At 41.2% G+C, this 72089-nt stretch overlaps 1 non-coding gene across 1 annotated transcript; it reads left to right on the top strand.

Moving 5' to 3' along the window:
- The first annotated feature begins 40905 nt into the window (after positions 1-40905).
- Positions 40906-40978, top strand: TRNAR-UCG. Its single transcript has one exon. It is a non-coding gene; the product is annotated as a tRNA-Arg (tRNA).
- The last annotated feature ends 31111 nt before the right edge of the window (positions 40979-72089 follow it).

Raw genomic sequence — 72089 nt, 5'->3', positions numbered from 1 at the left:
AATATTATGTTACAATACAGTACATGTTCAGGATTTACCTTGTAAATGCAGCAGCTGCCACAGTGTTAATTCAGGGCTGACTGTGATGCAAGCTGTACACAACTACACAACCAAGACATGGGGAGGTAAAGGCTCTGGCTCTGAGCTGATGCTGACTGAGGTCACAGAGTTCCTGTTTTGTGTCCCTGTCCACCCTGTAGCACTCTACAATGTCTAAGTCATGTATGTTGTGATAAGTTAAATGAGGCCTGAAAACGCTTCTCTGTCTTGGCCTAGGCCTATTGGCAGCAGCAGCAGGAGCATTTCCTGCAGCCTGTAGCACATACAATGGAGTTAAGCAGCAGTAGCTCCTAACATTCTGTCTGTGTAGACTTTCTTTGTCTGTACTCCACTACATTTGAAATCCACAAAAAAAAACTGAATGAAGTCTACATGGTTGCTTTATAACTTGTTGAATAGCTCAACAAGATTGGTTGATTAGCATGCAGTTCAGCTGCTTATGCTGCAATTAGCATCTCTGAAACATAGGTTACGACAGATGCAAGCCACTAATAGTCTACTCCATTATAAAAAGGCAAATGTATAGCTAGCCAAACTGATGGTGAGGACACTTGCTGCATGTTTGTAGGACTTCACAAAACCCATATTGTTCCAAAGACACCTTTACAGAGGTGTATTGAACTCCAGTGGTATGCCCCTGTTTTGTTACCTACATAATGTATATGCTGGAATATAATGAATAATGTGAAGCAAAGGCTTTTACACTTTTATCTGCATGCATTAGTTAGAAGTGTACTGATGGCATGCCCATGTTTGTCAAGCCATTTCAGAGGTACACATTATTGACAATGTAGGAAAATAGAAAGTTGTGTGATACATATGTGCAAATGTTTCAGGGACACGTCCTTTGAAAGCACTTTTAACATTTCAAAGATGTTTTATTAGCAAAATGGTTCATGTTCCTCTTCTTTTGTGGGTGGGGGGGAACAAAGAAAAGTTATTGTTATGTCACAAACTAGAATGGACTGATCATTTTTTTTTGGGGGGGGGGCTCAGTTGAGTTACTGCTATGGCACATACAAGAATGTATTGCTCTTGCTACTCTCCTTGTTTTGAATCCTGCCTGTTGTAAGTATTTCATAGCGGTAGACTGTTTTATGTTTTTCCAGTGGGGTACTACTGACTGCCTACCATTACTGTTTTATCTGGAAAGAGATACTTTGTAGTTATGTGATACTTACGTATATCATCATTCTCTTGTCTTTTAGGACACAAACAATGTCAATGAGGCGCAGAACCCCTTCAGTGAAGAGGAGAACAATATCATTGTTGATAGTCTCCATCAACATGGGGGATTTCTGCTGGGAAGAGGTCAGTCCAATATGCAAGAAAGACTAAGAGTATGTCAGTAGATTGTTGCCAACATCAATTCTGTGGGTGGCCACAGTCGGACATATGAACAGATGCATCACAGGGCCACTGATATGATCATCTCTGTATGGAGGCAAGCAGCTGCTTCTGCCTGAGACCAAAGGGTAATGAGGGGAGGGACTGTTACATAACCACGTCTTATCCCCAATGAAGAGTTCCTGGTGAATATCCAACATGAGAGCTCACAGCATGTCACTGACATGGGCTCCACCCTTTCAGAGTTCCAGGAAGCACTTCCAGGTAGGCTTTGTTATATGACCAGTTGAATACTGTTGTATAGTAAAACAATTGAAATAAAAGTTACTTCTGTGTCACATGTCTTTTTTTGGAGGGGGGCTGAAGATTGATACAGTAATAAGCTCAGTTTGGAGTTGTCAGCCACATTCTTGTTGAACATACAGTTAATGCAGATATAGAGGAGTGCATGTATTTCCCCCTGTCTTACTGTTAAATGTGATGTGTTGCCCTTACCTCTTCCATAACATATTTCAGGACCGTCAAGAGTCCAGCGACATATGCCTCCTGAAGATGGTAAGCCAAATAAATTAATTTCGGTATTGCAGATTAATTTAAAGAAATATCATAATGTGTCATTTTAGGTCTGTTGTGTGTATTGCTGTACTGTCTGTAACAGTGGCAAGACTGTTAGTTGTTTAGCATATATTGTACCATAGTAGTGGAGGTATTAATATATGACTGTGTTTCTTCCTTTTCATCACAGGTGATCATGACAGTGGGAGTGTGGGCCCTGTGCCACCTGTTGTCAGTGTCTCATCAGACACTGATGATGATGGTGGTGAAACTGATGCACAGTCACAGGGTGCAAACGTTGAATCTGACACAGAGGTTGGCAGCCACCCCCTTCATTTTTCCTGGACACAGCCAGTAGGCCTATACCTATCCAGTCCACTGAGCCCACAGATATTGGACAGGTGGAGGGTGAGGACATTGAGCAGGGAAGTGTGGCTACTGCAGCTTCAGTGCCTGTTCTGTCTGGCCATAGCCAAAGTGTTGGTGAGGTGCTACATAGGAGTGTTGATGGGGGAGCTTGGAGAGGACCTGGTGCAGGTTTCTCTTCCTGGGTCACTCAACATATGTTTAGTGTCATCATGGAGGTACAGGCATGTTCAAAAAGGTGCTCCAGACAAATGATATTTCGGCTTTTCCCGGTTAGGGGTCACCACAGCGGAACTCCGGTCTGCTAATAATTGGCAGTGGACTTTTATGGTGCTGAGTTGCCAGCCCGACACCCAACCTTCAAAGAAAGCACACCCATTTACACACGCACCTATCTGCATGTCTTTGGATGTCACTCGGCCATAGTGAGGACATGCAGACTCCACACAGAAGGCAGTCCAGCCGAGAATTGAATGGGGGAACCTCTTGCTGTGAGTTGACAATGCTAACTGCTGCACCACCACGGCCACTGCTCCAGACAAATGCTGAGGGTTGTAAATATGGCACAGGCTGACATGCTTGACTGCCTCCATTATGTCACCAATTCACTAGATCAGATGAGTGATATGTTGGAACGAGGCGTGTCTGTGATGGACTGAGGGGTGTCTATCATGGAATGAGCAGTGTCTGTGATGGAATATCTGCTGGGAGGGGAGCAGTATTCCTGTGGGCATAGGTCAGCCACAACATCTGCTGATAGCTAAAGTGGCTATGCCCAATCACGCTCCTGTAGTGACAGTACTTCTGCTGGTCTGTCTGTGAGAGTGCTGTCCACACCCAGACATGCCAGACATGGGATCGTGGTCTTGGGTACTCCCATGAAGGGAGCACATCCAGCAGACATCAATCACATTCAGGTAGCAGCATTGCATCTGACCTTGGGCATGGAGGTGCCTGTGCAACTCCTGGCAGAGCCAGTTCTTGTGATTGGGGGTGACAACAATGAACTGCCAACTCTACCATGCACAGCTCACACCTGTCTGACATACCAAGATGTAATATTAGCACTGAGCTTGGCTGTGTTCATGTAGGCTCTCACACACCACTTTTACATGCAGAGCTCCAACAGACACACATGATAGTTACATGGTTCAGGCTGCCTGCTTCCCTTTCTTACTCACACACACTCACCAACATTTTGTGTCAGCCTAGGCCTATTGCCCCCCCACACAACACCCTCTGGCAGTGATGATAACTGTGTGCCATATCTCTGTTTTCTCACTTCTGGATTTAGGGATACAAAAGCTTTGTGCCTGATGTACAGGGCGTATAGCTACATTAGTGCCTAGTATATCTGCATTTTTGTTGTTGAACTGATAATTGTACTTGTCACTTATATTTGTTTTGCCAAATTGTACGGTGGATAGCATCATCATGTCAGTACTTTCTAGTGTATTCTCTTGTAAGAGTTGTGAAGTCAGGTAGTACAATGTGTGCCATTGCTTTTACTTTAATGTTTTCCAGTACATATGTGTGGTGCACATCATAAGACTTGCCATCACATTCAGATGGATAGTATGGCAGCACTGTAGTCAAACTCATCAGAACAGTAACACAGTATAATGCTCTCTTTTGCATGAACCTCACCAGATACATAGAACAGCTGAACAGACCACAGGACATTCTCATCAAGATAACACAAGGCCTACTAACCATGCCGTGATGTATGTGGATAGAGTAAAAGACATGTCACTGTCCTCTGTATGGAATCTCATTAAATTGTAATTGTTATTCTAAGCCTCTTAGTTTTGGTTTAAGCACGTGGGGTCCTGGTCAGCTGTTTTACTTTAAGAAGGTTTATAGTCTACACTCTTGTGGGAGGAGATAGTAGCCTCTGCCCTTGTGAGCTGGGAATTGCTGGCTGAAGGCTTATTGTGCCTGCTGTTCTAAGTGTCTTTGTTCTGGTTTAAGCAATTGGGTTCCAAACCAGTTATTTTATATTAGGAAAGTTTGTGGCCCAGATTCTTGTGGCAGGAGAGGATAGCCTACACCCTTCTAAGCCTTTAATTGCTGGTTGAAGGCTTATTGTGTCTGTTATTCTGAAAGTGTCTTAGTTCTGGTTTAAGCACTTGGGTTCAAGACCACTTATTTCACACTAAGAAGGTTTGTGGTCTACACTCTTGTGGGCGTATTCTACTGAATTGCTGTTTTATTTAAACTTTTTTTTTCTGTTGTGACTGTGATTTTCTTCACTTTGAATTTCTAGCCCTTCTGTCATTTGAGCACTAAAACCAGCCATCTTATATTAAGAAGATCCCCCCCTGCACCCTAATGGCAGAAGTGTGAAGCCAAGGACCCATCTGAGTTGGGGATTGCTGGAATAAAGCTTAGTCTTGGCCTTTCCCTTTGTTTACTTTTAAAAAAATCATTTAACTTCTCTTGTATTTCAGCATCGTGTTTGGGTGGGTTTGCACTCTGTTTACTGGAGCTGTTCAGAGATTGCACTGCTGCCCTGTGAGCAACTCAGTTGTGCATTGTGAAGCACTGATGCAGTTTTCTGCCCCTAGTCCTCCACAGAATAGCTGCTTTTTGGTAGTCTTATAACAAAACCTGGTCCATCTAGCCCACTCCCCACTAGTCACTACATTATCTACCTGCCATAATGCATGGACAATTTCCCACCATTTCTCCAGCCATCTTGAGTGACATGGGCATCCTGAGGCAATGTAGCAATTGCCTCATGCATACTGGCAACCAGTTACTTCTAAAACAAACAAATACAACATGTGAGAGCTGCATCAATACTATCAAATTGAAATAATCTCACTTCACTTCTTGCACATCAAAAGCTCACAACACATAAATCTACATGTGCAGAAGTACTCGCTAGGAGCCTACCTAAAGATCAGAGACCTCCCAAGAGCAAACCTACTACACACACTGCAGACTCTGGACACACTCAAGTCTCTCAACAAGTATTGTTATGACTCTGTCATAGTCCATGATGGAGTGAATGACTTGAGACATACCTCACTGGACTATATGAAGAGAGCCATGACTGAACTCAGATTATGTGTCCCAGGCAGGTATGTCTGTAGCCCTAAGAAGCATTCTACCTTTACCCAGGATGATGCCTCAAAATAAACAAAAAATTATTGACTTCAACAATTGGCTTAGCTTCTGAGCAGTATCTATCAGCCTGGGAAGATATGGTTAACATACCACATTACTTTGCCAGAGATGGTCTTCATCTGTCACCTCCTGGCTTTCGGGTTACTGGCAAAGGTACTTGCCTCCCCCAAAGTGCCTTTTTAGGCAATGTCAGAACAACTAAATACCCAATGTAAAAAAAAAATCCACTAGAGACAAACTCAAGGTTATACTGCTTAATGGAAGGAGTCTAAATCAGAAAATTCACTCACTGGAAGCACTCCTTACATTACGGTGTATGTCCAGTCACAGAGACATGGTTCAAGGCCACAGAGACCCCCCCCCCCGGCCATGGAAGGAAACAATGCATTCAACATGTTCAGACGTCAAAATGAGCATGAAAGAACTAAAGGCAGAGGTGTATACATCTTCATTAAAGACAAATACACCTTAAGACTGGTCAAACAGTATGATTCCCTTGAGCTACTACAAGCCCAACTAACTGTAGGTAAAACCCACTTCCATATCATTGTTAGCTATAGGTCCTCCATCATGAACCATGAAAACTAGCCTGCCTACTTGTACCTACTTGAGTTACTCACTACACAGTTGAACACCTTGGTCATGTGTAATTTCAACAACCTTTCATCGATTGGGAGTTATGTATGAGCACAGTCACACTCGCCTTAAGGTTCCTGGACTTTGTTAATACAAATGCTCTGGAACAGACAGTCAGTACCTCCACAAGGCCCTTGAATGTCCTAGAGTTAGTACTCACCGACATAGGGGTCTCTGCATTACCTCCTGTGTGTTGCCCTCCTTGGTAAGGTCTGATCAGAATTCAGTCTCATTCGAAGTAATGATCATACCTGACCCCCCCAAGAGTAAAAAGGATGAAAAATTTCTCCAAAGCAAACTATAGCCCCCTAAACAATGCCATAAATAGTTGCAACCCCCTGCTACCACTGTCAACAATAACTGCTATACAGAGGTGTACACAAATGCCGTGTATAAACACCTATACAAATTCATAGACTCGGCTGTACCTGAACGGATCAAAACAAGGTCCTCACAAACAAGAACAAGCCACCCTGATGGACATCAAGCATATACAGTTTATACAAGAAGTGGAATAAACTAATGTTTAGAACAACAGGGAACTGACTCAGCAGAAGAAGGACACCCTCCACAGCTTGAACAAGCAAAGTAAATATATTGTAAAGTCCTCTAAAGGCAATTTCAAAGCTAAACTAGCATCCTTAGCTAAAGATAACCACAAGGTATTCTTTAGCTTCATCAGAAATCTAAAAAGGAAGGCCCTGCTTTGTTCCAAACTAGAAGTGGATGGTACCACTCATACTGACCCTGAGGACATTGCCAACCTGCTAACAGACAGTCTTGGTGCAAACTTCCCGCTGCTGTCCCCACCAGACATACCCCAAAGAATACCTGTCACCAGTCCTCTACGTAGTACCTAGTATCGCCAAAGAGCAGGTCATAACCTCACTCTCCATGGCTGAAAACATAGCCTCTATGGGACTGGATAACATCCCAGGCTGCCTACTAAATGGTCTACAACAGGACATAGTGGAACCGCTTGGCTCTCTCTTCAACTACAGTCTAAGTACTGGCTTTCTCCCAGCAGAGTGGAAAACAGCAACAGTAATTCCCTTGCAAAAAAAGGGTCCATCAACCAACCTGGGAACTATAGACCCATAAGCCTAACCAGCTTTATCTGCAAGTCCATGGAGAGAATCACCATGGACCTTATCAACAAAGACATAGGTGACCTTCAAACTCTTGACCCAACACAATTTGGCTTCATTAAGGGTAGATCATGATTATTAAACCTGGTGGACATCTTTGGGAATGTCACCAAAGCCCTGGATGAAGGAAAAATGGTACATACAGCCTATCTTGACTTAGGCAACGCTTTTCACACAGTCCCTCACTCAGGCATCATTAAGAAACTCACACAGCTAGGAATTAACCCATATGTCACTAGATGGGTAGCCAACAGGCTCACCAACAGAATGCATACAGTCAAAGTTGGGGATTCCACCTCTACCAGCAGACCAGTTACCACTGGTGTACCATAAGGATCTGTGCTGAGCCCCCCTACTGTTTGGAATGTATTTCTCAGAAGTCCAGGGGAAACTAGATAGCCTGTAGCTTACACTGTTCACCAATGACTGCAAACTCTGTGCAATCATTGAGTCCCCAACAACTAATGGGACTAACGTTGGGCAGCATGATGCCAGAAAATCTTCTTGGGCTAGGCTTATATAGGATCCAGGGCCATTAGCCTAGTACACACCTATGAACCTATGAGTACTGACATACTACAAAAAGGGCTTATACAGACAAAAAGCCACAGACTTAAACTAAATGCAAAAAAATGTGTTATCATCCCTTTTGGCAAAGGGGAAGCCCCTGCAAATTACAATATTAACAGTACCTCCCTTAGCTCAAATCCTGTGGTGAGTGGTTTGGGAACACAGGGTTTGAGAACACAGGTTGATAGCAACCTTAACTTTGATCACTATGTGTCCACAGTGGTAAGGAAGGTCTTCTATGTTGCACATCTCAAAAGTACAGGCATCACACCCATTCCTAAGGATGTTATAACTCCCCTGTACTCATCCTTCATCAGACCACTAATAGAGTACAATGCTTCTTTCTGTATCTACCTCACCAGACACCTGCAACAGCTGGAGAGACCTCAGAGGTTTCTCACCAAGAACATTTAGGGTCTTCAACACATGACCTACATGGACAGACTAAAGGCCCTGTCACAGTACTATGTATTGTATAGGCTGCAGAGAAGTGACTTGTACCAGGCCTACAGAGCAGTCTCAGACCCTGCACTAATGGAAATGCTGCACATCCACAAGTTACATGGGACAAGATTCACTCACTCTAGGGATCTTAACCTAGCCTGCAACATTAACAGGACATGCTGCAGTGACAGATATGTCTCCCAGAGATTGCCACTCCTTTGGAACAAACTCCCAATTCACATAAAACAGAGCTTCTCAATGACCCTATTTAAGCATAACTTAAACAACTGGATGGGAGACTGTAAATTTACCCTGGGAGTGTCACCTATGTCCCTCTTGGAAAAGGGCAGTTGGTGCTGATCATAGACTTGCACTGCAAATATAGACCATACAACTTAGTCAATAAGGGAACAAGGGTATAACATGGCTAGGCTTATAAAGGCCCTATGGTCAATAGCCTAGTAACCTCCTATGAATCTAAGGTGATGTCTGCCTGGGCTCCAGGCCAATATCTGATCATGCCCTATTGGAATGACTGCATATGCAATAATCTGATATAGCTGATGGCATCAGCATTGTCTGTTGAGCATGTGGTGATAGTTTCACACATGATGGTGTAAAAAGCTCTTAGTAAAGTCAAGTAACAGCTCACCCCCGCCCCCACACACACTTGCTTGCAGTGAGAATAGACCCCCTTATCTATCTAAGTACACAGACTACAAAACACAATTCTTTACACCAGGGCCACAACACAAGTCTGACTTTTATATGTCTTCAGGTCAACTTATAGTGGATGACATCAGCAGGCCATGTGGGAGACAAGAGATTGGGAGGGCTACATGAAATTGATGTGTAGGCTTGTGCATGTATCAAAATACTAGCAAGCTATTCTATTGGAGAAGTAACTGCAGGAAAGCATGTGTACTCTGCTGAGTAACGATACACACACACACACCAAGTTGGCTGCAGTGAGAACAGAATCCTTACCTATCTAAAGAGCAGAGACTACAGAAACAGCACTCTATACAAGACAGACCTTTACTTTTCTGCAGGTCAACTTATAGTGGATGACATTAGCAGTGCATGTTGGAGACAAGAAGGTGGGAGTTCTGCCTGAAATGGATATGTACGCAGGTGCAAGTATCAAAATACTGTCAATTTATGGGATTGGAGCAGTTACTGCAGGATACACACTTGCTCTTTTAACTACACACACACACACACACACACACACACACACACACACACACACACACACACACACACACACACACACACACACACATACACACACACACACGCACAGTTGCATGCAGTGAGACCCGAACCCCTACCTATCTAAGCACACAGACTACAGAACTCAGTACTTTATGCAAGCACTACAGCACACGTCTGACTTTTATATGACTACAGATAAACTTATATTAGATGATATCAGTATGCCACTGGGGGGCAACAGGTTGGGAGGCCTGCATAGGCACATAGATTTATGGGTTCATATGAAGCCAATAGCCTAACAGCACTAGGCTGTTTTGAAGCCTAGCTGTGTAAAAACAAAAGTACCCTTGTTGAGCATAGTTGGATGTTTGAGTTTAGCAGAGCAAAGTTGTCATCACTACTGGCTGGCCCTGTCCACGAGGGAGCACACAACATTATATATCACACTTTGTAAGTTGGTTGATATATGTGTGTTAAAAATACTTAGACACCAGGGTTGTACTGCTGGGGGGGGGGGGGGCACAACACATGTATGTATTGTGAATGTATACTTAGAATGTGGTCTCAGTTTGCAATGTTTCCACTTGTAAATTTATGTCATACAAAGGAAATGGACAATAAATGCCAATAAGAAAGCATAATTTATAAAGTTCCATAGTGCAGTGAGCAGGGCTTTGCAAGATGGTTAACAAAGTGTACATGCATGTGGGTTACACCTGTTTGCCTGTAGGTAAGCAGTGCACAGCATTGCTAATGTCTGCCAAGCAGAATGCAACAGTGGCAAGCAATTTCCTGTATAGGCAGTTGTGTGTGTTTTTCACAAAAGTTAAAGCCATGCCAGTCAAGATAGCAGGAATACATTTACATGACTATAGTACACAGTATACCCACAGTCATACATTTGATCATAAATGTAATAATACATAGATTACTCTATCAGTAAAAACAATCCTATATGGAATATGTTGTATTTGAACCCAAGACTATATGTATGGCAGTCTTACACTTATACCTGTTGCCAGAAGAATGTTGAGGAAACAGTTGTCTATCTTGCACTTTATTGCTGTAAACTGCAATGTCACAGCAGTAAAACAAAGGTTGCACACTCTGTACCACAACCCTGTACCATCTCCAGCTTGGGTTTTCACGATGGCCAAGGGCATTAATTGAATGCATCTACTTACTATTTTTGTCTGTCTGCTTCCTAGGTATTTTGCTGCGCTTCATGCAAACCAGATAAACACAGCCACTCCCTGCTTCCACTGTTTATGCTATTCAGCACATCACACAAAAGTCTAATTAAAAACTAGAAGTATAAAAAAGAAAAACTTAGTAATGAACACATATAAGTAAAATAAGTGTCTGCTGTCACATGTTAAGGTACTTTCTGTACAAATCCATCACTATTTGCTTCATTGCTGTACCAAGTTATGATATACAAGGATATGCCATAATATTATTAAATAATACATTCTAGGATCAGGACTTAACTTGCAAATGTAGCAATTGAAACAATTTTATTTCAGGCCTAGAATTTCCTTGTCTCTACTTCCATGTAATGAAGTGTTCAGGAAAAAACAGAATGGAGGCTACAGTGATGTTTTATAATTTATTGAATAACTCCACGATTTAGAAAATCACCTGCTTATGCTGTAATTAGCACCTATGAAAAACATCTGCTGTTTTACTGTATATATCAAATCCATTGGTGCTCATTAGTGCATGATGTGCACCTGTGTGCTGCTGTGTGCACCAGTGGTGAAATTAGGTAAACACTGGTGATCTTGTTATTACGTTTCTTCATGTCTGTGATATCATACAAACATGCACGTCAAGAAGTGGAGGAAAGGTTGCAGACTCTGCACTAGAAACCAGGACCTTCTACACTCTAGCCCTATACCTATACATGCTGTTACAGGAATAGTTATGTGACAAGCATCAAGAAGCCTTCCATTAATCCCTTCTTTTCCCATAGTTGTGCTAACAATGACAAAAATTAAAAAAGACATTTTGACTTAAAGCAGACAGAGATGATACATTTTAACAAGCAATAAAGAGGAGGAAACAGAACTTGTGATCTGTGCACTGCTTACATGCACTTTTACACTTCACAGACCTACATGTACACCTCTGTAAGTGCAACCTGACATACCCCCCAATGTCATCATTCACTGTTGCCATGTATTCAACATGAACACTGTGGATGTGCCTACATGAGGTGAACATCTCTACATGGTTACAATTTTTTGGGATTCAGCAATTTTAATGAGTTTTGACCTCATTTTCGTCTACACCATGCTGACAGCCCTGAATCTGGTTGGTACCGTGTAAGCAGAAAACTAAAGGGAAGCCTAATATTGTATACTCAAGGGAGGGTATAACAGTGCTAATATATATCTGCAAAGAGGAATGCAGATTTTGAATAGTATGTTTCATGGGGTTTACACTTTTAGTTGTCTACATTAGCTATGAGTATAGTCTTCATTTGGGGTGGGGGAGCAAAGCTGCATTTATGTCATAGCACTTGAAAATGAATTGTTGATGTTGTTAATCTAATTTTCTAGCATCCACCATGTCTGATAATTTCATTATGTATTTGGGATTACATGTTATGATCTGTTCTGTACAAATCTACAGACTTTTACTTGCTCTTGTTTCTGGGGAGACTCTTTTCCGTGGCTGTATTCAGAAAACTTTCAAACACATGGCCAACATGAGCATGGAGTCTACACAGTCACTTTACAGCTTATTGAATCACTCCACCATGTTCATTTACTTCATTAGCATATAATTCAGCTACCTATGCTGTAATTTGCATGCCAAGGAAGTTTCCATGTTTGCACATGAATGTACACTGCTACACAGAGTTTACTGAATCTAAAACTCTTTGTGCATCATGCTGCGATGCGCACTTGGGCAAAAATAATCATGTAAGCTTTATTGAATCCTCCAATGGATTGCAAGAAGAGGAAGACAATGTTGCCACAAGAGACTGCAAAAGGTAGGATAGTCCTCACTAGTATTACTTCAAATACCATTTAAAAGAGAAAAGACTTGAAAATGACAGAGGTAATCTTCACAAATACAGACAAATATGAGGTGCTGTTAACAGGTGAAAGTAGTACGTCAGGTGTAAATACTACCATGAATTATATATTTATGTATATACATCTGTGTGTGTGTGTGTGTGTGTGTGTGTGTGTGTGTGTGTGTGTGTGTGTGTGTGTGTGTGTGTGTATACATAAATAAATATATGTATATATATATGTATACATTTTATACAAAGAAGATCCTAGGCCTTAAACAAAAAACTCCAACTATTCTCTATCTCATATCGCCTACTTAGAGGCAATCTCAGCTTGACTTTCAAAGCCATGTCTGACCCAGCTCTGTTTGAAATGCTACATCTAAAAAAAATCCAATCCCTCTGCACCACATGCTACAGGGACCTCAACCTCATTACCACAATCAATAGAACATGCTGGAGGGACAGGTTCATAACTCAGAGACTGCCCATGCTATGGAATAGACTTCCCATACATGTCAAGCAGAGCACTTCACTGGCCCTCTTCAAGAGAAATCTTGATGAGTGGATGGAAAATAGAAACTTCACACCAGGAATCACTCCAGTGGCTTTACTCGACAAAGGCACTGGGAACTAAGGTCGGGTGACATGATGCCAGGGTAATCCTATGGGCTAGGCTTGTAAAGGCCCCAGGGCCATTAGCCTAGTACACACCTATGAACCTAAGAACCTATATCTATTTTGTCGACACACTTTGGTTGATAGAAACAGATGATTAACATGTGTGTGAGATGGGCAATCCCCAGAGATGGTGAATATGCCCTTTTCTTGGTATTTTGCAATCTCAGAACTAGTATATATTATTAGCAGGGGGTGTGTGGGAGGAGCAGGGGGTCTTGCCCCTCTGCAAAAAGTAATATGTTCATTTTGCATGTTCTGACATTAAGCCTCAGTGCATTTGCATGTTCTGACATTAAGCTCCAGAGCATGCACAATGCTGTGCTAACTTTTTTTTCAGTTTTATTGTGATGTTGATATTTTATCCTTTTATTTCTTTAAAGTACTCCTGTATCTAAGAAATAAATCCAAACCAGCACAGAAGTTGAAAATGTTGAAACACAGGTGCCCAGTAGGAAGGTAGCTGGAATAAAGAAACTGAACCACAACAAAGTAAAATCTTCTTTTTTAATACAAAATGGTGAGCGCTTTCGCAATGGTAACCATTGCTTCATCAGGCATACTCCTGTATCTATATGAATGGGATTACTTACCTTGGTCAACTTAATTGCCAACAAAATGCTGATGGCAAGAACATTGACCACAAAAGGTAGACAGTGCAAACATGAACAGTCAGCTTCACTTGCACAAGGAGAATTCTCATTGCTTGCAAACAACAACAAAAAAACCCAAAACAAATTAAATCACACCCCCCTGCTAATTATATATACTATTTCCAAGATCACACAATACCTGGAGAAAGGAAATATTCTTCCTCCTGGGGATTGTCGATCTAGCTAACCTGCCGACCATCTGCATATGTCAACCAACTGTTGTTGATTGCGCAGTTGTCAACATTTTGCTGTGTTGACCAAATTCAGGAGTCCCATGTATGTATGTATGTTTATTCCTGTGAGCTATCCTCTGGCAATTTAAGAATGTCAAATTGCAATATATGAGAGAGGCATTTATATTAAGAATCTAGAATCTAGGCTCTCTCACTCACAAATCAATATATCAGACACCAAGCAGGCTGTCAGCTCACACGCTTCACCTCCTGCACCATCCACGCATATAACACCTAAACCTACATATGCAGAGGTTCTCACTAGAAGCCTACCTAAAGATCAAAAACCTCCCAAACAAAAACACACTTCACTTAATACATTTCCAGCAAATCAGAGTATACATACAAACGCATGCACAAGTGTCTCACCAAACATGTCCCTAAGGCAAAACACAAAATCAAATGTTAAGTCATAGTTGGCCCATTGTGAGACACACAGATGTCCCACTCACCAGGCTGGATAAGAAAAAGGACATGGTCAGCTCTCTGTCAGGTGCCAGGATCCACCACATCACACATGCATTCAAGTTTCTCAACAATAGGCACTGTTATGACTCCGTCATAGTCCACGTTGGTATGAACAACTTGAGACATACCTCACTGGACTATATGAATAGAGACATAACTGAGCTCTCTGATTATGTGTCCTAGGCGGGTATGATCCTAGCCTTAAGCAGCATTCAACCATCACCTAGGATGATGCCTCAATACAGACAAAAATGATTGACTTCAACAATTGGCTTAGTTTCTGGTGTCATTCTAAGGGGGTTCAGTACCTGTCAGTTTAGGATGATATGGTTGATAGACCACAGTTCTTTGCCAGAGATGGTCTTCACCTGTCACCTCTGGGCTTTTGATTGCTGGCTAAGGCTCTTGCCTCCTCCATAGTGCCTTTTTTTAGGCAATGTTACAAAAACAAAATTCAGACGTAAAAATATCCTCAAAAAGCAACCTTAAGGTTATGTTGCTAAATGATAGGAAGTCTAAATCTGAACTGCACTCATTGGAAGCACTCCTCACCTTGGAAAATATGGACATCTGTGCAGTCACAGAGACTTGGTTCAAGGCCATGGAGAGCACCCAGCCATTACCAGGGTATAATGCCTTTCACACGTTTGGACCATAAAATGAACACATGAAAACTAAAGGAGGAGGAGTATCAGTATTCATTAAAGATAAATACACTTCCAGATTGGTTAAACAGAATGATTCCCTAGAGTTACTCCATGTGCAAATAATTATAGGAAAGACCCCTCACCAAAGTATCGTCAGCTATAGATTCCCCCTCCATGAACCATGATATCATGCTGCCTACTTGGATCTACTTGAGTTGCTCAAAATACAACCAAACATCCTGGTTATGGGTTACTTTAACCACCTGTCCATAGACTGGTTAAATTATATGTGTACAAACACACAAAGGTTCTTGGAATTCGTTAAATCAAATGCCTTGGAGCAGATAGTTGGCACCCCCACAATGGGCCCAAACATTCTATATTTGGCACTCACTAACATGGTAGAATAGTGCACCCCCACAAGTGTGTGGCGCTCCCTGGAGAAGTCTGATCATAAATTAGTCACTTTCAATGTAGCAATAGCATCAGACCCCACCTTAGGAGAAAGTAGGCTAAAAACTTCTCTTAAGCCAACTACATCCTTTTACAGCAAGGCATTAATAGCTTCAAACCTCATGTCCCCACTGACGGCAAGGACATCCCTACTGGGATATACACCAATCCATTGCATAAACATCTATATATTTGTAATGACTCAGCCATTCCTGATAGCACCAAAGAAAGATCCACAAGAAAAAAACAAGCCTGCCTGGTGGACATCCCCCATAAACAGGTTATATAATAATAATAATAAGAAATTGCTGTCTAAGATTAAGAAGGAACAATCTCAGAATTGGAAGCATACCCTTCTCAGCTTAAACAAGCAAATAAGATGTCTTGTAAAGTGCTCTAAAGCTAACTACAAATCTAGATTAGCATCCCTAGCTAAGGATAACCACAAGGCATTCTTTAGCTACATAAAAAACCTTAACGGAAAAGCCTGGATTTGTGTTGAACTGGTAGTGAATGGCACCACATACAGTATACTGAACCAGTGAGAATAACCAACCTGCTAGCAGAGAGGTTCAGTGAACCCCCCCCCATCCATGCCACATATACCCCAAAACATTCCTACCACCTACTACCAACCTAGTATCTCTAAAGAGCAGGTCTTAACAGCTTTCTTCAAGGCCAAAAACACAGCCTCTATGGGACCTGATAACATTCCAGGCTGTGCTCTCAATGGTTTAAAACTGGAGCTAGCAACACCATTGAGTACTCTTTTCAATCACAGCCTAAGCACTGATTTTGTTCCCTGCTGAATGGGAAACAGCTACCATCATCCCTTTGCACAAGGGGGGGGGGGTCATCCAATGATCCTGAGAACTATAGACCCATAAGCCTAACTAGCCATATCTGTAAGGCCATGGAGAGAATCATAATGAAATTATGGAGTGTCTGCGGAGTGAAGTATTTAATGTAGAAAGTCTAACACAGATTACCTCACAACATGATGGAGTGAGTTCCCAAAGTAAGGAGAAGTAGGAAGATCAGAGACATATGAAGAAGAAATATGGACATGGGAAAGAAAAAGAGATTTAATGTGGTGTAATATTTATGCCAAGGAGAAAGCAAAACTAACCAATACAAAAAGAGCAGCACCAAAGATATTTGAAGAGAAATACAGGCAAAGGAATCCAGATATAGAACACTTTACAATACAAAAAATAAGAAGACAGAGAGGAAAAGTAGAAAAGGAGATCTGTAATGGAGAAGCTAAAGAAACAGAAACTGAGGTTATGGTGCACCTGTAAAGTGAAGGATTCAGTGTAGAAAATCTAATGCAGAAAGCACCACAACAGGAATGAGCAATGGATATCCAAATTAAGGGGAAACCAGTGGAACAGGAAGCAATTGGTCAGGTGCCATATAAAGATATTTTGGAGCCTTCCACAGGAAACCAGTATAAACATTCACTTAAAGCTAGACAGCAAGGGAAAGAACAAGAGACTGTGGAAGCTCTGATGCAATCAACGTTGAGGAGTGATAGGCCAGTGAGTTCCCATATGACAGAGCAACAGATGGCACAGGATGAAACTGAAGATAAGGTGCCACACGAAGATGCTATAGAACTTTCTTTAGAATGCCCACAGGAAGTGGAAAACAAAGGATGTGCCCTCAGTCTGAAAGAAAATGAACTAAGGGAAGAGTTGCTTGATTTAATGGACATAGATAGATATATTAAAATCAATGAAAGAAATAGACTGCAGAAGGTCAATAAAACCTCAAAAATCAGAAGTCTGGTAAAACAAATGAACACAGTGATCCATGTGATATAACAAATGTAAACAGGATATGATACTGGGCAGCTAAATTAATAATTGATAAAGTTCTATGACAAGAGCACAGGGTAGTGAGGCAAAGGAAGGGGAGAAATCGAATACCATCATGGAAGTATCGAATAGTGAAGCATATAAAGCAATTAAGACAAGAAGTGTCACTGTTAGAAGACTATAGAAGAGGGAATAGATGAACAAAAATACTAAGAAAGGTAGATGTGATAAAAGTAGTGTGCAGTATTAGAACAGACCAGGATCTATCATGCACTATCGCAAATAATAAATTAAAAATTTCACCACAGGTGGAAAAACATAGAAGTTAACACAGATAAATATAAAGGAAAAGTACAAAATAGGCAATTTAATGATGACCCCAAAACATTTTTATAGAGAATTGGGAAACAAGGTAAAAGGAATTGAAAGACCACCAAAAGTGAAGAAATAGATGCAATTTGGAGAAATATCTATGAAGATCCTGTGGAACACAACAAAGGTGCTAAATGGATAAAAGAAGTAAAAGAAAGACTAAGAAGTTTAAAGGTACAGGATATGAAATGAGATGAAGTAACAGCCAGAGAGATTGAAACAGAGTTAAGAAAAGCCTCTAAGTGGAAAACCCCAGGCCCAGACGCCGTGCCTAACTTTTGGTTAAAAGTATTAACATATTTGCATGAAGACCTAGCCGTGCGTAAGAACTATTTATATTCGTACCCCGAACAGACACCAGTCTGGCTAATAACAGGTAAAACAATGCTCCTACTTAAGAGCGAACCTGCAAGCTACCCCAAAAATTATAGATCATTAAATTGCCTTCCGATGACATATAAACTATACATGGGAATTGATGCTGACAGAGTTTATAGCCATTTAGAAGAAAACTCAGTTATGGCAGTAGAACAAAAGGGCAATAAAATAAAGTCATATGCAACAAAGGATTATTTGTTGTTAAATAAAGTCATAATGGAGAATTGTAAAAAGGGCAAGAATCTAAGTATGGCATGGATTGACTACAAAAATGCATTTGATAGTATCCCACATTCATGGATAAAAGATTGCTTAAAAATGTATAAGATACATCTTGCATTGGTTGACTATGTTATAGTGACCATGAAACAATGGCAAACAACTTTTCAATTAAACCATGATAAAGGACAAATTATTATCCCATGGATAAAAATTCAAAGGGGGATATTCCAAGGTGACTGTCTGTCACCATTGCTGTTCTGCCTTGTCCTTAACCCATTAAGGTGTCCACTTAACAGCTTAGGCCACGGCTACAATTTGGCTCCTAGAAAACAATAATGTCTAAAGACTTATCTTCTATTTGTCAATGATTTAAATCTGTATAGCTCATCAGATGAGGAACTGACAGCACAGCTGCAAGTTGTCAAAACTTTTTCAGATGATATTAGAATGTCATTTGGCCTTGATAAATGTGCAAAAGCAACCTTTAAAGCAGGAAAACTGCAGCACCAGGGAAACATCAGTTTGGGACAAAAATGTGATATAAAAGAACTTGAGCAAGAGGGAGTGTATAAATACTTGGGAATTGATGAAGGATCAGCAATAAAACACAAACAAATGTGAGTAAAACTTAGTAAGGAATATTTTAGTAGACTTAAATTAATCCTGAAAACAGCATTGACATCCAGGAACAAAATCCAAGCAATAAACCAATTTGCTCTTTCTGTCCTTACAGTTTTGGAGTGGTTCACTGGCCCCAAAACATGTTGTTTAGATTAGATATTAAAACAGGAAGGATGCTTCATGCTCACCAAATGATCTATAAAAATCAGCGCATACCAAGATTATATATTCCCCATTCTGAAGGAGGGAAGGGCCTCCTTGAAATTGATTACATGTACAGATCTGCAATCGTGGGACTCCACACATATCTGCTGACCTCACAAGACCCAAATGTAGTGAAAGTTTTGAAACATGAGGAGAATAAATCTAAGATGACTTCCCTGCTTAATCTAGCAGAAGCATATCGGTGTCAAGCAGGAATGGAAATCAAACCAGAAGTAGATAAAAATCAGGCAGCAACTGAATGTGCTAAAAAACAAAAGAAAGAATATAAGGTGAAGGATCAGATGAAAAGGCAAGAAATACGGAAAATGCATAAATATAGTTGCAAGTATAGAAAACTTTTGGAAGAACCTCATGTTGATAAGGAATGAACACAGGAATGGTTTACGTTGAGGTGAATTCAAACCAAGAGATGAAAGGTTAATATTGGCGGCTCAAGATAGTGGACTATGCACACGCTTATTTACAAAGTCCATTGAACATGTGGGAGAAACATACAAATGTAGGTTTTGTAAAATTGAACTGGAAACAGTTGCACATCTCGTTGCTGGTTGTGACATACTAATGGCAGAAGGACTGTATACTGAAAGGCACAATAACATGGCGAGACTGCTGCAATGGAGATTGTGCAAAGAATATGGTTTTGAAGTGGATCAAAAGCACTGGAAACATGAGCCACAAACCATCATAGAAAATGATGAAGTCTACATCACATGGGATCATCCATTACCAACAGTTCAAAAGATAGATGCTAGAAAACCAGATATAGTGGTCCAGGAAAAGAAGATAAGAGTAGCACTGATCATTGAAATTGCCACACGCAGTGACTACATTGTTCTGCACACAGAGAGGCACAAAGTTATAAAATATCAGGATTTGCAAACAGAAACGAGAGCAGTGTGGAAGAAAGATACCAAATAGTTCCAATAGTAGTAGAAGCAACGGGTCATATAAAAAAGAGTCTAAAATCTTATTTAGATATATTATCAATACATGTAACTCCATACGAACTGCAGAAAGAGTCATTACTGGGCACACTGCGGGTGCTGCGAAGAGTACTTCTGGCTGACATCAAAGAGTGAAATACTAATTTCATGAACTTTAATCGGACTTTGACCTAGGAATGGGGTCCATTCCCGTCATGGTATTAGAAACCCAAAAGACTTATAGGTTCATAGGTTGGTAGTGGGCTATCTGCCTGAAGGCATATATTAGCCCAGCCATGTTGTGCGGTATTCACTGCCCCTTTAGTAGTTCCCTAGACCCTTGTACTAGCAGCTAGTACCCTTGGCCCCTATCTAGTAATGCTGTTGGTGTGATCCTCAGTGTGAACTTTCTGTTACCCATCCACTCATCAAGGTTCCTCTTGAAAAGTGATAGTGAGGGGCTCTGTCTTATGTAGATCAGGACCCTGTTACATAGTAAGGGAAGTTTCTGCGAAGGGAATCTATCCCTCCAGCATGTTCTATTCATTGTTGTGTTGAGGTATATATCCCTAGAGCGTGTAGCTCGAGTAGATTTGGTTTTGCTAAGATGGAGCATGTTCAACAATTCTGGGTTGGACATGGCTCTGTACGTTAGACAGAGATCACCTCTGAGAAAGTGGTATGCAGCAGAGAACAGTCTTAGCTTTTTCAATCGTGCTGCATAGGGCAACTGTTTGAGGCCAGTAATCCTCTTGGTTAGGTACCTCTGTGGCCTCTCCAGCTGCTGGAGATGTCTAGCCAGGTACATTCCAATTGGTGCATTGTACTCAAAAATGGGTCTGATGAGGGAAGAGTAGAGGGGCACCATTACATCCTTAGATCTTGATGCGAACTCTTTCATGATCAGATGGGTCACATAGAAGGATTTTCTAACCACTTTGGCAACATGGTTATCAAAGGAAAGCTGACTATCTACTTGGGTCCCTAGATCCCTTATTTCTTCTTCAGATTTCAGGGGATTACCTCCTATGTTGTAGTTTGCGGGTACTCTGTTTTTCCCAAAGGGGATTACTACACATTTTTTTGCATTTAGCTTGAGACCATTGCTTTGACACCATGCATGAGTCTCATTTAGGCCCTTCTGGAGGATCTCCATGTTGGCTGAAGACTCTATTATAGCACCCAGTTTGCAGTTGTCCGCAAACTTAGTCAGCCACAGCCCTTCTGTGCTTGCCTGTACTTCTGAGAAGTATATGACAAACAGGAGGGGCCCCAGGACAGAGCCCTGAGGCACACCACTCATTACTGGTCTGGATTTGGACATAGATCCCACTACTCTTACTTTATGGTATCTGTCTGAGAGCCAGTTTGTGATCCATCTTGTGACGTAAGGGTTTATGCCCAGGCTGGTGAGCTTATCAGTAATACCTGAATGGGGAATGGTGTCAAATGCTTTAGCAAGGTCAAGGTAAGCTGTGTGTACCTCCTTTTTCTTATCTATAGCCTGAGTAACTGTCTCAAAGAAATCCACCAGGTTCAGGAGGCATGATCTGCCCTTGACGAAGCCGAACTGTGTGGGGTCCAGCGACTGGAGGTTCCCAATCTCTCCATTTATGAGTTCCATAATGATTCACTCCATAGCCTTACAGATCAGACTGGTTAGGCTTATTTGTCGGTAGTTCCCAGGGTCAGTTCTGGCCCCACCCTTGTGTAGCGGGACCACCATTGCTGTGCGTCATTCTATGGGCACATATCCTGTGGAGAGGCTGAGACTGAACAGGGTATTAAAATGCGGGGTTAATTCCTTTTGGAGCTCACGTATGACACAGCCTGGGACACCATCTGGTCCCATGGAGGCAGTGTTTTTAGCTGTAGATAGAGCCTTGTTAACCAACGTATCAGTAATAATTGGACTTACACAATCCCCTGGAATGGTAATAGGCCCTGTAGGTGGTGAGGGGGGGGGGGATTTGCACTGAACCTGTCAGCCAAGATGTTGGCAATGTCAGAAGGGTCAGTGTATTTTGTTCCATTTTGTACTAGCTCAGAACAGACCTGAGCGTTGCCATTTAGGTTTTTGATGTAGCCATAGAAGGCCTTATGGTTATCCTTGGCATCCTTGGAAACTTTCTTTTCAAAATTAGCTTTAGTTGTCTTGATGAGGGCCCTCAATTTCTTACTAATGCTGATCAGGGATGATTTTTCTACTTGAGATTTGGCCCTTTTTTGTATAAGTCTCCTCCTTTTATTGTAAAGTTTGCTTATGGCCGGGGTCCACCAGACTGGTTTCTTCTTGTTTGAGGAAGGAGTCTTGGTTTTATTTGGGAGAGCATGGTCCATGCAATCCTGAAGATGCATATAGAGTGCCTTGGTGTAGGATTCCGCATCCTGGATATCATTATCCTTCTGCAAGGGAATAGTGAAGCTTTCCACTTCGGATGCAAGTAGTTTGAAGTTTGCTTTGGAAAGGTTTTTGACTATGGTTTCTTTGACTGGGGGAGGTGGAGGGGTGAGGATTCCAGGGTTATCAGTTTGTGGTCGGATCTGACCTAGGAGGGAATGATAACGAGTGTGGTACAATGGGCGCCCATATTTGTGATAATTAAATCCAATATGTTGTCCCCTCTAGTGGGGGAACATACTAGTTGTTCAAGGGCATTTGAATTTATAAATTCTATGAATCGCTGAGCATAGGAGTTGGAACATTGGTAGTTCGCCCAGTCTACATCTGGGTAGTTGAAATCACCCAATATTATGGTGTTGGGTAGGACCTTTATATTTTCCAATGTTTCAAGGAATGCAGAGTGAGCATCTTGGGACATGGTGGGCGATCTATAACCGGCTATGACTTGAAATGTAGTTTTGCCTGCTGATAGTTGCACATGGATGATCTCTGGGGCATCATGCTGCGCTACTAACCTAGAGATATGGGTATCCTTGATGAATATGCATACACCTCCACCCTTTGTACTGCGATCTGGTAACTGAGGCTGGAAGGTATGATATGAATTGTAACCTGGCAATGCTGGGGTACTCTCTTGAGCCTTGAACCAGGTTTCCGTCACTGCCCAAGCATCGATTTTCTCCATGCTGAGGAGACCCTCGAGTGTGTGCATTTTGAGGTTGAGACTTCTGGCGTTGAGTAGCATTACCCTTAGTTTTTGGTTACCTGTGCTGGTTACGGTGGTTGGGATGTCCTTTGAGCCTTGCCTAAAAAAGACTTGGAGAAATAAAAAAGTGAGAGACCTTATCAACAAGGATATCGAAGACCTTCAAATACTTGACCTGACCTAGTTTGGTTTTGTTAAAGGAAGATCCTGCCTGTTGAACCTTGTGGACTTCCTGTTGAACCTGGTGGACTTCTTTGAGACTGTCATCAAAGCCCTGGATGAAAGCAAATCTGTCCATGCATCCTACCTTGAATTGGCCAAGGCCTTTGACACAATCCACCACTCAGGCATCATTGAAAAACTCACTCAGCTGGGGGGGTCAACCCATATACTGTCAGGTGGGTTGCAAACTGGCAAACCGTTAAAATAGGGGACTCCACCTCCACCAGCAGACCCGTTACTAGTAGTGCTCCATAGGAATCGATGCTGGGGCCCATATTGTTTGGAATCTACTTCTCATAAGTACAGGCAAAGACAAAAGGTCTGTGGCAGACACAGTTTGCTGATGACTGCAAACTGGAAGCAGTCATTGAGTCCCCAAATTATGTCAACATTCTACAAGAACAATTATGTAAACCAATGATTGGTGCCAAAGTCATGGTCATAAACTCAATGCAAAAAATGCATTATTGTTCCCAGCAAAGTCAAAGTTCTTGCAGATTACCATATTAATAACAACACCCTAAGCTCTAAATCAGTGGTGCGAGATATGGGGACACAGTTTGACAGCAACCTTACTTTTGATCACCATGTCTCCACAGTGGTAAGTAAGGCCTTCTACATTGCTCAACTCATAAGCAAGGGCATAATGTCTAGAACAAAAGAGGTTATAACCCCCTGTACTCTTCCCTCATCAGTCCAATAATAGAGTACAATGCTACTTTTGGTATGTACCTAAACAGGCACCTGCAGCAACTGGAAAGACCTCAAAGGCTCCTTACAAAGAAAATTCAGGGTCTTCAGCACATGTCTGACGTGGACAGACTGAAATCAGTATCACTATACTCTGTATCATAGAGACAGTTCCCTATTATGCCGTCACAGATGCAGGTTGTCGAGTGCGTCTTTGTCGAACAGTAAAGCATGAAAAGGCAAAATAGCAAAGCGGCGTTTCAGCGAATTCTTTCCCTGGGAAAGAATTTGTTTGTCCGCTTTTGCTACTTTGCCTTTTCGGCACTGTAGTGCGATCTCAGAGTTGGTATATTTAAGTAGGGGGGTGTGGGGATACAGTGCCCCACATCGGGGGGTGTGGGGAGCGAAGCCCCCCATGTTAAGTAATGTTTTACTTGTTTTTTTTTTTTATTTGTTTTTTTTTTTTTGGAACAGCGATTGTTTTCCATTGAAAATAATCGCTGTTCTGAGCAACCTCTAATCTTGCCTTAATGGAAATGTTGCACATTCATAAGTCAAATGGCACACACACTTTAGGGACCTTAACCTAGCATGTGACATCAACACGACTTGCTGGAGAGACAGATATGTCTTGCAGAGGTTGCCTGTCTTCTGGAATAAATTTCCAATACAGGTTAAACAGAGCCCCTTGTTAACACTTTTTAAGTGGACAATTGGATGGAAAACTGCAAATTCACCCCAGGGGTTTCACCTGTGTCCCTCTTGGATAGGGGCAGTTGGTGCCGATTTAGATCTGGTTATAACATAGACCATATCTGCCGTAAGGAGCAAGGGATGAACTTGGCTAGGTTTGTAAGGGCCCTAAGGTCATTAGCCTAGTAACCTCCTATGAACCTATAAGTGGTAGAATCACAAAGATTAAGTTGCCAGAGTCCATTGGATATTGGAAAAAGCAAAGGAGTTTCAGAAAAATCTTCTCTTCTGCATTATTGACTACTCTAAAATCTTTGATTGTGTCAGTCATAACAACTTGTTGTAACTGAGTATGGGTCGATTGACTCATTCATGACTGGAAAAGGAGTACAACAAGGGTATATAGAGACACCCTATATATTCAATTTGGTATACATGCATTTGCATGTCAGCCGATGTCCGACTATGAACATGTTGAATGCAGAACCCCAGGATCGCAGAATGTCAAAACTATGGATGTCAAACCTGAGATTACCAAATGCCGGCCAGACTACTATAACCCCTCTCGACCCATGGTAGCACTTGTAGTGGCGGTTGTGTGATAGGAAATTTTGAATTTGATGTTGTGCGTGGCATTATGAGCATTCGCGCGTACGAAATTCAACATTTAGGTTCGGAATTCCAATGGATCGACCTTCGGTTGTGTGACCAAATGCAGGTAAACCGTTCAATTTATATGCATACATGCAAACACACACACACACACACACACACACACACACACACATATATATATATATATATATATATATATATATATATATATATATATATGGAACCCCTACACAACACCAAATCGCCACTTACCTGAAACCCACATGAACAAGCCAAGAACACTGACAGCAGCAAAACACCGACTGCTTGGAACACCGACTCAGAAATAAAGGTAAGTAAGCCATTGGCCAACCAGAAAGAATAGTAAACCGGAATAAAAGACAAGACACCCCCCCTAACTAATTATTCCAACTCCGAGATCGGAGTGCAGTGGGGCAAAGGTCAACATTCTGGCTGAACAGTTACTTACAGTTAGTTCCGAGTCGGGGTAAGTGACAATTCGGTGATGTGTGTGGGACCCATATATATATATATATATATATATATATATATATATATATATGGGTCTAGGACACATGCTCGACTAGCATTTGTCCAAATCACAAAAGATCGAACACACATACACGAAAGCGCTTAACATCGAAAAGTGCTTCCGTGTATGTTTAGTTCAAAAAACAAATCGACATTTCTGCAGGGAGGCTTCACCCTCCTGCACCCCCTCACACCCCCCACTTTATTATTCTCACTCTGAGATCGCACTACAGTGGGGAAAAGGGAATTTTCCCTTACCTGCACTGTAGTCTGATGTACGGAACAGGCACACATACACAGAATCACTTGTCGATGTTAAGCGCTTTCGTGTATGTGTGTTCGATGTTTTGTGATTCAGACATATGCTAGTCAAGCATGTGTCCGGATCCCATATTATACATATATATATATATATATATCTATATATATATATATATATATATATATATATATATATATATATATATATATATATATACATATATACACACACATACATATTTATTTATTTATATAGATATATGGGTTCCCTTCAGTAGACTGACTTTTTTGAAAAGTTGAACTTCATATGGAGACCATATGATCGCCTTTCAAAATAAAAAATCAGTGTTTTCTACAGAGATTATGGTATGGAGTGATCCAGGAATTTACTCTTTCCCCATTGAAGTGCAATCTAAGAGATGGTAAGTTTAATTTGCAGGGGGGTAAGCTTGTCTCCCAGCAAAAACACAATTTTATATTGCTTTTTTACTTGTTGATGTTATGGAATTTCTATCATATGGTCTCGACCATAAGCAGTTTGACATTAAGTAAAGTTGATGTTATAATGTATGTCAACATTGATTGGTCCAAACTCACAACTGACTCCCCCCAACTCAGTATCCACCTACTCGGCTTCCACCAATGTATAACATCTCCCACTCGCTTCCATAAAAATTTCACTTCCAGCTCCATCATAGACTGGATCCTTACCAATTCCCCCCACCAATACCTGACTCCCTCAGTGATCATCTCCCTACCACCATCTTAAGACACTACTCCCATATTCCTAAACCCCACCTTATCAAAGACTGTTGAAAACTATTGACTTTCAATTCATCCCAATTTAACTCCATTCTCCACAACATAGATTGGTCCATCCTAAAACACCTCCCCCTAAACGATGCTGTAAGCACTTTCAATAGTATCTTCATGAATTCTCTAAACTCCTTAGCTCCCTCTTGGAAGATCAGAGTAAAATCAAATCATGATCCCTGGCTCTCCAAAGAGACTAGGTCCCTTATGAAACAAAGATGTTGTGCTTGGAAAACCTGGACTAAAACTAAACAACCACCTTTACTTCAAAAATACAGGTAACTGAGGAACCTTACAAAAAACATACAACTAACGACAAAAGGTTATACTATAGCTCTGCTCAGCTTAACAACAAATCCAATCCTCGAAAATTTTGGTCAACTCTCAACAACATCCATCCTGTAAAGCCCTCTAATCCTTCCCCATACCCTAACTCTTCCTCTCAGGAAACAGCTACTGTCCTGAATAAACACTTTATCTCTTCCATCCAAAATCTGGTAACCTCCAAGCCAAACTGTACCTCGACACCCACCCCTCCAAGTCCCACTAACACAACTTTGTTTTCTTTTGAGCCAGTTCCCATTACCTACATCAAATCTCTACTACTCAAGCTAAAACCTTGCTCTCCTTCCACTGACAATCTATCTCCTACATTCCTCAAACGTGCTGCTGACTCAATTGCCTATCCTATATCTATACTAATTAATTGATCTATTCTGGAATCAACTGTCCCCACCCTTTGGAAATCTTTCTTCACTATCCCTCTTCATAAAGGTGGAAACTCCACTGACCCCTCAAACTACCAACCCATTGCCATTCTGCCCCCCCTCTCCAAGATATTAGAAAAATGTATTCACTCACAGCTTCTCAACCACCTCCTCACACACCACTTACTTACCCCTACCCAACATGGATTTCATCCTCACCACAGCACCACCACTGCCCTCCTCTCCTTCGCTATCATTGCAGAGGCCCTAGACAACAATAAACTCATTTCCTGTCTCTTCCTAGATCTCTCCAAAGCCTTTGATACTGTCTCTCATCCTCTACTACTATCCAAACTCGCAAATCTCCACCTATCCCCCTCCACACTTGCCTGGTTTAATAGTTACCTATCTGGCAGGGAACAATCTGTAAAATGGCTCTCATCCTCCTCACCTTTCCTTCCCATCTCCACTGGTGTTCCCCAAGGCTCCATCTTGGGACCCCTTTTGTTTAACATCTTCACCAATGATCTTTACACCTCATGCAAAGAATCCTCCCTTATTCAGTATGCCAACGACTCCACACTTATATCCATCTCAAATAACATTCCTGAACTACACTCCCTGACCCAGCAGGCCCTACCATCCAGTGAACAATGGCTTTCTCACAACCTACTGATCCTAAATCCCAAAAAGACCAAACTCCTACTTTTCCTTCCCCGTTCTCTTTCTCATCACAAAACCTCTTTTTTTATTTTTTATCTTCTAACAATACAACTATCCAACCTGACACCCACACAAAACTCCTAGGAGTCATTATTGATGATGAACTAAAGTTCAACCTACACATACTCCAATGTATAAAAATAACAAACCAGAAACTAGGTCTGCTATATCGGAACAAATAATTCCTAACCCCTGAATCTAGACTTACCCTGGGCCAGGCACTCCTCCTCCCCTCCCTCTTATACGCTGCCCCAGTTCTTACCAGTATCCAGGCCTCCACTCTAAACAAACCCCAACAGACTTACCATAAAATAGCCAGATTCATTACTAACTCCTCATACAACTTACACCACTGCATTTCTTTAAACTCTCTTCAATGGCTTGCACTTCCCCAATTTCTGCTATCTTATCAATTTCATATGCTACACTCTATTCTTTATAAACCCTACTTCTGTCCATCTCTATCTTCCTTAGTCGCCATCTACAACCCATCCTGGACCCTCTGTACTTCTAACCAACAATTACTTGATATCTACCACCCAAAAAGGTCAGTAGGCAAACTACTCTACAAACACTCCCTTACTCATGCTTGGAACAAACTTCCCCTTGACTTACGTTCAATCTCCCACACCTCACACTTTAAAAATGAACTAAAAGCTTATTTTCTCAATTCCAGAACCTGCCCTTGCCATGACCCTACCCAGTCTTCCTTCCCTTTATGTACCATCAAAAGGACCATACTTAGTACCTCATTACACCTCTCTCTCCAATGCGTCTACTATGCATTTGCATAATTTTATACAAACAAAAATGTTTTATTGTTGACCTATTGAACTATATCAATGTAAAATTGTTACTCAGCTTCTTTTTAATGCAACTTTAACTTTATGCATGTAACCCAACATATGTGAAACTTTTTGCTATAACTGCTATTATATCAATATTGTCTAAAATTGTACTTGTTTAAAATGTACTACTGGAGCTTTTCTCCTCGGGTCTCCACTGAAAATGGGCCACAAGCACAGTTGGACAAACCCGGTTAAAAATTGTCAATAAATAAATAAAATAAAATAATATAGACCTAAATATACATGTGTATGTATGTATATATATATATATATATATATATATATATATATATATATTTTTTTTTTGATATATATTGTATACACACACATATATATTTATATACGCGTGCAGATGCACACACACACACACACACACACACACACACACACACACACACACACACACACACACACACACACACACACACACACACACACACACACACACACACACACACACACACACACACACACACACACACACACACACACATCTGTGATTCCCATGACTGTTTGTTGAATGTTTATTGCTTGACAGGTTGATGCTGGAGGCTGAAGGATCATACATTTGTTTCTTCAACTGGTTTTTGCACAGAGACCATGACTTGTACTTCCCCTGAAGGATCCATGTTAAAGCCTGCCCTAGCATGTGTGCATGGAGTTTTTGCTGGAAATCAGGTCCTGCAGGGCTCATGTTAAAGGCCATAGCAACGTTTTGGTGAAACAGGCATTAATAACCAGCCAAATAGCAATTTGATGAAAGATAGTAAAATCATGTGCATGTGCATGTGGTTGAAGTCAAAATCATATTTATCTTCCATTGTGGAAGCCCAAACTGAAGATTAAAACCAATCTGAAAACCTTGTGCTTGTTGCTGTGCTATTTCAGTAACTGATTTTGCATTTTATTTTTGTCTCTTAGGTTATTTAAAGCATTGTTTGAAAAGTGCTTTGTACATTTCTGCTTTGTTAGCCTTGTACTGCCAACCTTTGTAGTTTAATGTGAAGATATCTGCGCATTCCCTTACTTAGTCGTTAGGAAGGTTTTTGAGATAGTAACACACAGTACATTTGTGAAGAAATCAGGCTTAGAGTGAGTCCAAAGGTGGCTGCAGTGGATAGTGTAGTGGCTAGACAACAAGACAATAAAGATTTATAATAAGTACTGTACATACATGTTAAAGGATGGAAACCAGTGTGGTAACACAGTGGTCCAGCACTGTGGCCAGAGAACTTCTTTTATAAACACTGTTTATTAAGAATAGATGCAGAGAACACAGGCTTGACTCACAGTGTAAATGAAAATACACAGCGGAAAACTTACTTTTTAAATTAAGAAATTGTCATTGTGAATTATCTATGGATACAACCTTTACAAAACATGTACTGCATCTACTGGGGAGGGCAGAGAAATTAGAAACTTAAATGGCAGAGAAGGTTGTCAGGTAGTTAGGATAAAACAGGATATATATAGACATGAGATCCAGTCATTACATACAATATTTATAATTTATGTATTTATTTATTTTATTTTTATTTTACATTTGTTAACCGGGATGGTCTGACTGGACACAGGTCCATTTTCAGTCGTGGCCTGGGGAGAAAAGCTCCACAGTAAGTAACATTTTACACAATATGTTAACATACAGTATACAGAGAATTTTCAAACAATATGTTAAAATACAGTGTACAGCAGAAGACATAATAAGACCTATATATATAGGAAAAAATAGTTACACATGATTGATAACAGAATAAGCATACAAATTCAATCAGCATTAGGAGAAGACCTAGACTGTAATATATATTACATTAGGTATATTAGGAAGTGAGGTATATAAGTGGAATAATTTGAGGACTTATGTAATACACGGGCATAGCCACTTATTCTTTAAGTGTGTTCTAAGTGAGTTTTTAAAGTGAGAAGAAGTAGGGGCAGAAATCAGAGCAGGAGTGAGATTATTCCAGGTTCTAGCTGTGGAGTGGGAGAACAGTGCTTTTCCTGCAGTATTGTTAGCCCTAGAGATACAGAGGAGGGGCTTGTTGGAAGATTGGAGAGGATGATTTGTATTATATTGAGCTAGAAGTTAGCCTAGTGCATGTTTTTTTTTTCTGGATGTGTTACCACATTGTAGGCAATGACTAATTGGTGATGGGTTAGTAGATGGGGAAGTTCTAGGCATTGCAGTTCCCTTAGAGCCTGGCAATGGTGGGTTCTAAAGGTGGAGTTGTTTGCAAACTTGGCGATTTTAACATGATTTGAGTCTGGCAAGGTCAAGTTTTCTAAGCTGGGTAAGAACTGAAGCAGCATACATTAGGGTAGACAAGAAGTGAGTTTGGGCTAGGGTAATCCGTGCTTGTTTCAAGAAGGATTTCCTGTGGCTATATATTGTTCCCATTTTTTATGGACTTTTTTGATAGTTTGTGAAATGTGGATGTTGAAGTGTAGATTTTTATCAATTTCAACGCCTAGGAGTTTGGTATGGTCAGAGGGAGAGATAATAGTGTCATTTTTGGAGGAAATAGTGAAGGATAGACTGGTGGAAATAATTTTGTTGGGGGTGAAAAGTAGTAATTTGGTTTTATTAGGGTTTAGGATAAGTTGGATCTGAGTGATCCAAATTTCCACAGAGCTAAAGGATTCCTGGGTGAGTTGTTGTAGGGTGGGAAGTGATGGAGGTGAACAGATAAGAGTTGAATCGTCAGCATATTGTATAAGTGAAGCATGCTGTGTGGTGGTATGGAGATTATTGGTAAATATGGAGAAAAGATGTGGGCCTAATATGGAGCATTGTGGTACACCTATGGTAGTTGGGAGTAAGGGGATAGTACACTTTGCCATTGGACAGATTGTTGCCTATTTGACAGATAGCTTTTAAACCAGGCTATAGTGGAAGGGGCAAAGTATAGGGATGTCAGGGTGTCTAGTAGTAAAGAATGTGTGAAACCATGTCAAATACTTTGGAGAGGTCTAGAAATATTGCAGATACAAAGTTATTATTATTTCTATGTTGGTTGATCAGATTGGTGAAAGAGAGCAGAGCGGTGGTTGTGCTATGGTGTTGTCAGAAGCCATGCTGTGTGGGGGAGAGGAGATGGTGTGAGTTTAGCTATTATGTTACCTGTGAATGTATACATTTCTCTAGTATTTTAGATAAAGGGGGTAGAATGGCAATGGGGTGATAATTTGAGTATTCATAAGAGTTCCCGCCTTTATGTACTGGAATAAAATATGATACCTTCCATATCTGTGGGACTTATGCTTTTTGTATGGAGTGATTGATAAGAATAGAAATAGGGCTGCCGAACATTTTATTTTATCATCTTATGAGATCAAAATCTCTAATGATCGAAAAATACCAGTATCTGTTTCTGTGAGGTTGTGGTACAACAAGGAGTTGTGGTACTCTCTCCACTGTAGTCTTAGAGTTAATATCATTGTAATTATGGTGATGTTGGGTATAGGGGACTTGCCCCGTGCATAAAACTTGTTTTTATTTTTTAGGTTTGATTTTACTGAGGTGTGTTCAATGTTTTAGAGATTCTATTGAATGTGTGGATGTTTGGAAAGTGGAGGTTGGCTGTAAAGTCTTCCATGCTGCTTAAAGGTGGGATGAATTCTTGACTGTACTTAATATGACAACCACTCAAACAGGATTGCAAATGAGGTCAAGCATTTTACAGAGGAATAAAATGGTTGTTGAAAACCTTGTATAAATTTGCAGCCTTATTTGCTGTAATTTATTACATAAATTTATGTATGTATAACACTGTCAACTGCTTAATACTAGAATTCTGAAATAAAATCCAAAAATAATGAGGGGAAGGGCAAAGGCACAGAATCAGTGACAGGTGTTAAGTATTGCTCTTATAAATTTAGGAAGTTTGTAGAATAATAGGTTGTATTTGCATTCATTTTCTGAAGGATATAAAATCTGAAACTCAAATGTGTTCCATTACTTAGTAACTTAAATCCTAAGTGATTTGCCGGAAAACCACAAATTTTATGAGGAACAGACCAAAAATATGAGGAAAACATCTAGACATTAAGAGAAACCCTGAGCAGTTGATAGTTATGAATATATACTCAGGTTCACAAGTTTGGTTGGGTTATTCTTCGACAATAAAATATTTAATTATCTGAGGCTTGATAGTTGTTTGACATGTCTGCCAACTTAGCAAGACTAATGTTCAAGTTAATGACTTTACTTAAAGATGGTGCAGAATTTTCAGCATGTGCATGAGAATGAATGTTTGAGGCATGCCATGTGGCTGAGGATATCCTTGAATCTGAAGAGTGTGGCAGATAAGGTGTCTAATAGGGAATAAGGCTAAGGCCACAGAAGAGGAGAAAAGAGGCTCCAATGCTTAGTCTCTTTGCAAAGAGCAGATTGTTGCTATCAAGGGGAAGTAACTAAGTGTGTGTGTGTCAGCTCACAAGTTGTTAAGCACACCAATGAAAGATGAAAAAAAGATTAAAGGCATGCATTATCTTAGATAGATGCATCCAAACATGCATGCATGCAGGGGAGGGACCATGTGATAGTATGGTCCCTATGGCAAGTCTGCAGCAGCAGAGTTCAAAGTGCTGCCTCATGGTGAGGGGGGGGGGGTTGCTCTTCAGGAGAGTTTTGTGTTCAGCAAGATCAGCAAGCTGGCATACTCCTACACCCACTCTTGCCCTGGGGGAACATATGGGTCAGTTTGGGTAATGTGGGCAGAAGGAAATGTGTTGTTGGGCTTTCACCCTAGGAATACCTAGCTCTCACCCCCACAGAACAATTGAGACAATTGGGTGAAGATAGAGAAGCCATTAAAATGGTCCTACAGACTTTTTTAAGTTACACAGATAGTAATCCAGAGTTGTGGTAGCTTTGGAAACAGAGTTTTGAGTACTTCTTTAATAAGCAGTTTATACAGCTCGCCTGGAAACCCATCTAGGATGAGGGCCTTAGAGTACCTGCTATTCTTAATGGCTACTTTTACATCTAACAAAGGAAAAGGTTCCTGCAGCCCTACTTTTTTGTTATGATAATGTGGATATGCCATTGCTTTTTTACAGTTTAATTTACAGATAGATAAGTTTAGCTAGATGGAGAGTTATTATAAGGATGGTTACAATGCTTTCTAACGTGAGGCATGGGACAAACTGCATTGGATTTAGATTTAAAAGATTCACTTTTAATATTTAAGCTCTACTTTCAAATATTTATAGGAACTGGCAAGTTTCACAAAACTAAGTTAGGTATGATGAATTGCAGGAAGGTTAGACTTTTAACAGTTCTACATTTCATTACATTTCAGGATTTTAGCAAGAAGGGCTACAACTACCATAAGTGAGAAGTGGATGTCAGTTAAAAGAAGAAATAAAATTCCAATCTATTGAATCCACTGTAATTTTCATTGCAGAAATTGAGGAGAGATGGAAAGGGAAAATGAAGAAGGGAATGGAAAAGGCTGGGTGGTGTAGATACAACTTTAAAAAAGGCAATTCATCAACCAGTTCTAAGTGGGAAAACCCCCCCAGAAAAATCACAAGATGGAGGACAAAGAAAAAAGGCAGCAACAGACGACAACATTTAAAGGAGCCCCATATGAAGAACAGCTTTGTAAACTGCTCCAAAAGATGATGGCAGTCACTGATGATGTAGGCCTAAATAGGGAAACAATAGGTAATCAACAAACAGATGTGAATAAGCTGAAAGAAATAATCCAGTACTTGGAAGAATACAAAGCAGTTCTGAGATCAGAGTTGTAGAAATACACTTGAAGCTAGCAAAAATAAATAAATAAATAAATAAATACTACAATGGCAAACAGGAAAACGGGATGACCTATAAAACAGATACAGAAGAAACAGCATAAAGATAATAGGAGTGTAACAGCATGTACAAGACACAGAGCTGGAAAGAATCCTGCTGGAATTACAGGAAATAAGATTTCACTTACAGAAAATGGCAAGAACTGATAGTAGAAAAAATCCACAAAGTTGGCAGAATGAGAAGTAAAAGAGTAGGACAGCTGAGACACATATTAGCAGGCCTACACAGCTATAAACTAAAAGAAGAAATTTTGAGATAAACCAGAACACTTAGATGGATAACCATTAATGGTATAGTCGTGGTATAGTCATAAAACTGGTGGAGGATTATGCCAATGCCCTGCATAAACTAAGAAATAGGATTGTGGCCTTGTTGGGTCCAATGAAAACCCAGGGAACTCCTGCATATATTAGCTACTTTTCTATCTTTACTGTAATACAGAAAAGAAACAGACACAGGTTCCACACAGAAGGAGAATTGTGAGTTTTTATTAGGGGGGTTGTGCATAGTGGAAGCTGGAGCAATAGGCATAAATAAATATATTCAAATATGCCACCAGAAATAGACTGGTAGGCAAACTTGTGAAGGGCCAAAGTGGAAGTATAATTGCAAGTATACAGTTCAACTCAAAGCAAACTAGGTAACAACAAATTCAACCACGGAAAACTTGAGCAGTCCAAACACTGGAACTTACGCAGTTCTTTTAGAAAAACTGACAAGTTTATTGCACCAAAACAGTACACTAATACACTGAAAGAAGTTAAACTAGGTTTCGTCCTACATTCACGGACTTCATCAGAACAAGTAAGCCCAAACTCCCACTCCCTTTAAAAATACCTATGAATTAAACAATAATTCAATTACATCATTGGTATCCATAACAACATTAAAAAGACATGCTCCTTAAAAATGTTTTCAACCAGAACCATGTTTTAACTATAAAATTCAAATACTTATTGTAACAATTATATTTCACACAAATTTCATATCGTCTAAAACGAACCGTATATTTAGTTGGTCAACAAAGGGAATTTTAAAATAATATTTATATTAATATATAAAAGCATGCTTAACATTCAAAATAATGTTTAAAAATATTAAAAATGATTAAATAAACCTTTTAAAAATAAACCTTTTAAAACTTAATCAAAGTTACTTATACTACAAGGGACCAGGTCTATACATGAACTTTATCCTAAAATATGTTTTAACTTTAACAAAGGGGAGATACTAATACTGTCATTAATGCCCGGATAGGTGGTGGCATCTAATCTTATTTGCCACTTCATTTCTCTAATGTCCAAATGGACATCCAATACACATCCTTGAGCATCCTTAATAATTTGTTGTATCACACTAAATTTAAATTCATGTTTGGGATGCTGTCTAATATGTCTATACAGGGCATTAGTATTTTTCATATGTCTTATGTCTAAAACATGCTCACCTATCCTTTCTCTTAATGTTCGACAAATTTTACCTATATAAAATGCTGGACATTGATCACATCTAGCAATATATACAACATTCCTACTAAAACAATCAAAATGTCCCTTAATATAGATAACTTCATGTGCTACTACTATTTTATTTCCTGTGGTGGAGATAAGTTCCAGGTTTGGACTGCTCAAGTTTTCCGTGGTTGGAATAATTGCAAGTATAATGGAGAACATCTGAAAGAGATGCTGCTATGGGAAAAAAGCTAGAAGAGGGTGTAAGTACAGGCACAAAGAGTAATGCTGACAAGATAAGTGTGGGTGAACATGATCCTGGGCAAAGCAGATGACAAAAATGGTGGAAAGAACATGTAAAACAGAGGAAATATGAGGGGAGCGAAAAAAAGAAACAATAAGCTAGTCAAAGCAGAAATCTGGCAGAAGAGGGAGTATGTTAGGAAATTCAGCAGAAGCAGGGACAGAAAAACAAGAAGAAGAATGAAATACCATAAAAAGGGAACCACTGCAACTGAAGACTCGGGATCTAGGCACCCAGTGTTGTAAGTTAGAGGGTTTGTGTAGGCTGGATTGGTTAAAGTAGGAGGGGAAAAAAAGCAAATGGAACAGTGGCAGGAACGTTCGACCAGAGGAGGAGGAGGAGGCCAAGAAGAGGGATGCCATTAAGAACTATTTAGCCTGTCATACAGAGGAAGATGACAGAGACATTGATAGCCAATACACAAAAGAATGAAGGAATGAACTCTCTAAATTCTGTTATATGCAGGTATTGGGTCATGACTGCATGTTATAAGAACTGGGAAACTAAAGTCACAGACGTGACAGGACAAATGGAGTAAATGAGACTGAAAAGAACTAATAGGATCTGTGAACAAGGAGCACTATTCAAAGTGAATAAGCCTTTTTTAATGCACTGATCTCTGGCAGTATCAGAAATATACTAGAGGGGGTACAAATAGGCAGAGTGCAGCTACATGGCCTTTCCAGCGAGACAACATATTTTTTATTTATTTTTTATTTTTATTTATTTTATTTATTTTACATTTGTTAACCGGGATAGTCCAACTGGATATATGTCCATTTTCAGTGGAGGCCCGGGGAGAAAAGCTCCAACAAAAGCAACAAAAATATACAGAAATTCAAAAACAATGTACAAAAGTATAGGATTGCTTGAAGAACCAACAAAATACATTTTAGAACATGGAGTCAGAAGTTGACATTAATAATATTGTAATAGGAACCACAAGCTTACATCGTTAGTAAGCGAGAGTGAGAGGTTTTAGTTAGAAGGAGAGAATGAAGACTAAATACGTTGTGAAGAGTAAGGATTAGCCAGGCTTGGTACAGTAGCAGGACCTTTTAGACCCCAGGTGTAGTTTGAGCTTGGTTTTGAAGTGATTCAGGGAAGAAATTGAGGTAATCTCAGGGGGTAAAAGGTTCCAGGTTCTACCTAGGGAGTTGGACAGGAGAGAGTCACCGGCTAGGTTATTAGTTTTGTAAGTCTGGATGAGGACTTTGTTGGAAGAACGAAGTGGTCGTGGATTGTTGTGCAGGGTAACTAGGTGTTTGAGTGAAGGGGTGTTTTCAGGGGTGTATATGATTTTGTGGGCTATGATCAGTTGGTTGTATAACACTAGACTAGGAAGTTCGAGCCAACCAAGCTGAGTTAGATTAATGCAGTGATGTGTTCTAAAAGGGAGCCCAGTGGCGAATCTGGCAATGTGATTGTAACAGATAGTAAGTTTGTTTAGATTGGACTTATTGTTATTTAAAAGAAGAGGGGATGCATACAGGAGAGTAGAGAGAAGATGAGAACGAGCAATGGCTACTTTGGCTATGGGAGTTAGAAAGTTCTTTAATCTGTACAGTGAACCTAGTTTTTTATTGATGGTTTTGATCAATTGGTTAACATGTAGATCAAACTTTAGGTGGATGTCAATAGTGACACCTAGACGTTTAGTAGATGGGTCAGGAGAGATAATTGTGCCATCTTTGGATTTGATTGTGAAGTTTATGGGGAGGGACTTTTGTGTTGGTAGGAATATAAGCATTTTAGTCTTTTTGGGGTTTAGAATCAGGCGGTGGTTGGATAGCCAGTTTTCTATCGTGTTGAAAGTTGTTTGGGTACTTAGCTGCAACTCTGTAGGGGATGTAGCTGAGCAAATCAGTGTTGAGTCGTCTGCGTATTGGATGCAGTTAACTTTAGGAATGGCAGTGTGAAGATCATTGATGAAGATGGAGAATAACAGAGGACCTAGTATGGACCCTTGTGGAACACCCAGGTTGTTTGGTAATAGGGTGGAAAGTTTAGAGTGCCAGAGTACGGCTTGTTGTCTATCACTCAGGTAGGACTCAAACCATTGAAGTGATTTTAGATCTAGGCAGAGTGATTTTAGGGAATGGATCAATAGTTGGTGATCCACATTTATTTTATAATATTTGTATTTTCATATAAAAATAAGCTTTTTTCTTTGGAGCAGTGGGCAAAAGTGTTGTGTTACACCCATATTAAAAAAGGGGAAGCAGAGCAAGAAATAATTATGGAGACACCAGTCTTACGTTCAACTGTAGTATATTAGAGCAGAGTGAAATGGAATGCACGAAACTCTCATAAATGTGGGATCAAATGTAAAACAAACAAGTAGCAACTACATGAAATGGGAACAATAAACAGGAGCATAAACAGATAGGCAGCAACCATAGAGAAACGAAAGCAAGAAAGAGAGGGTCCAACCAGAACTGTGAAAAAATGTCAAGATGAATGACCCATGTTCAGAGGCACTCAAATTGCAGGCTGCAGGATGACAAATCCAACTCTGTGAGGAAGAAGGGACTGAGTGCAGACAAAGGCCAAAGGACATAAGGTCCTACTTGGCAGAGAAATCCAAGAGTGGAGAGCTGTTCAAAGAAATAGATGGAGGTGGGGTTGGAAGAGTGGTGGTACAAATCCAAACGGAACAGAAGGGAATGAACACAGACTAGAAGTGGTAACCTGGAACACAGGATGGCTTTGCACCCAATCAAAAGGGAAAAAAAAGTGCATAGAAGAATGAGTAGAATGTAAGGGACTATGACACTGCCTCAGGAGAACAAACGAAAAGCAAAAGAAAGAGAGAAGATCATGAGCCCATAGTACCCCCAAGGGAGAAACAGACAATAAATCAGGGGGCGAGAAGAGGGGAGGGGCCACTCTTTTCAGAAACATCTTAATGAAGTGCCTGAAAAAGTGCAGAAAAGTGGGGAAGAGAGATGGTCCATTTGGCAAGGAAGAATAAAGGGAAAGAGATGGACAATAGTTAACCTGTATTCCCCTAACAAGGACACAGAGGATGTTTATAGCAGATTATTTGAAGAATGGAATTCAATAAAAAGGGACGGGAAGGAAATCAGTGACGGGGACTTCATTGTCACACTTGATGTCAAGAAAGGTGAGGACTGCACCATATGTAATTGTGAATAGATATACAAAAATAAATTAAAAAAATGTTTTCAACCGATTATAAAACACACACACACACACACACACACACACACACACACACACACACACACACACACACACACACACACACACACACACACACACACACACACACAAGCACCCACAAAGTTATTAGATGATGATAGGAGGCAACTCTGTCTCTATGTGATTCATTACAAGTATGTCATACTTATGTGCATTTCTATGATTCTCTAGTTGATGAAATTACTTCTTCGAATTGCTGGCTGATATTTGTCACTGAATTGTTGCACTACATCCATAAAAATAACATTTATGTCCAGCAATTTATATTTTCATTACATTACATATTTCATTGCTAAAAAAAAAAAAAGTACAATCTAGTGAAGAAGAAAGGAAACAGCAAGTAACAGGAATGAAGAGAAAGGTATATGGAGGGAATCTTCAAAGAGCTTGATTGAATTCAGTAGAATGGACAGGATACTGGGGGAAAGAGGAAACTCTAAAAATGATGGAAGAGATAGAATACAGGAGAGGTACCTATCAGACTATACATTGGAAGCAATAACTGTAGGTACCAAAAGGGAACACGGGTAAGTGTTGGGATGGAGATGAGCGAGATAAAAGTGGAAAGATCAGGAAATGAAGCAACAATTATAAAAATGATATAGGATACAGTGGTGGAGAACACTACAGACAAGGCAAATTTGAGAAAACACTGATGGGAAGAAATCAAAGCAGTAGTTAGGGGAACAATCAAGTTGGCCATGTGGCCTAATGGATAAGGTGTCTGACTTCGGATCAGAAGATTGTAGGTTCAAGTCCTACCATGGTTGTACTGCCAGTGAGCTAGTAGTTTTAAGTCAAGATAGTGCTGTGGTTAGAGTTGCAGGTTTATGCAGATGTCCATGGTTCCAGTCCCATAACAGGCAACTTATTTCCTCATATATGGAGTGGGAGAGTAGCCTAATGGTTAAGGTGTTTGCCTTGCAAACACAAGGTGCAGGGTTTGAGTCTCACAAGAGATAATTGGCTAGGCTTAAAATGGCTTGCAAGGGCAGTTAGCTTAGTACTAATCTATGAACCTATGAGGGAAGATGGTTGGAAAATTAGACAAAATGAGGAGGAGATAATAGTGGAAAGATAACTGAGCAAGATATAATGGACAATGTGTGTGAAAATCATATACAAAGAGAAGTAGTAAGGATAGACGAAGCAATAATAAAACTGAACTAAAAGGAAGCCCATTGGGCCATTACAGACAGAGGAACCGGGGTAAGGAGAAACTGAATGTAAAAATCATGATGGAAGAGCTCAAGGAAGCTGTAATGGCAATAAAATACATAGAGGCAGTGGGCCTAGATGGATGCTCACTAGAGTTCTACAAATAAGGTGGAGAGGTAATATGAATAGTTATGAAGCAGGATTATGAAAGGATAAGTAAAGCAGGGTAAATAACAGATACAATGAAAAGAAACAGGGTAGTAGTGATCCGAAAAGGGAGGAGGGGCAGGCTAGAAGATTGGGAATATAGTCCAGTCTCCATTGTAAACATATATAATAGTAATGGCAACCATTCTAGCAATGAGATGGATGAGATTCTTCTGAGAATAATACAGGATAGGCAGAATGTTTTTTTTTTTTTTTTTTTGTGAAAGGAAAAAGGGCAGAAACAAATTATTTATTTATTTATTTTATTTTATGTTTGTTAACCGGGAAATTCCGACTGGACCAGGTCCATTTTCAGTGGAGGCCCGGGGAGAAAAGCTCCAGCATCAAGTTATACAAATACAGTACATCCAGCATAATACACAAAACAGGTTACAACATGTATGCTGAGCATAGTAATATAACAAGAAATTAATAAAAACACTCCAGGTAAAAGAAGCTATAGAACATAGGTAAAAGACAATCCCCCGGATTTACTAATCGTCCATGTAAGACTAGATTAGTCTTACATGGAAGCGCCAGTGTAAGAGTATGATGGCAGTGCGCCATGCATATTAATGAGGGCGTGCTGCCTGAACTGTAAAGCTTACACAGATCGTGGACGAGTGTAGGGGGTGTGTCGGATTGCCGAGCAGTCCAAAAATCCATGCTCCTACAATGAAGAAATGCCGCAACTTCCATTTACATGAGTGAGTCCGCTCACATGTGTACAATGTAACACTACACTCCCCCATATGTTAAACAACTTACAAAATAAAAAATAAAAATAAATTTTTTTTCTTCCGATATAGCTGCCTGTAGTTGCATGGGTTTGTGTGGGTTTGCCCATTACTCAGCTACAGTTAGCAGCTTAGACACCAGAAGAGGATAATACGAAAAATATATGCAAATTAAGCAACATAGCAATAGCGTAGTGGTTAGAGCCTTTGTACAAAGAGGAGGCATTCCTGGTTCGAGTCCCACTACTGTACATTCCATTTTCTGTGGGAAATCTGTATACAAATATATTTCCTGACATTTTTTATGTATAAGTTTTGTAAAAAGCACTGAAATGTTAAATGTAGTAGTGCATGAATTATATATTTGAAGGTGAAATGTTTCTGCATTCTGAGACATGAGTAACCTATTTTAAGCAATATAAAGCACTGCTAAGCACATTTTACCAGTATTGAGCATATTTAAATACAATTGCATGTAGCTGGGCACCGTGCTAACCAGCGCAATGTTGGGCAACGTCGGGCAACGTCAAGCAACATTGAGCAACGTCGAGCAATGTTGAGCAACGTTGGGCAAAGTCGGGCAAAGTTGAGCAAAGTCGGTTAAACACGCTCACACCTGCTTTACTGTTCCTTAACCAGTCAGGTCTGCCCGGCAGGAAAATAAAAAGCAGTGACAGGGCTCAAACTCAGGATACTGTGCACTATAGTCACAGTACTTAACCACTAAGCCATGACAGAATTTCATAAACATGCACTTTCAACAGACACATATCTATCAAAGGAATTTTAAACATTGCCAACATCAGCTAAGCAGGTGTGCCCACAGCTGAGCTTTTCCAAAACTGGCTAATCACAAATAAGTGCGAGAAATTAGGCATATTTAAGCTCCACAGGTGGGAATACTTGCTATAACTGGTTGTAGCTTCCTTCTGCAGTCAGCATGGCTGGTGTTGGTGAAGGCACTCGATTTAGAGCTCAACGCTGGGGCATCCAGTAGTCCAAAATTATGGCTTGGTTCCTCGTCCACAAACATGAGGAAAGACTCCTGCAGGGCCAGTACCAGGGTACACAATATAAAACGGAGGCCTGGAACAGTCTTGCCCATGATCTCACCAGTGCCATTGGTGTTCCTCAGACTGGTGAGCAGGTCAGGCACCATTATTCTGACCTGTGGCATAGGGGGGATGAACTGGACCGGTGGATCCAGGAATCCCGTACGATGCCTAATGCCCCAGTACTGAGTAAGTAGCCATTATATTAAGTAGTTAAGAATTGCTATGTTTGCCTATACTATGGATAGGTAAGTCTCAATATCACTGCATTTACTTCACAGATGCAGGTGACCGGGCTATGAACCTGCATGCCCATGAAGATAGGCTGCAAAGGCTGCATCATGAGGCAGGTTAGTAATTATTCTGCATGTACTGTTATATAAAATAAATGAGAGAGCCTTCAAAAAGTCTTTTAACCCAATAAATAAAGGTGTAATAATCATAGTTTCATAGTTTCATAGTATAGTACTAGGCTATCTGCCCTGGGACATTTGTAAGCCTAGCCATAGTGATGTGGCATTTGCCACCCCATGAAATGGTACAAAAATGTACAGAATAAATTAAGAATACTGTGTCTAGTAGTGACACAATGAAGGTCCCCTTATATAATAGAATTAGTTTACTGTGCCCCTGTCTAGCAGTGACACAGATGTGACCCCTGGGGTAAACTTACGATCTCCCATCCACTCATCAAGATTTCTCTTGAAGAGAGAGTCCTTTAATAAATGTATGATTCATGGAGTGCGTCTGTGTCATTTTCTTTGATATGTTGTTGTACTGTTGCATTCTACAAATAGTAGTGTTGTATTAAGCAGTGTCAACCCACACTTGGGTAGGCCCATATAACGTGGATGAAGAAAGTGCCAGTAGCTTGTATGCATATGTACAGCCCTCAACTGTTGGTTCATGGCCAGCATGTACAGGTTAATCTGGCACATGAGTAGCTTGGTATTGTGCTCCCCAGAAATGTCAGTGTGCTGCCAGAAATCTAGGGAGCTGTTAACATATAACTGATACTTTCACCTGAACATATCTAGATAATTATATGAAAGTAGAGCTGTCAGTGTCCCATCCTAGCAGTAGTGTGTGTGAGCAACTCTCAAAATATGTTGCAGTAACATCTGCATCTTGGACAGTTTGTATGTAAGATACAGCTCATGTATATAATGATCTAGCAAAATCCAGTTGCACAATATAAGGACATTGGGTAGTGTAATAATACATGTAAGGGACATATAACTGCAGTTAATAGGAATGTAGTGAAAACTAGAAGGATATATATGTTGTTAATTGAGCTATCTTTTTCCACCCTACTGTATGTGCATAAAAAATACAATTCCACACCTCAATCGGTATGTCTAATCTCAAAACATTTGTTGGGACATATGTCCTATTAGTTTATAAATATTTGCATTTATTTCTATGCATGTGCCCTGTTCAAATACCACAATATTGGTGGCCTGTTGCCATCAATTAAACCTGCATGCTATTGTAATGTCCACTATTGTTCTATATATGCATGTGTCATGCTTGCTTTTCAACTGTTGAAAATCAGGTGTGTTGGGGTTAATGGGAATACTTCTGCATGCTGTTATAACTAATTGGCAATGCTGTTGACTGTTACTAACCCATATCTTTATTCAACTCTCCAAAACATAGTTCGTATGGGAAGGCCAGTCCCAGCGGACCCACCTGTCCCACCTCAGCTGGCCATGGCACCTGGCACCAGCAGATCCAGTGCCCAGCCTGGGACCTCCTCCTCCCTTGGCCCTGTGCCACCTTCAGGTGGAAGCACTGCAGGGGATGGGGCTCGGCCCCCCCGTGCAAGCGAGGGCGGAGAGGCACTTATCACCCTTCGTAGGGTCCGGGCTGTGGTGCATAGAGAGATTGAACATTCTGTTGCAGAACCTCTACGCCAGCTTGAGGCCCGAGTGGTGCAACTCATGGGTCAGCCTGCCCCTCCTACACAACCCCCAGCACAGCCACCTTCTGGTCCATGAAGGTGCAGTGGTGACTGTCCATAGGTGAGGACCTCAGTCCCACTGTTTCCATCTGGGGGCTCATGGGCTTGCGATTTCCAAACATCCCTCTCCGTCAAAGGTATTCACCCACCACATGTGTCATATATCGCCCCTGTATGCATCTTGTTTGTCTTGTCTGTTTACCTCCCCAACCTACCTCCCCAAATATACCTACTTTCCCTACCCCACATTCCACTCTCACCTGAAAAAAAAAAGGCAATTTGCCCCCCCCCCAAAAAAAAAAAATACGCCCCATACATAGCTGCCCATTTTGCACACATGTCCACTGGACACATTAAATGTTGTTTCATTGGCATTACAACATACTTTGTTGTCCTCACCCCTCTACCTCCAAGTTTATTGCATATGCACAGCTGTTGCTGTTGAAGAAATGGGCAGCTATGGACCTTCCTTACTCCTGTCCTGCACATCCCGAGCTATTTTACATACTGTTTTTCCCTCTTTGTGCCCCTTTTTCATCACTTTCCTATCTCCCCATTTTTCTTTTCTTTCAAAGAAATTAGTGTGGGGGTGAGCAGGGAGTAAGCACTATTAAGCAGTAGTTAGCGGATTTGCGTGGGTTTGCGCTTGGCTAAGCAATGAGCAGCATTGCACAAACCCACGCAAACCCACTTACAACTGCTTAAAAGTGCCTTAATCACTCTGTATGTGAGGGCCCTTGTTCTGCTCAGGAACAAAATAAAACACCTCTGTAAGTCTCGAACCCTGGACCTTGCACAAACTATACAACATGAAGTACCACAAAGCCATGGTAGATATACATCAAGTTGGTGCTTAAATAATTATATCATGCATCAGAATGAGTGAATGTAAAGGAAAATTCGGAATACCATACCACATAACTTGTTCTGTGGATTTTGACCAACAGTTGTTGTGGGATTACATTACATGACTGTCATAAGAGAAACAGTCATTCTAGCAGGAAATAATTTTATACCATTTTACACCATCACCTTACAACCCCACACAGTATCACAGCAGGACAAATACTGGCATATCTGTTTAGGGCCGAGGCCATACCTCTCAACTGTCCCTAATTTTCAGGGATGTCCCTGATTTTGACCCAAATTTTAGCTCTGTCCCTCTGAATCCCTCCTAAAACTACTGACTTTGGGCAGAAAGGTGGTGAATTACACTTAATGAATAATGACAATAATTAAGAGTTAGACACTTCTTTTACTTCAGAAAATATGTATTAATTCATATGCTCTGATTCTCTCAATGTTTCAACTTAATGGCACTAATATTTAAAGGTGTCCCTGATTGTCCCTGAGTTTTTCTTGACTTTTCCCTGATTCTGTTCAAATATGTACCTGATTGGTTGAGAGGTCTGGCAGAGGCAGAAACACAGAGGCATATTAGCCTTTCTGCTGTTACACCCTGTGCAAATAGCTTTGGAAGGAGTTTTGGAAACATACCCTTATGTAGGAATAAAACACTGAAATACAAATGGATGTAGCCATGTACTGGTAGCAACCAACTATAAGAATGCCATTGCTCTATTGCTGAAAAGACCTGTGTGGTGCACAGACAAAAAATAACAGGCTATTCTCTGGCTATCATGTGGATAGGTCCACAGTTGGGAGTTATGCAGACAGACTACATGCCTTGATAAACTAACATGTACACAGCAACTCTGTAATTCCAGCAAGATAAAATCCACACAATACTACTTACACTTTCTGTACTTCTGTAACCCTTCCCAAATGTAGAATATACCTGTGTGTGCAGGGTCTTCTGATATAAGAACTATACCAACTTTCTGTCTTAAACAATGATGTCCACACCAAACAAGGATGATCTCCATCTTGGAAAGCTGAAAGGGCCACGCCTACATGAGTCAGCAATTTATAGTACTGAGTTGCTATGACAGTGATTACTTCAATTACTGCACAGCAGGCTGCATGCAATTAGCAAATGGTGGGCACTAATTGGTGCAGAGGCCATCACATGCTCATGTGCAATTCCTACAAAAGCAGGTTGCAATCTCTGCCAATAAACTCAATCACTCTATTGCAGAGACTGACAGAGAGAGAGAGACAGAGAGAGAGAGAGAGAAAAAGAAAAATAAATATTACCAAATTATACAAATGAAAGGTATGTGACACATATGTATTTACTGGCATGTAGTAGATGTTATTGAAGAATAGTCTACATAATGTGAAACATTCATATGTGGCAGCAGTACTTCTTTCTGCACAGATGTTCTGCTTAACTACTGCTATGGACAATACTGTGTGTACCTGTGGGCAGTGGGACATACCTGTAAAATGTGTAGCTCAGCATTAAATGTCAAAGATCTGATCCATTTTATATGTGTTCTGTACAGTAGTATGGCCAATGGCTGTTGGGGGGATTAGCGCTGACATTATATAAACATGGGTGTGACAGAACAACACATGCATCATAGTCATATTAAAGTGTAGCTTAGCACTGGCAACTGCTGTAGCAGTCTAGTATGCTTATCTAGCATCTGTTGCCATATATACCCCCCCTAATGTTAGTCTGTGTTCATATGTGACACCTGTTTGTGTTGCAGCAAGGCCCAACAGTTCAGCTGTGAGGTCCAGGGACTTAAAACAGTGAGGACCATGTCTGTGTATGCCACACACATACACAGAAATATATATGTGTCATATATATTCACATCTGTGGGTGGCCATGGTGGTGCAGTGGTTAGCATTGTCGCCTCACAGCAAGAGGTTCTCCGGTTCGATCCTTGGCTGGGGTGCCTTCTGTGCGGAGTCTGCATGTCCTCCCTGTGGACGCGTGGGTTTCCTCCGGTTTCCTCCCACATCCCAAAGACATGCAGTAGGTGGATTGGACACTCTAAATTGGCCCTAGGTGTGAGTGTGTGTGCCTTCTGTAGAAGGTTGGGCGCCGGGCTGGCAACTCGACACTGTAAAACTCCACTACCAATCATGAGCGGACAGGTGATCCGCTGTGGCGACCCCTAACTGGGAAAAGACGAAAGAAGAAGAAGAAGATATATTCACATCTGTATATGTGCATAGAGCAGGGGACATATTGCAACTTTTTGCGAAGGAGGGAGATATATATGTTGGTGAATGTATGTAGGTTTTAGTGTATGACAAACAAGACAGCATACAGTGCTGGTATAGGACATGTGGTGGTTAAACACTGTGGGTGGTTCATTCAGTTTGCAATGTTGAAGCCAGTTTGTGTCTTTCAGCTTTTCCTGGTTAGGGGTCGCCACAGCAGAACTCCGGTCCACTAATGACTGGTAGTGGATTTTTACATACCGGGTTACCATCCCTGATGCACAACCTTCAACAAAGGCATGCCCCATTCACGTATGCCTCCACACAGAAGACGCTCTAGCTGAGAATCGAACGGGACAATGTCTTGCTATGAGGCGACAACGCTACTGCAGCACCACCACCGCAGCTGCAATGTTGAAGCCAGTAAGGCCTGATAAAGCTACCTGGGCTGTGAACACCTTCAGTGCATTTATCCCAAGACTGTGTGATGTTATTACATTACTGTGCACCTTACATCCTTTGTATAATTGATATTCTCACTATGAAAGCTGAAATGTATATGTGCCTCTAGATATATATATATATATATATATATATATATATATATATAGACAAATGGATGTGTATATGTATACATACATATATATATTTATATATATACATATTATATATATATATATATATATATATACATATATATATATAGATATAAACAGATATACACACACAAACACATGTATATATATATATATATATATATATATATATATATATATATATATATATATATATATATATATATATATATATATATATATATATATATATATATATATATATATAGATATAGATATATTTATATATACTCATATACACCTACATCTACTTGTTGCAATAGATTCTCTGTACTGTTGACTGACTGTGATGGTCAATATGTTTGTGAATACGTCAAAGATATGTATCTGTGGGATAGCTTACTGGGAAACTGTTTATGTTATGGTATTCTGGGTCCTTGCTTTGATCCTAGCAAAAGCTGTGTATTCTGTTGCTAGGCAGAACAAGTGCTATTGCATACAGTGTGATTAATTCCCTTGGTTTTAACTAGGGTGTGTCATTGGAGGCTAAAGCACTACATCTATGATTATTGATTGGTACCGATGTTGAACGCAAATCCTGTGTGTACTGTAGTACTAACTGAAGCTCTGGGCCTGTACAGCAAAGTGTGGTGTATGTCCACATTGCTTGCATCCACTGTTTTGTGTGGTCCCTGTATTCATCACAGATTACATTTCTCAAGATTAAGGTTGTGTAAGTACTGACACACAGTATTGTATAGTACACACTAAAAGCTTATCTGGGTTGTCATACCTTTGTGTCCTGTAATTATGTCTGATGTGTGTGTGGGTATGCCTGTAACATGTCCTTTGACATATGTGTGGTAATACATATAACTGTGTATCTAGCAACATTCATAGTGTACTACAGCAGTATGTGACCTATATTCCCAATTGTACACATATTTTGGCCACACGTTTGGCATTAAGTTGTGTGGTATAATATTAATACATTTACTGGACCTTACACTGATTGTGATGGATGATATATTTCTTTACACATCAGCTTGATGTATATCTGCTGTGGCTAGGTGGTGCATCATGTTGCATACCATGTGCCAGGTACTCTTGTGTAGTCTTATACAGTGATTTTATTTTGTTGCTGTGCAGAACATGGTTCATTGGATAGAGAGTGAGCAAGGCACTTTCAAGCAGTTGTGGGGTGAGCAGTGATAAGTGGCAGTTACAGTGTTTCTCTCTCGGTTAGCTTATAGGTTGCTAAACTTCCATAAGCTGTGCTCACCCTTCTGAAAACCCACTTGCAAGTGCTGAAATGTGCCTTATTCCATCTGTAGCCCCTGACCTTGACTCCCACATCCTCTCAGCAATCAAAAAAACCCACCAGAAAATCGGCCTCCTCTACAGACACAACTGCTACCTTACTCCATCTTCCCGTCATACCCTTGCATCTACCTTCCTTCTCCCCTCTCTCTTGTACGGTGCTCCCCTATTCTCCAACCTACAACTCGGACTCCATGCTAAACTTGAGGCCTGTTACAACAAAATCTGCAAATTTGCAACCAATTCTAAGAACTCTTCCCATCACTGTCACTCCCTACACACCCTAAACTGGCTAGAACTCCACAACCACCTAAAGTACCTACAACTTACAACAGCCCACAAACTCATCTTTAAACCAGCAGAATGCCCCTCTCTTGCTAAATCTCTAACACCCTACACACCTACCCGTGCACTCTGAGATCCACAGGCCAAAACCTCCTGCATGTACACAAACCCATCCACCCAGCTGGTAAACTACTACTATCCCACACTATAGCCAAACTATGGAACAATCTCCCCACACCACTACGTAATATACCTAACCACAACAATTTCAAATCCATGCTTCTCTCCCATCTCTCCTCCAAATGGGAATGTCCTTCATATGCTCCCACCTAAAACTCCCACACTACTAACTCCACACCTAAATCATCATTTCTTTGCTTACTTTAACTTAATTCAGAGATCTTGCTCAGAACACCTTTTCATAAATCTTTTACATGCATGCCTCTGGCCTACCTTACTCATATTCTCAAACTTTCATTGTTTGTACCCATAATATTGTTTTCCTCTGTAATATTGTTAATTTGTCTCTTTTCGTATGTATTTGTATGTCTGTTTGAGGCTTTTCCCCTCGGGTCTCCTCTGATAAAGGGTAATTCTTACCCAGCTGGACCAACCTGGTTAACAAATGCAAATAAATAAATAAAATAATAAATTTACTAGAAAAAATCCCACAACCATTCACATCACAGCATATGTGATTTGCCACTAAGCCATCTCAGATATACATATCATTTATGTATTCACAAACATAACATCCAGTACAGTCATACAGCACTACAGAAAATGTACTCCAACATGTAGATATATGTGTGTGAGTAATTATTGTAATCTGTGCTCAGGTACAACATATTGTATTCTGTATGTAAGTGTGTATATATATATATATATATATATATATATATATATATATATATATATATATATACATATATATAGCAGTTCAGTGAAACCTGTACTGTATAATGTTAAATGTGCCATATGACTTGCTCAGACATATTTTTGTATTTATATCTTCCAGGGATCATGGCCCACCACAGGAACCCAAGTTACAGTAGGAATGAAGATAATATCATCACTAGCATCATGATTCAGCACTACAGTGTGCTATTTTCATGAACCAGCCAGGATCAGCAGGAATGTACTGCAATGAGGCAAGATCTTGTCCACAGGGTCAATGAGGTAGGCCTGCATAACCGCATATATGAGCAGGTACGCCACCACTGCAGTGATCTTCTCTGACATGTCCGTCAGCGTGCCGCTGATGTGCTTACAGAACAGCTTGCAATAGGTGGTGGTGCTAGCATACACCTCCCCCCCCCTTACCAGAGTGGAGGAGCTGCTCATGAGTCTGGTGGCACCTGCCCAACAACAACAGCAGCAGACATACACCATGTTGGAGGTTGGAGCCACCCAGCAAGCACACATGGAGAATGCAGGTAACATTGCATATCTGTAGACTACTGTTATCTGTATTGGCAGATCATGCATATGTGAGATGTGGAGTGTGTCATTCAAAGATGTGGAGCCTGTTGTTGTGCAATACTGATCATTTGGAATATAAGCTGTAGCCCTGTGAATGTAAACTGTTGTTGTACTGTAAGATTGCAAACACACAGTAGCAATGCCGCAGTTGTGGCCACTGACAAACTGTCTCATCTCTATGTAGGTACCTCTGGGGTGACATCAAGGCAGCAGACAGATGCTGGTGAGTGTGTTCTACATTTATTATTGGAAATAAAAAGTGCATGTCATAGTTAAGGTGTAGGCCATGTACACATGTAACACACCTACCCATAATGCATGCTGTGCATGTTTGGTGTAAGAGCATGCACATCTCACTAATGTGATTAGCAGCCTCAAACACATGCAATACCCAGACCATCTCAAACAAATGTGGCTAGACTGTAGTGACCATTGAATAGGCACAGTCGATACTCAACATGCACATAACATACACATCTATGTCATACACAGAGCATTTTAACATGCTACACATAAAGGATTCCCAAACCCTCTGTAAAGACACACTCCAGTATCCAAAATCTCATCCACACCTTACACATAATATACCTGAGGGGTAGAGGCCTATCCTGGGGCATTTAAACACTCTGCAACACAGTACACATTCATGGCAGGGAATGCTCCTTATTGGCCTCCTTACAAAATCACATAACAACTGGTTGTGAAATGGTGAATTTAGCCAAGGTAGTACAGTTCCGGCACAGCATGATTTGTGCTGGTTTGTGAACCATTTGTAGCCTTGAGTGACCACCTGATGCCTCATGATGATGACCTATGGTACTATACCCCATCCAGTTATTGTAACTCCAGTACTACACATAGCTGTCATTGCTACACATCATAATGATGCATGTGTGCACACATATGCACCTCTAAACAGTATGCATACCAATCACCATTTGCACAACTGACACATGTATGTCTTGTGATGCTATTGAGTGGCTAGGTCATATGACACATATTGTGTATGTGTAGTGTTTAAATATACAGTCGTGTTTTAGCATGCCATGTCATAGATGAGACTGGCATGTCCACGATATGATCTACACTCACCATATGTACCATACATTGGGTATGTGGCTGAATGGTATTCTATCAGTTATCCATGCACCACTGATGATGTTGTGTGAATACTCATCATGCATGTGCTAAATATTGTGCCCACAATTAACACGTGTCCACAATTAGTTGCTAAAGACACAGAGGCTGTAATCAGCATTGGATACCTATCTGACACACAGATACACATCCAGCAATGGTATGTACACCTGTGATTTATGGTGCACAGTACATCACAGGGTTATGAATACCTGCACAGCAATGTTGTGTCCGTGTATGCATTGTGTTCCAGGGGGAGGGCCATCACCGAATAACAACACACATGCATCAAAGCCATGTATACTGTTAGTAACAAGGATTGACTACACTTGCACGGCATGCTGTTGAGCAACACATGTCCTGCATGCTGACAGGTGTGATATGACTGTTTTGCTTGTGATATTGTACTCCACCATCACCTGCTATTGTGTATGTTCTGTGATTGCTGGTGTTGTGTGTGTCTGCTTTTGGGAGGATTGTAGTTTTGTATGTGTGCATGTGTGCATGTGGTCTGAAGTCATGTTCAGATCTTAAAGTGTGTTTCCTGTTTTCCTCTCACAGGTGGTGAGGTGGGGCTGGTTCAGTACAGCAGGGAACCTGATGTCACTGAGACAGACAGTGATCATGAGGATAGGTGTGTTGAGGCACAGGCAGGTTTGTCAGGGTCTGTTGCTGGGCCACCAATTGACAGTACACAAGTCTCCACCCCATCCATGCACACAGTCATACAGCCTGTACATCTATCATCACCATTGCCCTTAGCCGAGGGACAGTGTACGGTTGGCACTGGCCAGGACAGTGTGGTATCTATGGCACATGTATCAGGACACAGCAGCCATAGCCAGATGTCTGGAATGGTACCACATAGGCAGATGCTCAGGGTTTTTTGTCAGAGCACTGCTGGTCATCATGCCCCTGGCAGATGTGCCACACCTCTTTCTACCACATGCATGTTCCAGGCTGTCATGGAGGCACAGACACAAATGGAGTGGTACACCAGAAAGGGGCTAAGGGCACAGAGGGCTCATTACACCTCTGTAAATGACAGTATCCGTGACCTAGCATTTGCCATATGTAACTACACTGAGGTCATTGATAGACGTTGGGGTGAGACATTGGATGTCCTCCACAATGTCATGTCCATGTGTCAGGACTGTGTGGGATGATTGAGACATTGACGTGAATGTATGCCCGCAACATCACTAGCTGGAGGTTGCCGTGGACATCCAGCAAGTCACAGCCACTCCTGTAGTGCCAGTACCAGCCCCAGCAATGTTGGGGGGCTGTCCATAGACCATCCTAGCAGACCACGTGCACGTGGCTCTGGCCAGTCCCAACAGGGACCTGGATCCAGTGAACATTTGTCAACCTCTTCGGATAGTACCCAATCTGGATTAGTACCTGATAGTGTCTGTAGCACCCCTGCCAGGCACAGGTTCCGTATCCATGGCCAGAGATGGTGATCTGTAAAGCCCGCCATGTACAGAATGTAGCTGTCGCACAAATCCCCATATATGGCAGACACATAGACATAAACCAGAAACCTAGGGCAAACACATATCCACACACATGACATCAACATTGGCCCATAACAGTACTTATGGCCCTCACACACACGTGTCAATTGTATGGCTCAGTGTAGGCCTCTGGCAAACCAACAACACACCCTGTGCATATGATGAAACCTGTGCCACCTCCTGTCATCTGTAACATTGATGCAGGAACAGGCTAACATGGTGCTGATGCACAGGATGACTTCAATAAAGTATAGCAATGGTTGGATGTGTAGCATGTTGTCAGCAGTAAAGTGTAATGATATCCTTGAAGGTGTAGCTGAGCAGGCATGATGCATTAAAGCTGTAATTAGCAATGCTGTATTGTTTTCACCAGTGTTTATTCCAATTGTGTTTTGTTTGCTCATGTGCCACTTGGCTGATGTGTGTAGCTGTGTCAGCATGTGTTATACAGTGGACAGTAAGTGTGGGGTGTGTGCAACACAGGTTTGCAGGTGTCCATTTGTGAACATGGTGGAGGTGCACTGTCTGCATGTACATGCATATTGGACACATGGGCAGGGTGACGTGCCCTGTATTGGCCAGTGTTAACACTCCATAGTTTATATTGGTGGCCAGTATGCATTGTACTACACACATTTTGGAACTTGAGTCCGCATGTGTGTGCATGACATGGGTTGATACTGTGCTGTGGGTGATGCTGTTGTTGCTATCTGTCATTGGTTTGCATTACTAAGGTTAACACTGTCCCAGCTGCATAATCCTTTAGTAATGCACACTGTTCACCTACAGGGTTGCATGGACTGTGCTATCACAAACACAAGAAATTCTTACTTATACAGTAAAAGTGCATTAGTCTCATGGACCCCTGCCATAAACTAAATATATAATAGAAGGTGTGAAGTTGTACCAAAAAAGAGTTACATACCAAGAAGGGATAACCTCTCTGGACAGTATCATTGGGAAAATACAAGCCCTCATTAATCATACAAGGCACGCTTCAAAATACAAATTGGCAAGGATTCCAAAGACAACACTAAAGCTTTCTTTAGTAACAAAAAACTGAGCCAGGGTAGACCGTCACAACCCCTTTAATGAAACTGATAAGACCAACAAAGACAATTCTAAGCGCTTTCTCCCTTTACAATATAGGGCATATTCAGAGTAAAAATGAGAATGAACTGTTATAACATTCATATACTGGTACTTATACTTTAAAATGCACATGCCTCCAATGTGATTAACCAATCACCCTATACAATTCGTTAATTACTCTAGAAATTTAGCATCCAAAGTTATATAATGAGAGAAACCTATTAAACTCAACTATAAATATTAAATGTGTTTTAACTAAACAATACAAACTTAAAATAAACAATAAAATGTATACATGTATGTATATATTATCTAACTGCATGTTGTATAATAAACCTCTTCAAAGACCTAAAAAACAACCACACATGCTTTTATATATTCTGTTAGTATTATAAATAAATAAATAAATAAGCCAACAGAATAAAAGAACGACACTAAATGTGTACACTGTTGTAAAACACTAAACTGTAACCAATAAATAAATACCAAAACACTGTGACTATAACCAAATATGAGGCTGCTGTGGTAACCACCTAAATTACTACTATAGGACAGATTTCATAACAGTACATAATATTGTGTAAAATAATGTAGTTGTAATATAAAATATAAAAAATATATAAAAAATATGTATATAAATATATCCTTGAGACAAATGCGAAATTAAAGCTGATATTAATGTTAGTGTGAATATAAAAATTAAATTAATGAATCTGTAAATTTATAAATTTGATTGTAATGTGTATGATAAAAGTGAAATATATCAACCTTATGTTATACAAAATCATAGGTATCTTAATACCTTGTAAAAATATTTAAAAAACCTACATGAATTTGAAAAACATTATATTTGAATGGACTTATATTTTAGTATACTAGAAATTGAAATATGTTCATTGATGCCTGGAAATTTAGAGGCATCAAGCCTTAACTGCCAAAGACACTCCTGAACCTCCAAAAGTATCTTTGTATCCCCCCATTTTTCATTATAAGGAATCCGGTCAATGACAAAAAATATAAATTTTTTTTAAAAGCTTTCTTTAGTGTTGTTTATAATCTACAGGGGAAATCCCAGATTGGATCACAGTTAATGTAAATGGTCACAAAGTACACTTATCTGACTGACATTACCAATATCTTGTCAGATAGTTTGAATGCGGATTTCACCACCCTGTCATTACACAAGGGCCACATTTCCAGACCTGAAGAATGTAAAACCTGATGATTCACAGACACTCTAGTTAAAACATCTCTTTACCAAAGTCCAAACCACAGTGGCAATGGTACTGGACAGTGTCCCTGGCTGTGTCATACACAAGCTGACATATGAAGTCACCACTCACCTAAACACTCTGTTCAGATGCAGCCTCTACACAGGTTACATACTTGTGGAATGACACACGGTAATGGTGTTCACAGTCCACAAGGGTTGAGCTACAACGTCTTCTTCTTCTTCTCCTGTCGGATGCTCCCATTAGGGGTCACCACAGTAGATCATCTGTTTCCATTTCTTCCTGCCCTCTGTATCTTGCGCTGTCACACCATCCACCTGCATGTCCTCTCTTACCACAGCCATAAACCTCATCTTAGGCATTCCTCTTTTCCTGTTTCCTGGCGGTTTCATCCTTAGCATCTATTTCACAATATACTTTGCATCCTTCCTCAGCACATGTATAAACCAACGTAATCCTGCATATCTGGCTTGGTCTACTAACCTTCAAACCTGGGCTGACCCTCTAATTTACTTATTCCTAATCCTGTCCACCCTCGTCACACCCAGTGCAAATCTTAACATGAATTGATTAAGGGTAGAGCTACAACAGATCCTGGAAACTCTCACCCTATAAGCCAGACAAATGTTATCTGGAAGGCTATGGAGCACAGCATTTTGGAACTCATTAACAGAGACATTATGAACCTGCAAACACTGCACCATGCCCACTTAGGTTTTCTAATGGCCAGATCATGGCTCCTACACTTAGTAGACTTCAAGCCAGTTAACAAGGCTATAGGTGAGGGAGCCTCCTGGGGCGATGGAAGGCATACACAGCCAAGCTATAGCTCACCAGCAATTCATACCCATCCCACATTCTGTTATTATACATAACCTCAACAGACTGACCATAAACGATTGTTATGATGATGGATTGACAACTGATGCACAGATGTAGGACACACAGTAACATTTGCAGCCTCCATGTACAATTCTATGCCAGTAACAAGTGGTATTCACCTGCACTGAGTCCTGGGACCACTCCTGTTTGGCATATAGCTTTCTTAGGTGCAAGCAAACACAGTAGGGATATGTCTGCCCACGTTTGATGAAAATGCATACTGTGGGCTATACTTTATTCTCCAGATGACACACACATCCTCCAAAAAGGTATCATAGAGACAGATACCTGGTGTCAAAATCATGCTGTAAATCTATAAGCCAAAGAAAGCATAGTTATCCACTTTTAGAAAACAAAGTATCCCCAGAGTACCACATAGGTAGTAGCCCCCAAAATGTGGAACAGGTACTAATGTATACATAGACCCATGTGTTTCGTCATCTCTCCTTTGATAATCACATTACCAAAGGGTTTTGGAAATCCCTCTGTGGAGCACATAAGCAATAAAAGGTTTGCATGCAGATGCAGAGGTTGTTGCACACCTATAATGATTAGTCATCTTTGCCAGACTTTGCTTGCTTTGGAACAGGATTCAAATATACTTCAAGCATAAACCCTCACTCACACTCTTCAATAGAAACCATGATGGGTGGATGCGAAACAGAAGTCGTAGCCCAGGGATCACTACAGTGACTAAGTTTGTCACAAGCATACAGAAGTGACCCAAGGTCTGGAAAGCACCAGCACGCTCTGGCAAAGATAACAGATGCTTTCATGGAGAAAGCAGAGTAACCACCTATGAAATAATTGAGGTTGCATGTATGTATATGGCTTTGCCCCACAGCTACCTTACATGTGTTATGCACATACAGTTGTCATTGTGATATGTCATACACTAGAAAAATCAAAACCCACTCCACATTGACCAACGGTGTCACACACAGTTAGCAAGTGCAGGATTCAAACTCCTACCTAAATACATTATGATACTACAGCAGTTTGCATTTACATGATGCACTATACACATTGGGATTTCACCTTCCCACAGGTATATTTGTAGGATGGTGACATCATCAGACTTGACAAAGATGAGTATATCACTTTTAAGGGGTGTGAGTAGTCTCCAAAAATGTTGCTCCCTCCACAGGGAGACACACACAGTTGGCATGTGCAGGATTCAAACCCCCACCTAACTACATTATGATATTATAGCAGTATGCATTTACATGACGTGCTATACACATTACTATGATTTCACCTTCCCACAGGTATATTTGTAGGGTGGTGACATCATCAGACTTGACAAAGATGAGTATTTCACTTTTAAGGGGTGTGAGTAGTCTCCAAAAAGGTTGCTCCTTCCCCAGAGACACACACACACACAGTTAGCAAGTGTAGGATTCAAACCCCCACCTAACTACATTATGATACTACAGTAGTACACATTTACATGACATGCTACACCCGTTACTGAGATTTCACCTTCCCACAGGTGTATTTGTAAGATGATGACATCATCATATTTGACAAAGATGAGTATATCACTTTTAAGGGGTGTGAGTAGTCTCCAAAAAGGTTGCTCTCTCTCCAGGGAGAGACAGATACACACATACACAGTTGGCAAGTGCGGGGTTCTTAATCCAAACTAAGTACTTCTTTACACTTCAGCAAGCAAATGGAGTTACAGGGTGCAATACAGACATTACTCACTGACAGTTTGCGCAAAGGTTTTTATCACATTTGCTAACCTCAGCAGGCTTATCATACTAGGTGTATTGTGAGTGTATTGTATGCATAGGCCATGACTGTATCATATATGTGTTGATGCACCACATGCTGGCACACACAGGATCAAACCGGTGGCTAAGCTCTGTCAACCCAATACTGGACAATACAGTCAAGAGGAGTAGGGTCATACAAGCACAACACCAACAGTCTCACATAGACCTACAATATAAGCACCAGCAAAACATACACATAAATACACATTACCATACTCGGAGAATACAAATATTAATCTGAAAAAGAGAGAGTGTCCTCCTAAGCAGACAAGCAAGCAACATGCACCTCCAAGCACATGCCAAAAAACACATAATACACCAATGCAGTGTGCCTCACAACAGGTCCTAAGGCAAAGCAACATACCCAACACACTAGTAATAGGTGACTTCATAGTCAGGCACACAGATGTTCCACTCGCTAGGCTGGACAAGGGGAAGGTTACTGTCAGTTGTCTGTCAGGTGTTATGATCTGCCACATAACACAAGCACTTAGATCACTCCAGAACAGGTACATATATGATGCGGTCTTTGTACATGTCAGTGTGAATTATCTGAGACATAACTCCCAGGACAACATGACAAGAGATATATAGTAGCTGTATGATCATGTAGTCCAGGCTGGTATGACCCTGACCTTGAGTAGCATCTTACCATCACCTACATGATATTGCAATATAACAGAAAGATGATACACTTCAACAATTGGCTGAACTTCTGGTGTCATTCAAAGGGTATCCAGTCTCTGTCTGCCTGGGATGACATGACAGACATGCCTTGTTGCTTCGCTAGATATGTTTTGCACCTATCACCCCTATGCTTCTGAATATTGGCCAAGGTTCTTGCTGTCCCCATATTACCTTTTTTAGGCAAGGCTCAAAGGTTCATAGGTTCATAGGTAGGTACTAGGCTATCGGCCCTGGGAACAATACAAGCCCAGCCTAAAAAGGTACCCTGGCTTTTGCCACCCAAGAAAATTATTTTCCAGTGCAACTGTCGAGCAGAGCCACAGAGGGGATCCCCGGGGTGAATTTCCTATTTCCCATCCAATCATCAAGATTTTTCTTGAAGAGTGCTAATGAGGAGCTTTGTTTGATATATATATATATATAGGTAGTTTATTCCGGAGTATGGGAAGTCTCTGGGACAGGAATTTATCCCTCCAGCATGTTCTGTTTATTGTGGTGACAAGGTTTAGTTCCCTAGAGCGTGTAGCTCGGAGGGATTGGGATTTCTTTAAGTGGAGCATGTCCAACAGCTCTGGGTTTGACATAGCTTTGTAGGTTTGGCAGAGATCACCTCTGAGTAGGCGATATGTGACAGAGTAAAGCTGGGGTTTTTTGAGACGGTCTGTGTAGGGCATCTGTTTGAGGCCGGTAATCCTCTTTGTGAGGTATTTCTGCGGCTTTTCCAGTTGTTGTAGATGTCTTGTGAGGTACATACCAAAAGGGGCATTGTATTCTATAATGGGTCTAATGAGTGATGAGTAGAGGGGAACAATGACCTCTTTTTTTCTGGATGAGAAACCTTTTGTGATGAGGTGTGCCACATAGGAGGATTTCCTGACTACTGTGGCGATGTGATTATCAAAAGAGACGCTACTGTCCACCTGTGTCCCAAGGTCTCTTATCACACTTTTGGTGTTAAGTATACTACCGCCTATGTTGTAGTTCATGGGTACAGAGTTTTTACCAAAGGGGATGACAATGCACTTTTTGGCATTGAGCTTGAGGCCATGGCTTTGACACCAGGCATCTGTCTCAGTGAGGCCCTTTTGTATGATGTCCACATCATTAGGAGTTTCGATTATGGCTCCTAGTTTGCAGTCATCTGTGAACTTCATTAGCTAAAGACCTTCTGTGTTAGCCTGTACTTCAGAGAAGTAGATACCAAACAGGAGAAGACCCAGGACGGAACCCTGTGGTACTCCACTTGTCACTGGTCTGAAGTCGGATTTGGAGTCTGCTACTTTCACAGTGTGGGTTCTGTCGGTGAGCCAGTTGGCAACCCATCTTGTGACAAAGGGATTTATACCTAGTTTACTGAGTTTATCTATAATTCCAGAGTGGGGGATGGTGTCGAAAGCCTTGGCTAGATCTAGATAGGCTGTGTGAACCACCTTACCCTTGTCTACGGCTTTGGTGACTGCTTCAAAGAAGTCTATCAGGTTTAGGAGACATGATCTGCCTTTTACAAACCCGAACTGGGTGGTGTCCAGAGTTTGGAGATTATCAATGTCTTTGTTTATAAGTTCCATGATGATATGTTCCATGGCCTTGCAGACCAGGCTCATCAGGCTAATGGGGCGGTAGTTCCCGGGGTCCGTGGTGGCTCCCCCCTTGTGGAGTGGGATAACCGTCACTGTGCGCCATTCAGCAGGCACAAAGCCTGAGGTGAGGCTATGACTGAACATGGTACTTAGTTGGGGTGCCAGTTCGTTCTGTAGTTCATGTAGAACGCAACCTGGGATGTTGTCTGGTCCCATGGATGCTGTGTTCCTGGCTTTGGAGAGTGTGTTTTTTACCTGTGCAGCCATGATTACAGGAACTTAGCATTCTTCCGGTATAGAGATGGGCTCTTTAATGGGTGAGAGTGGGGTAAAGTTAGCACTGAACCTATCTGCCTATCTGTTGGCAATATCAGTTGGGTCTGTATATTTAGTGCCATTGTGCTGCAACTCAGAGCAGATCTGAGTGTTGCCATTGAGATTCTTGACATAGCTATAGAATGCTTTGTGGTTGTCTTTAGAATCAGTGGCGATTTTGTTTTCATAACTAGGTTTGGAGGATTTTATCAGGGACGGCAGCATCTTACTGAGGCTGACCATGGAGCTCCTACACTCATGGGATTTTACTCTCTTTTGCAGCAGTTTCTTCCTTCTGTTGTTCAGTTTGTTTATGGCAGGGGACCATCAGATTGTCTTCCCTTTTTTGGAGGATAGTGTCTTGGTTCTGTTTGGGATAGCACAATCTATGCATTTATGTAAGTGCTTATAAAGTGCAATTGTGTAGGATTCAGTAGTCGTAACTGTATTGTCCATCTGCATGGGTGTCATGAAGTTCACCACTTCTGTCTTAAGAAGCATGAAGCTGGCTTTGGAGAAATTTTTTACCATGGTTTCCTTAATGGGGGGTGGGGGCAGAATGTGGATATCTAGGGTAATTAGCTTATGGTCAGATTGGACCAATGAGGCATTGACTTCAGGTGTGGAACACTGGTCACTCAGGACAAACCAAACCTCGTAACCAATGCAAATAACCACAAAGTGAGCTAAATGCTACTCATTGCCAAAAGTCTCAGCCTCCAAATGCACACACTCCAGGCACTTCTCAGTATGGAGAATATTGATATATGTGCAGTAACAGAAACCTAGTGCAAGGCTCCAGACAGCACACCAGCACTACCAGGATGCTACTCATTCCATACCTTCCAGCATCAGAACCTGGATCATAGCACATAGGGCAGTGATGTATCCATATTCATCAAGGATACCTGCACCTCTCTCTACAACCTCTCTACAGGATATGTACCCATAGAATGTTGCACAACAACATTCTTCCCACTCCACAGGGGTGGGGCCACAACAGACCCTTGGCATTCCTGCTCTATGAGCCTGACGAGTCTCATCTGCAAGGCAATGGAGCCAATCATAATGGAAGTCAACAATAAAGACATTGGGAACCTTCACACAGTTGAGCACACCCAGTTTGGCTTCGTCAAATGCAGATCATGCCTCCTGAACTGGGTGGATTTCTTTGAGACAATTACCTAGGCTACATATGATTGAAAAGAGCTCCACACAGCCTACCTATACCTTGTTAAGGCCTTTGACACCATTCCCCAGTCAGGTATCATAGATGAACTCACCAACCTGGGCATAAATCCATACATCACAAGATGGATTGCAAACTGGCTCACAGATAGATCCCACAAATTAAGAGTTGCTGGCTACATGTCAGACTCTAAACCGGTAACAACTGGTGTCCCCCAGGGTTCAGTTCTGGGGCCCCTCCTGTTTGGTATATACTTCTCAGAAGTACATGCCTACACAGGAAGGTTGTGGTTGACTAGGTTTGCTGGGAACTGTAAAGTGTTTGCCATAACAGATTCCCCGGATGACACAAATATTCTCCAGAAGGGACTCTGTGAGACAGAAGTGTGGTGTCAGAATCATGCCTTCAAGTTCAATGCAAAAATGCATAGTAATCCCCTTTGGGGAAAACAAAGTACCCACAAACTACCACATAGGTGTTACACCCTAAAAACTGACAAGATAATAAGGGATCTTGAGACACAAGTAGATAGTCAGCTTTCCTTTGACAACCATGTTGTCAAAGTGATTAGGAAATCCTATGTGGCCCACCTAATCAACAAAGGGTTTGCATCAGGATCAAAAGAGGTAGTGGTGGCCCTCTACTCTTAAGTCATCAGACCCATCATTGAGTACAGTACACCATTTCGGATGTGCTCGGCTAGGAATATCCAGCCTCGTCAGATTCATCACAAGTGTGTTGTGGTACTCTCTGATGGGTCTGATGACTGATGGGTAAAGGGAACCTCCTTTGACTTACATGCAAAGACTTTGGCAATTTGTGGGAACACATAGCATGATTTTCTGTCCACTTTGTGAATGTGTTTCTGAAAGTAGAGATGACTATCCACATGTGTCCATAGATCCCTTATTATTACCTCCATATTTAGGATGTTGGCACCTATGTGGTATTTGTATGACTGTAGCTCGAGGCCATAATTTTGACACCACATCTGTCTGACTGAGATCCTTTTTAGGGATGTCTCTGTTGTCCCAAACATTGATTATGACAACCTTTTGCAGTCATCCACAAACTTTGCTAACTATAGCCCTCGTGTGTTTGACTGTACTTCTGAATAGTATACACCAGACAGGAGGGGTCCCAGGACTGAGCCATGGGGGACAGCAGTTGTTACCAGCTTACAGTCCAACAGAGAGACCACAATTCTTACCTTGTGGGATCTATCTGTGCCCCAGTTGGCAATCCATCAGATGACATACGTGTTTATGCACAGGTTGTTGATTTTGTGGATACGACATGTGTGTAGGATGTTGGAAAAGGACTTTTCAATGTCTATGTAGGCCGTGCGGAGCTCATTTAATTTATGTATGTCCTGGGTAACTGCCTTGAAAACTGTCTAGCAGGTTTAGGGACCATGATCTGCCCCTGACCAAACCAAAATGGGTAGGGTTGGGTGTTTGTAGGTTCCCAATAGCTCTGTTTATGAGTTCCATAATGATGGACTCCATGGCCTTGCAGTTCAGGCTTATTAGGCTTATAAGACAATAGCTCCCATGGTCTGTTGTGCACCAACACTTGTGGAGTGTGCCAAACATTGCTGTAACCCATTCAACAATTTCATATCCTGTACAGAGGGTGAGTCTCAACAGACTGTTCAGGTGCAGAGTCTGTTTGTTTTGGAGTTCACATATGACACAGCCAGGGACACCATGTCATCCCATAGACGCCGTGTTTTTAGGTTTGGATAGAGCTGTTTAACCATTGTATATGTAATTTCTGGGTTTTCACAATCTCCAGGTATGGTAATGGGCCCTTTTGTCAGTGAGAGGGGGGTAAATATATATGAACCTGTCTGACAAGTTGTTGGCAATGTCAGTCGTGTACATGTATTCATTTACACTTTGCACTAACTCAGAACATATATGAGTTAACATTGATATTTATGACATAGCTAAAGAAAGCTTCATGATTCTCTATGAAATCTTTGGCAATATTTTTGGCAGAGCTTGGCTTGGATAATGTTAGGAGTGCTCATTGTTTCTTGATGATACTGATCGGAGATTTATTGATCTTCTTTGTATTTTAACTTTCTTTGAACAACTTAAGTACTTGTATTACATAATTTGATTATGACAAGGGTCCAATATATTATATGGGTATGTTTTCATATCACTGTGTGCGCAAGGCAGAATTGGTGAATAGTGACATGTGTCTGGAGTAAGAACTGCAACTTCCAGATATGTGTGGCCCACTGCTGTACTCAGACATGGCCTAAGTGTGTGTGAGCATGCCCAATATGACCTTTCAGTATGTTGTTGACTGACATGTGCTTCGTTTGTTTGTGTGTGAGCATGCCCAGTATGACCTTTCAGTATGTTGCTGACTGAAATTTGCTAAATTTGTTTAAGTGTGTGAGCATGCCTACTATGGGCATATATACTATATGTGTGTGAAAAATCAAGTTGGTTTTTACTTCAGGACTCACCTTTGTGTTGTACATTGACAGGAAGCACGCTGTGCCTGCAGGGCTTCCATGCATAGACTTATCAACATTTCTACATACAGGGGGGACAACTATTATTTGTACATTTCTGCCTGGGGGGGCACACCTGATTGTTACTGTGGGTGTACATAGGATGAGGGTTACACCTGACACTTATACACATTTGCTAGGCCTGCACTGCTATGTCAGGTACTCCATTTCAGTCTGTACTGTTGCCTATCGTACTGGCTTGAGGAATACCGCTGTACTACAGATCTTAGCTTCCAATTACATGCATATTAGTTTGTGACTTCATAGCCTACCCAACCCACATCACACTGCCTGGCCTGATGTTATCTGTCTGCATAGGTCTGGGGGGAAGTTACCCATATGCCTCTTCAGAGGGCATGATACAGCATTTGTTTGTGTTTGCGTTTGTCTACAATTGTCCTGCTGGCTGTGGCTGTTAGGTATGTGACCCCCCCCCCCCAACTGGTATGTGTGAGTGACTTAAGTTGTGTCTGTGCCAGTGAAATGTTGTCATGGCTTAGTGGTTCAGTACTGTGACTATAGTGCACAGTATCATGAGTTTGAGCCCTGTCACTGCTTTTTATTTTCATACTGGGCAGACCTGACTGGTTAAGGAACAGTAAAGCATGTATGAGTGTGTTTACCCGACTTTGCCTGGCATTGCCTGACATTGCCCGACATTGCACTGGTTAGCGCAGTGCACAGCTATGCGCAATTGTATTTAAATATGCTGAATACTGGTGAAATGTGCTTAGCAGTGCTTTATATTGCTTAAAATAAGGCACTCGTGCCTCAGGTGGTGCTGCAGGGCTGCCTATGTCGGATACACATAGTACACTCCTTATACATGTTTGAAAATAGGCAGTGTCAAGTTAGGCATCCCTTTTACTGTATGTGCGAGTCAGAGAGAGGTGTAATTTCCAGGGTTCATACTGAGTCAATGTATGTGCTATGTGTTGCTTCTTTGCCAAGGCTAGGGCATACTGGGCACACCTCCTTCTGCCTACTGGGGCAGGCTCAGGTTGTTCCTCCTCCGAGTCACGCTGTGCCTGTGCAGGCCTTGGCAATGGTGGGGGGCTGTTTGGCCCTGCCCCATGCTGTTCCTGCTGCAGCTATTTCTGCAGGATGATATTGTATAGCATGGCATATACCATAACAATTTGGGTACATGTAGTTGGTGAGTACTGCAAGGCTCCACCAGATATGTCCAGGCACCGGAACCATGGCTTGAGCATCACAAACACACGCTCAATTATGTTTCTTGTTTGTGCATGTGCCTCATTATGGAGTTCTTGTTCAGGTGTGTGTGCATTTCTGATGGGTGTCATCAGCCATGGCTCCAGTGCGTATCCAGCATCCCCCACTAGGTGACCATCAGGGATGTCCCCATTGGCGATTCTCTGGTACAGCTGCGTCAGAAGCCAGATGTGGGAATCATGATAGCTTCCAGGGCAGCCAGTACACACATTCATTATTATGCCCTGGGCATCGCACATGACCTGGCAGTTGATGGAGGGGAAGCCCTTGCGGTTGATGTAGACCCTACCCCGCTCACTGGGTGGTGCTTTGATGCATATGTGTGTGCAGTCTATTGCACCCACTACCTCAGGGTATTCTGCTATTTGGTGGAAAAGATGCATATTGCTGGCCAATGCCTCACGGGAATTGGGGAAATATATGTGGTCACCGACATGTGCTGACATGGCATCCAGGTACTGGTGGAGTACCCTGGATGCTGATGTCTGTGAAATCCCCATCATATCACCAGTTGGTCTTTAGAAGGTACCTGTAGCTAGTATTCTTAGGCCAACACATACCTTGGTATCCACTGGGATGGGTTCCCCTCTGTTGGTTCTGTGTGTGAGGCGTGGCCGGCACAGCTCAACAATTTGCTGTAGGAGGTCTCTGTCCAGCCTATAGCACTCCACTATCTCCAGCTCATGTAGCCCCTGGTAGGTTACCCTGGGTCTGTACACTCTTCTCCGTCTCCTCACTGTGGGTTGCTCAGCAGCATTCACAACATCACCACCCTCAGCACCTTGCACATGTTGGTTTATGACAGCAAGAACAGCCCCTAACATTTTGTCTGACTTAAGCTTTTTAAGCTTTCCCTGTTTGTATACTGCAATGTTGCAGATTTCTTGAGAAAAAACAGGGGGGGGGGTGGTGTTTGCAGAGTTTAAAGTGCTGGGCTGGGCTAGTCTGCTGCCTGTGTAATTGGCTGATTCTGATATATATCACCTGGTAGCTCTGCTAGTTCTCCGTGGTTAACTTCATACTACTTGTTTTCCTTCCTTTTGCCTTTCTGTTTCTGCCCGGGGGAAGCACCGCACAAACAAGTGCAAACATGCACACACACACACATGAGCGCACACGCTGTGTGCATGTTTGCAAGGAGTTTCCTACCTTTTAACAGTGTGCACCTTGGGTTTGAGGTTTTCAAATAGGACAACTGTAGGCATGCCACTTTGCAAGCCTGAGCAACTCAGGGCAAACACGAGCCACTGTGCTCCAATTAGCTTACAGCCTGTCTGACACACCTCCTCATGATGTCACCTATATTCTAGTCTTCTACTCACCTACTCCTACGCTTACATTCTTGGGACATGCCTCACATGCTTGGGAAAATTGGGATTCACTAACCTTATCCTCATTTGCATAGGATTGCCTAGTAATGCATGGTTACATCTCTCACACTGAGCTCCCCCCCCCTTAGCAACCACTAGCCAGTAGCCATGTTGTCTTCAGCCTGCCATTCACCTGCATAGCAGAATAAGCTTTTTAGTGAAAATGCCTATTTTTGGCATTTTTTAATTTATTTTCTTGTTTTTATAAGCGCCACACGTTTGCGCCGTGCTGCGCTATGCTTAAACATCAGAGATCGGGGAAAAAAAAGTTAAATTTTATATTTTTAAACATTTTAAAATGTCAAAGGCCTTATATTTGGCCATTGGCATGCTTCCTCAACTGTATGCATCCTTTATTTGGAGCTGTCATAGCTCTGTTTAGCTATTTGCAGAAATGTACTCCGTTACCAACGGAGTACATTTCTACAGCTAACACTAATCTTCCACGGACAGGTTAGTGTTTCCTGGATCACAAATTTACCTTATTTGCATGGCTTTCACCAGCAAATGAGGTAATTTGCATACCATGATGCTGTCCGTGCAAGAGTAGCTTTAGCAGCTCACTTGCTCACCCCTGCCGGCTGTTCCTGGATCGCACGACAGACATATTGCCGGCGTGAGCTCCAACACTCTTCTTGCTCTCCGTGCAAGCTTTCGTAAATCCAGGGGAATGTTAGTTACAGTACATTCAGCATAATAAACAAAACAGGTTTTATCATATATGTTGAGCATAATAATATAACAAGAAATTAATAAAACACTCCAGGTAAAAGAAAATATAGAACATGGGTAAAAAGACAATATCAGTTATATGTTGGCTGTTGTTGTTGTCTTTCAGCTTTTCCCAGTTAGGGGTCGCCACAGCGGAACTCTGGTCCACTAATGATTGGCAGTAGATTTTGACGAATGCTGAGGTGCCAGCTCGATGTTCAACCTTCAACGAAGGCATGCCCATTTACGCATGTCTTTCGAATGCCCACCCAACCGTGGGGAGGACATGCAGACTCCACACAGAAAGCACTCCCCGCACTCCAGCAGAGAATTGAACGGAAGAACCTCTTGCTGTGAGGTAACAATGCTACCGCTGCACCACCGTGGATGTATCAGTTATACATTGGTAAGAGAAGAAAATATATCAAGTAAGATTCTACAGTTAAAAGTACCCTTTCAGATGACCAAGCCTACTGGGGATCAGAGATCCAGCATGTGATCAGAGAGGAGTTTGGGGAGTTAATAGTAGTATGGGTAGGGTTATGTGATACAAGGGCATAACCAGGTACTAAGAAGGTGAGATTTGAGGGAGTTTTTGAATATGGATGTGGAGGGGGCAGTGGACACAGATAGGGGAAGAGAGTTCCAATTTCTGGCAATGGTGTGGGAGTAGAGCGCTTTCTCTGCATTATTGTTAGCCTTGGTGATGGAGAGGAGAGATTTTTCACTGGATCTTAGGTTTGCAGTATAGACAATAAGTAGGTTGGATAATGAGGGTTTTTTTCAGGATATTTGAGAATATTGTAGGCGGTGCCCAGCTGGTGATAGTTAAGTAGCTGTGGTAGCTCAAGCCATTTTAGTTCTTTTAGTGTAGCACAGTGTAAGCAAACTTGGCTATTTTATTGTAGCATGATTCTAGTTTGTCTAGGTCACATTGTCTGATTTGGGTAAAGGTTGGTGCTGTGTATAATAGTTGGCCCTAGTAGAATTTATGGACAGAGAAGAGCAAAATGGGGAACACAGATAGTGTTGGTATTCTATGACCTACAAAGCCTTCAACACCAGTCAGATGGAACTTCCTCTGGGATATACTAGAAAAAAGACAAATGCTAAAAACTTTTAAAGGACTGTTAAAGGCAATTTACAATGAGCCAGAAATAGAGATAATGCTAAATTGAGGACTTTCCAGAGCAGTGAAAGTAGGGAAGAGGGCCAGACAGGGTTGCCCTCAGCACCCAGGCTCTTAATGCCAGTCATAGAAGAGTTGATAATTGAAGTAAGGGAAAATTCACACAACTAGAGGCCAGACCAATAATTTAGTCAGGGTTCTTAATGCATGCAGAAGACTGCATGCTTATGTCAGAGAATGATGAAATGGCTATAGAGGAAATAATGCCAGTTTCTGTAATGTTTGAAAGGTTATTTGGGCTTAGATACAACCAGAAAAATACAGTGGTGGTTAGCATACAGAAGGACAAGGAGAGGGTGGAGTGAGATTCTTTCATGAGAGGGAATACTTCAAGTATCTGGGAGTATATGTAGGGCACACATTAAGTGATACAATACAAAATAATTTGGAGAAAGGAAGAGAGAAAATGCAGGGGATTCTGAAGCAGGGAGGATATAAAACAAACACACAATTAGGTAGAATAAATGCAGTTAGATAATTTTCCCCAGTTATAACATATGTACTAAGAAACATGCAAGCTGAGCCAGTGGTGACGAAACGACTAAAATTACAGAAACATTTAGAAGGAGATATAAAGAAAGGGAAAGAAACAGGGAAAGGGAGATGAGTGTCAAAAAGCATGATACAACAGGGTAAGAAAAAAGAGGGCTGGCGACTCCCACACATGCCAACACATGTCTTTGTATATAATCTACTTAGGTATGTAAAGAGTAAGGGGGAGGCCAAAATGTATGAAGAGAGAGGAGAAATAGGAAGGTGGGAAAAATATAAAAGAATGAATGAAGAGGCACTAAAGAGGTGTGGCAACATGACATGGCAACAAGAGAAACAAAGATATACATGAGAGGAAGGAGGGTGGGGCACTTTCATAGGGAGAAAGCCAGTAGAAAAAAATCCTGCAGGACTTAATACAGGAATCTGGATTAACACAAAATGATTGGTGGACATATACAAGAAAGAAAGAAAGAAAGAAAGATGCCTGGAGAAGTGACTGGAAGCAGAAACCTGAGAAAACAAATGAAAGCTGAGAAGAGAAAGGAAAGCCTCATGGGAAATAGAAAAAAACAGGAGAAAGGTAAAAGCAGAATAGTTTATCAAGACTTGAGGGTGAACCTGGAAGAAACCAAAAAGAAAAAGAGAAGAAAAGGATGTGAGAAAGAAGAAGGCTGGGAGACCAGGGAAGCTGAATGGCAAAAAGCGCTCAAAATAACATTAGCACTGCAGAAAATTCATGGGGTTGGACATCATATATTAAGACTGCTTCACAAATTATATCTCACAATAAAAGGATTATATAAGGATGAAAGGAAACAGACTCAAGATGCTGGAGATGCATGACAGAAGAGGCAGGCATGAGACATATGTTCTGGGTGAGTAACTGGTTACAACAGATCTGGACACAGGTTCTGGAAATGTTGAAGAGGATATACGGAAAAGAGTAATAAAACTGGGACTTTTATATGTAGGATATAAGGAATGACAAGGGCTGTTATTAGGAAAAAGAAATTGAGGCAAACCCAGTTTAGTTTCATCAGGGTCAGGTCATGCCTACTAAACTTGATGGATTTCT

The sequence above is a fragment of the Protopterus annectens genome, chromosome 3.part0, assembly GCF_019279795.1.
Source record: "Protopterus annectens isolate FY-2018-M chromosome 3.part0, PAN1.0, whole genome shotgun sequence".
Classification (NCBI taxonomy): domain Eukaryota; kingdom Metazoa; phylum Chordata; order Ceratodontiformes; family Protopteridae; genus Protopterus; species Protopterus annectens.
This window is presented reverse-complemented; position numbering and strand designations above follow the sequence as displayed.